We start from the raw sequence: 72,089 nt of genomic DNA, 5'->3' as shown, positions 1-72,089 counted from the left end.
TACTCAGGGCCTGTTTATGCTGTTCCTGTTGTGTCTCCCAAGAACGTATAGCCCATCCCCTCCATTAAGCAGATGCTGCTTGATGCTTGAAGAATGAAATGTGTCTCAGCAAGTAGTTTGTTTTAAATAAATCTCTAATAAGCAGAGCTCCCCCTTGAAATCCACTTATTATCTTTGATTTCTAAAACCCCAAGCCACTTCCTCCTCACATTTTTATGTAACTGTTCGTTTATTACCAAGGATTGCATTTCCCAGCCCACGGGGTAATTCCCTCAAAATGCAGTTATAAAAATAATTTGTTAAAATTACACTGTCAACTGTTGGTCCTAAACACAGAGATGAAATGTCTTTGCCTGTTGTTTAATCAGGGGTATTAACCCATTCAAAATAAGCAGGTTAAATAACGGACAGTGAATTCTCCTACAAACACAATGGGCAGAATTCTCCTATTCCTTTTTTAAAAAAATTTTAGTGTACCCAATTAATTTTCCCAATTAAGGGGCAATTTAGCATGGCCAATCCACCTACCCTGCACATCCTTGGGTTGTGGGGGCGAAACCCATGCAAACACGGGGAGAATGTGCAAACTCCACACGGACAGTGACCCAGAGCCGGGATCGAACCTGGGACCTCGGCGCCGCGACGCAACAGGGCTAACCCACTGCGCCACCGTGCCGCCCGAATTCTCCTATTCCTGCCGGGAATCCCGATCGGGCAGAGAATGGGGCGTTTCCAAAAAAGGGTTTGGTGCCGTTGTGATGCTCTGATCCCCTGCCGGTGCCCTCAGCATGCTCCCCACCACTGGAAGCCCGAATCACCCCCTCCCCCCCCCCCCCCCCCCCCCCCCCATGCTACCGCCTCCCCGTTACGCACCAACCCCCATAGTGGGAAACCCTCTGGGTGGGATTCGCTGCAAGTTTGCTCGAGCATGGCCCTGACACAGTGGACCCCGAGGTGGGTCAAGGGGGCCAGTGCATAACTGAGGTGGCCTCCAAAGTCCATCGGAAGGACCCCTTGCCCCCCACAATGCATATTCTGCAACCCCTGCTGTCAGGTAAGGGCATCCTCCGCCCACCTCACCATGGGAACAATGGGTCACTCCCCCCACAGCATGCATGCACCCCCCGCCATTGACCCACCCAGTCCCCCCATCGGAACCACCATCAGCACCCCCCAGTGGATGCCCCATCGGACCCCCCTATCACACCCCTTGTCAGATCCCCCCATCAGATTCCCTATCAGAACCTCCACCAGCTCCCCCCCCATCATACCCCCATCAGACCCCCCCCCCATCAGAACCCATAACAGAACCCCCGTCAGAGACCCCCATCAGGGACCCCCACCAGTCACCCCTGCCTGAAAAGCAGTCCAGGCAGTACAGTACAAAAGTCATTGCATTTTCACTTACCCTTCCCTAACTCCTGCTTTCCCAGACAAAAATATTTAAAGCAGCAGATGTTGCAAGTGTCGGTGGTTTCTTCAAAGCCAAAAACATTTCAAAGAGGTTCAAATCTCTTGACTGCCTTTGAGATGCAAATCTTCCATTCATTTTCACACAGCAGTACCTTGCATTAGGCAGTGATTGACAGCTTTATTACTCCAGAGAAAGATGCTTGGTGGGATTGTTGATCTATTTTTACCCTTTATGCATTATTGCATCTCAATTGCCCTGCTTTGTTGCTAATCACAATGTTTCTAAATAATCTTGCAATGATTTACAGCTCCTCACCACATCTAAAGGAGCTAAGTGCTTTCTGCATGAAAAAGAGAAAGTTAAACCACTTATTGAGAGTCCAGGGCCCCCACTCTCAAGCTTTGCTGGCATTAGGGCATCAGGGTCCTTCCAAAGGGTCTCCCTTCAGACCCCACCACCTTCCAGGTGGCATTAGACCACCCCCCCCAATCTCCGCACCAGCAGCTCCCCCCCCCTTCCAGGTGAGAGACAGCCCGCTATGGGGTTTCCAAAAGCCCCCACTCTCATGCCCCCCCTTCATGCCACCCCTTCCTGCTCTCCATTTGCATGGCAATCCCCCCCTTTTATGGTTCCCCTCAATCCCACACTGCTTTGCCAGCGGAGGTGACAAACCCCCCTCCTTCCCCCAGTATTTAACACTTATTTTCTTAATGGTAATTCGCTTTTCCACTCAGCATGATGGACATGGTAAACATGGCACGGTGGCACAGTGGTTAGCACTGCTGCCACGCTGCGCTATGGACCCGGGTTCAATTCCAGCCTCGGGTGGTTGTCTGTGTGGAGTTTGCACGTTCTCCCCGTGTGTGCGTGGGTTTCTTCCGGGTGCTCCGGTTCCCCCCCACAGTCCAAAGATGTGCTGGTTGGGTGGGTTGGCCATTATAAATTGCCCCTTAGGTATCCAAAGATGTGCTGATTGGGTGGTGTTACGGTATGGTGTGGGGGAGAGGGCCTAGGTAGGGTGCTCTTTCAGAGGATCAGTGCAGACTTGATGGGCCGAATTGTCTCCTTCTTGATTGTAGGAATTATGTGGCACTAAAACAAGGACAGGGAATCGTATTTAAAAGATCGCGCTTTTAAATACAATGCACAAAGCTCTGTACTCAGGTCCGTAACTGTCTTGGTTCCCGTAAGCCTCGACCTTTTGCTAATTAATATTGCTACCACCCTAGCCCTCGTCCCGTAGCATGAGTGGTATGTCTGTCCCACCCAGCCCTTCCTTACCAGCAGGCGGTCCTTCTCCCTCAGGTGTGTCTCTTGTAGGTAGATTACAAGGGGCTGTTTAGCACAGGGCTAAATCGCTGGCTTTGAAAGCAGGCCAGCAGCACGGTTCGATTCCCGTAACAGCCTCCCCGAACAGGCGCTGGAATGTGGCGACTAGGGGCTTTTCACAGTAACTTCATTTGAAGCCTACTCGTGACAATAAGCGATTTTCATTTTTTCAGATTATGTCGGCTTTTAGGCTTCTTAGGTGGGCGAACACTCTGGATCTCTTCACTGGGCTGTTGAGTCCCCTTACATTCCAGGTAACAATCCTGGTGGAGGGTTTCTGACCTCCCGGTCCTGTGGAATCACCCATACTTACCTGGTGGACGCGCCCCTGCACTCCGGGGTTTCCCTTTGCTCGGGGGCCGTCCAAAATGGCCAGGATCACTGCTCTCACCATAGGGTCAGGCCCCAGCCCTCAGGGGTTTCCCTTCGCCCAGGGGGCACCCAATGTGGCCACCAGCTGTGTGTACGCCACACGGGTGCGCCCCTGCACTCTGGGGTCTCCCTCCGCCCTGATGCCCTCTCGAGTGGCTGTATGCGGCGCCCTCTTGGTTCCTCGCCCTGCTCCCTGCCCGCCGAGGCTTACGTCTATACTGCTTCACTATCTCACCCTTCTCTTTGCTTCTCTTTTGTTCTGCATTCTCCCCCAGAATCCTCTCCCCCCCTCCCCCCCAGCCCCTGTCCCTTTGACCCCCCCGCGTTCTCCCCCCCTTCTGCCCTCTCCTCCCTCCTTGTGCCAGACGCTCCCCCTCCCCTGAGAGGGGCGCTGCGGCCCTTCTTCCTTCCTGCCCTCCCGTGCTGGCTCCCCTCGCTAGTACGGTGGGCCTCCTCCCAGTATTCAGCCAGTTCTGGCCCTGTTTAACCTTTCTCCTACTGGCCCTGGTCTCACCCTCCTGTTTGCTTTGCTCACCTTCATTTCCCTCGCTCCCCTCCCCCCTATTGCATTGAGGGAGGAGACAAGGTCCGAGGCAAGACAGCACAGCCCCACGCAAGGCATAACACACATGTGCACAGTTCATGGGCGGGATTCACCCCTACCCGGTGGGGTGGGGGGTCCTGGAGCCGAAGAGTGGCGTGAACGACTCCGGCGTTGGGCTACCCCAAAGGTGCGGAATCCTCCACACCTTCAGGGGCTAGGCCGGCGCCGGAGTGGTTGCGCCATGCCGGCTGGCGAGGAAGAGGCTTGGCGCCACACCAACCAGCGGCGAAGGGCCTCCGCGGGCCGGTGCGAGTTGGCGCATGCGCGGGAGCGCCAGCGTATGCTGGCGTCATTCCAGCGTGTGCTGGGGTCATTCCAGCGTGTGCTGGGGTCATTCCAGCGTGTGCTGGCGTCATTCCAGCGTGTGCTGGGGTCATTCCAGCGTGTGCTGGGGTCATTCCAGCGTGTGCTGGCGTCATTCCAGCGTGTGCTGGGGTCATTCCAGCGTGTGCTGGGGTCATTCCAGCGTGTGCTGGCGTCATTCCAGCGTGTGCTGGGGTCATTCCAGCGTGTGCTGGGGTCATTCCAGCGTATGCTGGGGTCATTCCAGCGTGTGCTGGCGTCATTCCAGCGTGTGCTGGGGTCATTCCAGCGTGTGCTGGGGTCATTCCAGCGTGTGCTGGGTCATTCCAGCGTGAGCTGGGGTCATTCCAGCGTGTGCTGGCGTCATTCCAGCGTGTGCTGGGGTCATTCCAGCGTGTGCTGCCATCATTCCAGCGTGTGCTGGGGTCATTCCTGCGTGTGCTGGGGTCATTCCAGTGCATGCGCCGGGGGGGGGGGGGAGGGTTCCTCACCGCGTCGGCCATGACGGAGGAATAGTAGCCGACGCGGAGGAAAGAGTGGCCCCACGGCACAGGCCCGCCCGCGGATCGGTGGGCCTCGATCGCGGGCCAGGCCACTGTGGGTGCACCTCCCGGGGCCAGATCCCCCCGCGCCCCCCCGAGGACCCCGGAGGCCACCTGTGCCACCAGGTACTGCCGGTAAAGACCTACTCTAATTTACGCCGGCAGGACCGGCAAAAGAAACGGGCGGCCACTCGGCCCATCGCAGGCCGGAGAATCGCCGGGGGGGCCGCTGCCAGTAGCCGCCAACCGGTGGCGTGCAATTCCCGCCCCCGCCAAATCCCTGGCGCCGGAAGATTCAGCAGCCAGAGGGAGCGGGATTCACGCTGCCCCCCCGGCGATTCTCCAACCCGGCGGGGGGGTCAGAGAACCCGCCCCATGAGTCCTTGTTTGCGGTCTGTCCTCCACTCTTTGTTCTGGTTTCCCCTTCCTTTTCTGTCCCCATGTCTTTCATTGTGGTTGCTTGTGCTCCTCCCCCAGCTTGTTCGCTCTAACAAACTCATCAGCCGCCGCTTGGGTGTTAAAATACAGCTCTTTCCCCTCGAATGTTACCCAGAGTTTGGCCGGGAATAACATCCCAAATTTCACCTTGCTTTTGTGCAGTGCTGATTTTGCCTTGTTGAATTCAGCCCTTTTTCTGGCCAGGTCCGCCCCAATGTCCTGATCCACCCTTATGGTCTTCCACATGGGTCGGAGAGACCTGTGCGCCTTGTCTATTTCCGGTGGGTTTGGGAATACCTCCTTTCCCACTAGCTTGCCCATCATTTGGGTGATGTAGCCTGTTGGGTCTCTGCCCTCTCTGCCCTCTGGCAGACCCACTATTTTAATGTTCTGCCATCTGGACCTATTTTCCTGGTCCTCCACTTACCCTCTTTGGCTCCCCTGGGCCGTCACTAACCTTTTGACCTCGGCTTCTAGGGTTATCGCCCTGTCGCTCTGGTCCGAGGCGGCACTCTCCAACTCCAGAATCGTTTTTTCTCTGCACCTTCACTTCCCTTTCCAGGCCTTCGATGGTTTGCTGCATTTTGTGCGTCGCCTCCTTCATCATTGCTTGGAGCTCCAACCAGAGCGTCTCCAGTCACTGCGTCCTGCTCACGCTCCGCTGCTTAGTCCGCCATCATTTTCCCTTTCCTACGTCTCGTCTTGTGGGGCTGCCTGCCTGTGCGTCCGCTGCTCACGCACCTTACCCTCGCTGCTGCTGCTAGCGTCTCGCTGTCCCTTCACCTTGGGGTTTTTCTTTATCCAGCCATCTCTCTGTCTCTCTTTCTTTCCCCGTGTGGTGATCCACCACTGTATATATATGTGTGCCTGTATTAGGGGATGTACAGCAGTACCTGTATTACAGGTTTGTCGGTAGCCCCTGCCGGCTAGCTCAGCCCACAGGGAGCAGTATAAATATTCATGAGATCTCCTGAGCTGCCATTCTACCAGCTGCAGTCGAAGGATAACATCTCACGGTAAGATGCTTTTGTGACGGGTATTGCATCGGACCCCATCCAGCAATGACTGCTGGAAGGGGCCGCGCTTGATCTAGCGGCGACAAAGACTTTAGCGCTCTCTATGATGGTCGCTTCCCATAACGTACAATCCTACCCCGCCCGCCGGGCAAGGCCACTTTGCAGCGGTGTGTCAGGCCTGCGCAGTTGCCGCTATCGCGCCCGACCTCTCCCCCTTTCCTCAGCCGATCGCGCAATGGGCCCCGCCATCCGCTGCTTCCGGGGCCACGTGCGACCAGTGGGTGCCGCCATCTTCTCCCCTCAGGTCCACGTGCGGTCAGTGGGCGCCGCCATCTTTCGCTGCCCCCGCAATGTGCGCACCATGGGCGCCGCTATCTCCTTCCCCGCAGGTACTTCGGACGCCTCCATTTTGTCCTCCCCTCGGGACTGGACCACGGGACCCAGGTCGCTGCCGCTACTGATCGGACTCTTCGGACTCTTCGAACGATCGCCCACTACTCGCCTCCATGACGCTCGACCAATCCCGTCCTCACAACCTGGCTACCGCTTCAACGACGGTGCTCATCAACGGCCACGCGACCTACTGCCTACTTGATTCCGGGAGCACCGATAGATTCATCCATCTGGACATGGTAAGGCGCTGCTCCCTCGCAGTCCATCCCACCAACCAGCGGACCTCCCTGGCCTCCGGATCCCACTCTATCCCGATCCGGGGTTTCTGTCTGGTCAACCTCACCGTACAAGGCGTTGAATTCAGCGGTTTCCGCCTCTACGTTCTCCCCAACATCTGTGCTACACTATTACTGGGCCTGGATTTCCAATGTAACCTCCAGAGCCTCACCCTCAAATTCGGCCGGCCCCTACCCCCATTCACCGTTTGCGGCCTCACGACCCTCAAGGTTGACCCTCCCTCCCTCTTTGCCAATCTGACTGCAGATTGCAAGCCCGTCGCCACCAGGAGCAGACGGTACAGCGCCCAGGGCAAGGCCTTCATCAGGTCCGAAGTCCAGCGGCTGCTTCGGGAGGGTATCATCGAGGCAACAGTCCCTGGAGAGCTCAAGTGATGGTGGTTAAAACTGGGGCGAAACACAGGATGGTCGTGGGCTACAGCCAGACCATCAACCGGTACACGCAGCTCGATGCGTACCCCCTCCCTCGCATATCTGATATGGTCAATCAGATTGCACAGTACCGGGTCTTCTCAACAATTGACCTGAAATCCGCCAACCACCAGCTCCCCATCTGTAAATCGGACCGTCCCTACACTGCCTTCGAGGCAGACGGCCGTCTGTATCAATTTCTTAGGGTTCCCTTCGGCGTCACTAACGGGGTCTCGGTATTTCAAAGAGAAATGGACGGATGGTTGACCGGTACGGACTGCGGGCCACGTTTCCCTACCTGGACAACATCACCAATCTGCGGCCACGACCAGCAGGACCATGACGCCAACCTTGCCAAATTTCTCCACACCGCATCTCTCCTCAACCGCTTATAACAAGGAGAAGTGCGTTTTCAGCACAGACCGCTTAGCCATGCTCGGCTACGTAGTCCAAAACGGACTACTGGGGCCCGATACCGACCGCATGTGCCCCCTCATGGAGCTCCAACTCCCCCACTGCCCCAAGGCTCTTAAACGATGCCTGGGGTTCTTTTCTTACTATGCCCAGTGGGTCCCATAATACGCGGACAAGGCCCGTCCACTGATCCAGTCCACGCAATTTCCCCTCACGGCCAAGGCACAACAGGCCTTCGCCCGTATTCTCTCAGACATAGCCAAGGCCGGGATGCACACAGTAGACGCGACACTGCCCTTCTGTGGTGAATCACAATCCTAGTAATTCACACTGTGTTATATTGTATGTGTTGTGTCTTTGTAAGCTCGGTATACGAGCAGTTGCGCGGCTCTGCCCATAGGGGGAGATGAGGAGTTTGTACTGGGCTCCACCCTTGGCTCCGCCCATGGTTCTGCCCATGGCTCCTCCCACTAACTGGAAGTATAAAGATCTGCAGTTGTGAGCCTGCTGCCAGTTCATCTCGTCGCAGGCAGGCTCAGTTGTAAGACTATTAAAACCACTGTTCACTTCCAACCATGTGTCTTGTGAATTGATGGTCACATCACCTTCCAAGTAGAGAGCGACGCTTCAGATGTCGCCCTTGCTGCCACTGTAAACCAGGCAGGCAGACCCGTGGCATTCTTTTCCCGCACCCTCGATGCCTCAAAAATTCGACATTCGTCTGTTGAAAAGGAGGCCCAGGCAATCATGGAGGCAGTGCGGACCTGGCCGGCAGGAGGTTCACTCTCCTCACTGACCAATGGCCTTCATGTTTAACAACAGGCAGCGGGGCAAGATCAAAAACGACAAAATCTTGCGGTGGAGAATCGAGCTCTCCACCTATAATTACGAGACCTTGTATCGCCCCGGCAAGCTCAACGAGCCCCCAGACGCCCTCTCCCGAGGTACATGTGCCAGCACACAAGTGAACCAGCTCCGTGCCCTGCACGATAGCCTTTGCCATCCGGGGGTCACTCGCTTGTACCACCTAGTCAAAGCCCGCAACCTGCCCTACTCCGTCGAGGAAGTACGGACAGTCACCAGAGGCTGCCAGGTCTGTGCGAAGTGCAAGCCACACTTCTACCGGCCAGACCGCGCGCGCCTGGTGAAAGCGTCCCGCCCCTTTGAACGCCTCAGTGTGGATTTCAAAGGGCCCCTCCCCTCCACCAACCGCAACACCTACATCCTTAGTGTGGTCGATGAATTCTCTAGGTTCCCCTTCGCCATCCCATGCCCGGATATGACGTCTGCCACTGTCATCAAGGCCCTCGATTCCATATTCGCTCTGTTCGGTTTCCCCGACTACATCCTCAGTGACAGGGGATCCTCATTCATGAGCGATGAGCTGCGTCAGTTCCTGCTCAGCAGGGGTATCGCCTCCAGTAGGACGACCAGCTACAACCCTCGGGGAAACGGTCAGGTAGAGAGGGAGAACGGGACGGTATGGAGGGCTGTCCAGCTGGCCCTACGGTCCAGGAACCTCCCAGCCGCTCGCTGGCAGCAGGTCCTCCCTGACGCGCTCCATTCCATTCGGTCACTGCTGTGCACAGCGACTAACAACACACCCCATGAACGTGATTTTGCCTTCCTTAGGAAGTCTACATCCGGGGTGTTGCTCCCGACTTGGCTCGCAGTTCCAGGGCCTGTCCTTCTTCGTAGGCATGTCAGACTCCACAAGGCGGACCCTCTGGTGGACAGGGTTCGCCTGCTCCACGCAAACCCCCAGTATGCCTACGTGGAGTTCCCCGACGGCTGCCAGGATACAGTCTCGCTCAGGGACCTGGCTCCCTCGGGTGCCGATCCCTCTCCCACACACCTCCCCACCCACGTGCCACCCTCCTTTCCCCCGGCGCCCCCAGCATCAGCCCCACCAGGTCCATCCCTCGTTCCCCTGCCCACACTAGAGGACATGGAAGATTTCGGCACGCTCCCGGAGTCATCCAGCCACTGGCCAGCACCAACACCGCCACCACCGATGCCGTCGACGCCGACACTGCCTGTGCAGACGTCGCCACCACTGCTGCGTCGCTCACAACGAACCGTCAGACCACCGGTCAGACTCAACCTATGACGGGTTGCAAGATGGACACTGCATTTTTTTCCACTCCGCTCTGTAAATAAATCACGGATTATGTATATAGTTTCACGTCACTCCCGCCGGACTCATTCTTAACAGGGGGTGAATGTGGTGATCCACCACTGTATATATATATATGTGTGCCTGTATTAGGGGATGTACAGCAGTACCTGTATTACAGGTTTGTCGGTAGCCCCTGCCGGCTAGCTCCGCCCACAGGGAGCCGTATAAATATGTATGAGTTCTCCTGAGCTGCCATTCTACCAGCTGCAGTCGAAGGATAACATCTCACGGTAATAAAGCCTCTCTTGTACCGGTTCGAGTCTTTGTGTGCAATTGTTAGCGCATCACCCCGCTGCTGTTCCTTATCCTGAGGTTGCTCTCACTTCCCCCCCAAAAAATATTCTCCGGCTCCTCTCCCACGGGCCTCAGCTTACTGTCGGACTGGTCCCTTGTGGCTTTTTGTTCTTCCTATTCGTACATGTGGGGGAGCGCTGCGTGGGTTCTTTCTTTTTTTTAATAATAAAAAGAATAAAAATACCCCCGGGACTAAACAAATAAAACAAACAAAGAAACCCTGAAAGTTTAGTCCTTTAGCGGGAGCTGCCCCGTGCACGTCTTCCCCCTACAGAGCTCCACCGGAAGTCCATCGTACTCGCCGTTCTTGGCGCCGGTGTCATCCCGCCAATTGTGATAGAATCCCGCCCTCCACAAGGACGGTGCAGTGGTCACTCCTACCAATACTGTGATGGACAGATGTATACTAATATGCCTCACCCAGAGTCCATTCTGTGCCCCTGCCACCCTCAGTGCTTCCTCCAAGTGGTGTTCAACATGGAGGAGGACTGATCCATCAGCTGGGGGGGGGGGGGGGGGGTAGGGGGGCTGGTGGTAGATGGTAATCAATAGAAGGTTTCCTTGGCCACACATACAAAATGGGCCATTTGAACCTTTGAGGCTGCTCCGCCATTCAATAAGATCACGGTTGACCTGAATGTGGCCTCAAATCCACATTCCGCCTCCCCCTGATAACCTTCGACACCCCCGAGAGTCAAAATTCTATCTATCTCTCCCTTAAAAATGGATCCTACCTCCACCGCCCTCTGGGGAAGGTCATTCTAAAAATTGCCGTTCCTCTGAGAGAAAACAGTTCTGTTCATCTCCATCTTAAATGGGAGACCCTTTATTTTTAAACGGTGTCCCGAGTTCAGGTCTCGCACAAGGGAAATCCTTTCAGTTTCCACCCTGTCAGTTCTCCTCAGGGCCTTATCAATAAGATCACCAATCTGGTTTCATTCCTCATCGACTTTTCTGTAGCGGTTTGATGCAACTGATTCGCTCGGCCATTTCGGAGGACACTTAAGAGTCAACGGCGTTACTGTGAGCCTGGTGTCACATGTGGGCCAGACCGATACGGGACAGCAGATTTCCTTCCCTAAAGGACATGCGTGAACCAGATGGGTTTTCAGAATAATTGACAATGGTTTCATGGTCGCTATTTCTTAAATTGCATTTTTATTATTTGAATTTAAATTCCACCAGCTGGTGTGGCGGGATTTGAACCCGTGTCCCCAGAGCTTTCACCTGGTTTATTAGTCCAGTGATATGACCAATATGCCACTCCTTCCCCAAACTTACCTCAGGGGAGGGCACCAAGTTCCTCCAATGAAACTTTGGGACAACTATGGCGTAGAATAATCTCGGAGGTAAGGAGCCAGCAAGGGTACATAGAACATAGAACAGTACAGCACAGAACAGGCCCTTCGGCCCTCGATGTTGTGCAATGATCACCCTACTCAAACCCACGTATCCACCCTATACTCGTAACCCAACAACCCCCCCCCCTTAACCTTACTTTTTAGGACACTAAGGGCAATTTAGCATGGCCAATCCACCTAACCCGCACATCTTTGGACTGTGGGAGGAAACCGGAGCACCCGGAGGAAACCCACGCACACACGGGGAGGACGTGCAGACTCCACACAGACAGTGACCCAGCCGGGAATCGAACCTGGGACCCTGGAGCTGTGAAGCATTTATGCTAACCACCATGCTACCCTGCTGGTAGACAGGAGGTATATTAAAACAAAGTAGATAATCTTGATGATGGATAGGACGTAAGCTCAACTTAACGTCAGATAGATTCTGAGGATATAACTGGCACAGACAGTATGGATAGAAGTAGTTGTTCCTGACAACATAGAAGAGTTTTTATCAGTGCTGGTGTGTGCAGCCACATATGCTGCACACAAATCAATGTCACCCTGTTGTGTAATCGCTGTTTCAAGTGTCTCTCTTTATTGACCCAGCAACTTGAAATAATGATGGTGATGGTCAAGGCAGCACTTCAGTCCCACATTTTATGTTGCTCTTTTCAGCTCCCATTTGATTAATCAAAATAGACTGAGGTCCCATTATTCTAACATCACACTTAACAATGGCATTAGACATTAAAGGGTTTGTATAATCTTGCCTGACAAAAATTCAATGGGACAAGTTCAGGTGGCAGCTGTCATGAGGTTAATTGTAAAGTTCATTCTAGTTTTGAACTGGTTCCATGCTGTATCCAAATCCAAATCAAGTTTGATTGCCTCGATCACGTTGAAAATCATTCCTTTTTCTTTTTCCGCTTGACACCAACTAAGAGCTAATGGAGTGAACCCATACCAACCACTCCACGCTGATCGTTATTGCACCAGAGTGTTGTCTGAATAAGAATATTCCCCCTCCTCTACTCGCCTAAGGGAAATGCCACCTTATTGATCCTGTGCCAATACCTCGCCTATTTCACCATTCTTCATACGCGACAGTGAATGTCACTAGCATATCCAACTATGGGGAGCATCACAGCTGGAATCCAGGAGCTGGGATGTACTGCTAGGCTGTGTAAGGCTCTGGTCAAACCCCATCAAGATCACGGCCAGACAGCGGGGTTCCCTGGGAATTCCTCTTATTCCACGCCATGAATAAATTTGCATGGCGCAGAACATTGAATTGCATCCCACTTTGCGGCCCCAAGGGAATCGTAAAACTGGTACAACTCAGCTCCGGCAGGAGAACGTAGGGCAGGATTCACCGTACGCCGATGCCGATTTCATAATCGCCGATCGGGCAGAGAATCCCTTCCGACACCAGAATCGGGGGCGCCCCCTGTTTGACCAAGGTTTCGTGTCCTCCGCCCCCCCCTCCGAAGTGACATTATCGTGTTGCGCGCCACAGGCCGTTGGAAAACGTCACCTGAAGGCCCTCACCCGCAGTTCCACCTCCGATAGGCCAAGTTCCCAAACGCGCGGTTGACGTGTGGTCTCAGCGGTCCAGGGCTGGGGAGACTGGTAGGGGTCACCACGGGGTGGCCGGGGGGGCATTATCTGGCAGGTCGGGTCCACGAATGGCCGGTGCCATGTTTTACGGTGCGACTGTTGCAGGTTGTCGCCGTGCGTATGCATGGTCACGGACCCGGCCATTAACTGGCCGTTTTCCTCTTCCGCCCCACCTTATTAGCCCACCACACCCAGGACGCTGGGCCCTAGCCTTCCCAACACGCCACCCTAACACCAACCTTTCACCACCCATCACTTTATGCCACAGAGTTCAACATGGAAACCTGCACACAGCAAACGGGCAAAGGCCGCCTTTAAACACTGGTGAACCACGTGCCACCAGATTCGTGTCTGCTGAGGACTTTTCCCAAGGGTAGGACTTAACTGAAAACCTCCAGGTTAATGAGTATTCATGACATGCAACTATGAACTCACCACAGATTGAAGTAATTTTTGACGCGCTATAAACACACCGCTGACTTTATTGTTGCATCTCAACCCACCATCAGGAAATCAAGTTTGAATTCTGTCTAATAAAATCACCCCACCCGCCACATTTCCCACTCTTCTGGGATATATAAAATTGCCCCCCAAGTTTACAAATGCCACAAGTCACTGGTCCACTTGAAAGAACAATGGCAGCTGGCGGCTATTTTAAATGGTGGACATTAACAAACTGGTCAAAGCTTCGACTTCATCAGGTTTTAAGAAAAGAAACTCATTAGAAGGTGGACAACCTCTTGCTCTGAATGAATTTCGAAAGGATAAATGGGAGCTGAATTAGTCACTTTTGATTTGTTGATTCTTTTGCTACTTCTAAACTGGATCTGAGCAACGCTGTGTACAATTGGCGAATGAGTTGAAGGGTACAATAAAATAGGTGTCAACACAGACTGAAGGAAAGGGGAGGCAGTGGCATTGTGGTATCATCACTTGACTAGTAATCCAGAGGCCCAGAGTAAAGCTCTGGGCACCCGGGTTCCAATCCCGCCATGCCAGATGGTAAAATTTGAATTCAATAAAAATCTGGAATCAATAGTTTAACGATGAATATGAAACAATTGTCATTAAAACCAATCTGGTTCACTTTCGGGAAGGAAATCTGCCATCCTTACCCGGTCTGGCCTACATGTGACTCCAGACCCACAGCAATGTGGATGACTCCTAAACGGCCCAGGAAACCACTGTTTAAAGGCAATTAGGGATGGGCAACAAATGCTGGCCCAGCCCAGCGACACCCTCATCCCATGAATGAATTTTACCAAAATAAGGAAACATAAATCCTTTGACAAGCCATTGCTGTCTTTCAAATAATGGCCAAAGGCTGCTAAAACTAGTTCTGCGTGATCCCGATAAGTGATAGATGACGGGGCAAAATAACACTTGCAGTATTTTGACAGCGCTGAAATGGGTCTCATAATGATAGCCATCAATTCATGTAGTGGACAGCAGAGTAATAGCTAACAGGAGCTTGCATTCTCCTGTTGCTGAACTACAAAGAGGAACCAACCAAATTTGACATCTTAAGGAGCTGGAAAGGGAACTTGATAAATGCGGAGATGGTCAATTGAGAAAATAATATCCACAGAAAAGCAGGAATAAAAAACCAACGGTGCAACACCTCTGCTACAGGTTTGCTAATTACTTTTAATGTTATGCTTTGAGTTCCAAATTCCCTTTAATACTCTTAAACTGTTTGTTTCATTGCACTGTCTGATTTTCAGAAGCGCAGTGCAGTGAGAGTAATTTCCTCTTCCTGCAAAGTGTTGAATTAATTTCCACCCACTTCCATTTTCAAATGCAGATGAATGGTCAGGGTGGGGGTTTCAGGTAACCCAAACATCTTGATCACTCCTTTCAATTAAGTGGAACATGAGTTTCCAGCCGTAAGTCAAGTTCCTCCCCCAATTAACTGTAGTTTCAAATGCAATACACGAATGACTTGCAGGCCACGTACTGATAAACATTCTTGTTAGAACAACAATATTTGCACTTTTTAAGCTTCAAACATTATCATTCCTTCTGTATATATGCTTGCCCTTAACAAAATGATTTTTCATTATCAAATTGGTAAGTGTGGGATAATTATTTTAATGCCTAAAGTGCCAAACTGATCGTTAGGAATTAAATACCAGTTTAAATGGTATCTGCTGTGACTCAGTAAGTTTGTGTCCGAATCCCACTCCAGGACCTGAACATGAACATGATAATCAAGGCTGCCTGCTCTACCAAGAGAGTCCGATCATTTGAAAACTGTGGACCCCGTCTGCCCCCTCAGTGTGCATAAAAGATCCCAGGATGCTATTTCGACAAAGAGCAGGGGAATTATCCCTGGAGTGCAGACCAACTCTTGCCCTTTATTCAAAACCACAAAAACAGATTATCTGGTCATAACTACGGTGCTGCTTGTGGGAGCTTGCTGTGTACAAATTGGTTGCTTTTTTCTTACATTAGGCACAACAGTCACCACATTTCATTGACTGTAAAGCATTTTGAAAATCACTGGGCTGTGAAAGGCACTATAAGGATGCAGGTCTTTCTTTACTCTCTCAATGGTTTCACCTGCTTTCTCTCAAAGTCTCCTGAACTCACTGACTCTGCCCAGGTGTTGTTCCATGATTTATTCGTCGCGTATGATCCTTGTCACTGAATCGCGACAGACAAGCCTTTTACATAGAACTTACAGTGCAGAAGGAGGCCATTCGGCCCATCGAGTCTGCATCGGCTCCTGGAAAGAGCACCCTACCCAAGGTTAACACCTCCACCCTATCCCCATAACCCAGTAACCCTACCCAACACTAAGGGCAATTTTGGACACTAAGGGCAATTTATCATGGCCAATCCACCTAACCTGCACATCTTTGGACTGTGGGAGGAAACCGGAGCACCCGGAGGAAACCCACTCACACACGGGGAGGATGTGCAGACTCCACACAGACAGTGACCCAAGCCAGGAATTGAACCTGGGACCCTGGAGCTGTGAAGCGATTGTGCTAACCACCATGCTACCGTGCTGCCCTTTATTCTCATTACTTATCAATGCTGAGGCCATTCGTATTTTCCTGCAGGCCCCAGATGTCAACTTTCTAACCAGGTCACATGGTGGCAAATCGACAGCAGGAACCCTCGCTAATTGAGCTCCTTCCTGGCCAAGCGCACCGAGGCTGACTACAGGAGCTTGGCCCTGCCTAAGTTCATCAAACTCAGTGTGGTGACTGCCCCTTTAAGGACAACGTAGCAGAGTATGAGTTATGTGGTCTGGGTGACCAATCACCCCAGGGGGAGGAGTTCTCTTAGGCAGGAGGCATTCCAGAGCTGGCAGCAGACATGCCGCTGCCCTTGTAGATCCTTGTAAATAAACCCTTTGTTGTCCACAAATGAAATCTCTGAAAGTGCATCATTACACTCGTCTCTGGATTGTGCCTGGTTCTTTCAGCTCCTTATGGTTCAACACTGGACAGTGTTTCATCGCAACAGTACACATTACCCTATGTCCAATTACAGATTGAGGATTAACACTGAGGCACAGTGTTCCAAACAGACGATACAGATATGATCAGAATTGTGCTCCCAATGGAACTAAATTCTTTTTTTTTTTATAAATTTAGATTAGCCAATTATTTTTTCCAATTAAGGGGCAATTTAGCGTGGCCAATCCACCTACTCTGCACATTTTTGGGTTGTGGGGGCGAAACCCACGCAGACACGGGGAGAACGTGCAAACTCCACACGGACAGTGACCCAGAGCCGGGATCGAACCTGGGACCTCAGCGCCGTGAGGCGGTTGTGCTAACCACTAGGCCACCGTGCTGCCCTTATGGAACTAAATTCTGACAGCTCTCCCTCAACTGAAATATTTATTCTAAACCCAATTGCTTTTCCCTTATTAATGAAGACAGCAGCTGAAGATGTCGCATTCGCATCACTGGCAATGTCGGTACAAAGTGCTGTTCTGAGCATTAGTTCTGCAATTCAGTTTTCTTGGTACCGCCACACTCAGATTTATTCCTGTTTATTAATATTAATAAACTAACTTGAAAAATCTTTCAGGGTTGTAGGAAATTCGACTGACGACAGACGAAGAAATTGTTTCCCGTAGTATGATTTGGGAAAGTTAAATATTCTCCTGAAGGGCCAGCCCAGTTCACTAGCTTTCTTCCCCACGGGTCATCCTTGCCTGTGAGTCTGTGAATTCAGGTCTATAATCGTGACTTGCACTCCAGCAATGAGGAAGTGCTGCGTCGATGGAAATGCCACCTTTAGATGAGTAGAGTAAGAAGTCTTACAACACCAGGTTAAAGTCCAACAGGTTTGATTCAAACACGAGCTTTCGGAGCGCAGCTCCTTCCTCAGGTGAATGGCGAGGTATCCTCGCCATTCACCTGAGGAAGGAGCTGCGCTCCGAAAGCTCGTGTTTGAATCAAACCTGTTGGACTTTAACCTGGTGTTGTAAGACTTCTTACTGTGCTCACCCCAGTCCAACGCCGGCATCTCCACATCACCTTTAGATGAGACATCAATTTAACACCCTCAAGAGTATTGACAGTCAGAGAGATCTAGGTGTACAGTCCACAGGTCACTGAAAGGGGCAACACAGGTGGAGAAGGTAGTCAAGAAGGCATACGGCATGCTTGCCTTCATTGGCCGGGGCATTGAGTATAAGAATTGGCAAGTCATGTTGCAGCTGTGTAGAACCTTAGTTAGGCCACACTTGGAGTATAGTGTTCAATTCTGGTCGCCACATTACCAGAAGGATGTGGAGGCTTTAGAGAGGGTACAGAAGATATTTACCAGGATGTTGCCTGGTGTGGAGGGCATTAGCTATGAGGAGCGGTTGAATAAACTTGGTTTGTTCTCACTGGAATGACGGAGGTTGAGGGGCGACCTGATAGAGGGCTACAAAATTATGAGGGGCATAGACAGAGTGGATAGTCAGAGACGTTTTCCCAGGCTGAAGGGGTCAATTACTTGGGGGCATAGGTTTAAGGTGCGAGGGGCAAGGTTCAGAGGAGATGTACGAGGCAAGTTTTTTACACAGAGGGTAGTGGTGCCTGGAACTCACTGCCGGAGGAGGTGGTGGAAGCAGGGACGATAGTGACGTTTAAGGGGCATCTGGACAAATACATGAATAAAATGGGAATAGAGGGATACGGAACCAGGAAGTGTAGAAGATTTTAGTTTTGACAGGCAGCACGGCCGGCGCAGGCTCGGAGGGCCGAAGGGCCTGTTCCTGTGCTGTACTTTTCTTTGTTCTCTGTACTTTGGTCTTGGCTGGTTCTTTTTGGCTGTTCTGACCAGCGGAATGTTCCAGTTGTGCCGACAGCGCATCCCCGCCCCGGGTCTCCCAGCAACAAGGCGGGCATTCAACAGGAAACCCCACTGACAATGGCAGGACCAGAAGATCCCACTGCTGGCCAATGATAGGTCACCTCTGCCGCTGTGAAACACGCAGCAGGTTGCAGAGAAATTCCCGCCGTTGGTTCCTCAGTCAGGTGAAAATAAAACGTCTGATGGTTAATTTTCAACGGGAAAGGTAGGAGTTTATGGAATCATAGAATCCCGATAGGCAGAAGGATGCCATTCAGCCCATCGAGTCTGCACAGACCCTCTGAAAGAGAACCCTATCTCGGCCCGCTCCCCCTCCATATTCCAGAATCTCATTTAGAATTTTTTTTTCGAGTACCCAATTCCTTTTTTCCAATTAAGGGGCCATTTAGCGTGGCCAATCCACCGACCCTGCACATCTTTGGGTTGTAGGGGCGGATCCCACACAGATTCGGTGAGAATGTGCAGACTCCACACGGACAGTGACCCAGGGTCGGGACTGAACCTGGGACCTCGGCGCCATGAGGCAGCAGTGCTAACCACTGGGCCACGTGCTGCCCTCCCGTAATGCCATTTAACCTGCACATCTTTAGACTGTGGGAGAAACCAGAAGAAACCCCCACAGACACGGGGAGAACGTCCAACCTCCACACAGATAGTCACACAAGGCTGGAATTGATCCCGGGTCCCTGCCGCTGAGAGGCAGCAGTGCTAACCACTGTGCCTCTGTGCTCCTGAAATCTGGAGCAATCTTTCATCCTGTAAATGAACACCACCAAAAAAACAGACTAACCTCATTTGTTGGGCCTTAATCTGCAAATTATTTGGTCTTTTGTTGACAAAGAACATAGAACATAGAACAGTACAGCACAGAACAGGCCCTTCGGCCCTCAATGTTGTGCCGAACAATGATCACCCTACTTTAAACCCATGTAACCCGTATACCCGTAACCCAACAATCCCCCCATTAACCTTACACTACGGGCAATTTAGCATGGCCAATCCACCTAACCTGCACATCTTTGGACTGTGGGAGGAAACCGGAGCACCCGGAGGAAACCCACGCACACACAGGGAGGACGTGCAGACTCCACACAGACAGTGACCCAGCCGGGAATCGAACCTGGGACCCTGGAGCTGTGAAGCATTGATGCTAACCACCATGCTACCGTGAGGCCCCGATTGGCTGCGAAGGGTCTTGGGATATCCTGAGGATGCCCAAAGACTTTAGTAATGCAAGTATTTTCTTCAAGCATAAACTACAAGTCTGCTATTGCCACAGAACAAATCTGTTCCCTTAACATCCAGAATCTTGACATTCCAAACAGTGCAATTCAATAATGATCAAGAGCAGGAACATTACCATCCTGCCCCTCTTTAAGCCAATGGAACTGAGGCTAACCAACCGAGGCACCTGAACTGCTGTGACAAGACGATAGAACATACAGTGCAGAAGGAGACCATTCAGCCCATCAAGTCTGTACCGACCCACTTAAGCCCTCACTTCCACTCTATCCCCCTAACCCAATAACCCCTCCTAACCTTTTTGGACACTAAGGGCAATTTATCATGGCCAATGCACCTAACCTGCACGTCTTTGGACTGTGGGAGGAAACCGGAGCACCCGGAGGAAACCCACGCAGACACGGGGAGAATGTGCAGACTCCGCACAGACAGTGACCCGAGGCTGGAATCGAACCTGGGACCCAAGAGCTGTGAAGCGACAGTGCTAACCACTATGCTACCGTGCTGCCACGTCTGTGATCAGCTACACCAGCACAGACCTAGCTGAATCTGGGGACTGCCCTGTTTTGTATGGTTCAGTCCCGTGCTCGGAAATACATTTACTACTGAACCAACCAGGGAGCCACTTAGAAAATGTTAAATTGCATTGCTGTGCCAATTTTAATTCGTATTATCCAATTCCTAGTCTTGTTAACAGTATTGCGGACAAAATGTGACTGTCACCTCTACCGGTGAATATGAATCCCCAACTCAATTTCAGTTGTCATTTGTCTCCTCCATGTGATTGTGGCACTGATACCCATTGTGTGCTGGTGAAGTGGGCAAATTAGCCTCGTGCGCAGAAGTGGTTTGGATCCATAAATATAAGGCTGGAAGCAGTGTGGTACAAAATGAGTTTTCAACCCATGAACGTGCCAATCATCGGTTCAAACCACAAACAAAATGAGTTGCATTCAATTATACCTCCTTACACTATTTTAAAGTAAGGTAATTTGGAAGGAGTACCAGCTGTGTATAGGTCAATCATATGCTTCACAGTTAGCACACGAGGGAGGCGCGCTTGCTACAATCACTGACATTTTTATTTTCTGACGTTTTGAAAATGTTGCTGTTTTCAATTGGTGAGATTGGAGAGGTTTTGGTAATTCTGAAGACCGGCTACAGTTTCCAATCGTGATTCAGGAGAAGAGGAAGCGAGCGGTAGACAGTGAATGTTCCAGAACCCCGGCCCAACACAGGGTATTAAAATATTACAGTAAACCTTTGTGACTCTCTTTAGTGTTCATAAGATTAACTGAGCCATTTCTGACTGTATGAAAGAAATGAATATGGATTGATTGTGCTGTGACATACTTTAGGAGTGTGATCACCGAGGAATGGGGTGTAATTTATTCGTTATCATTTTATTTGGAAAAATATCTTCATATTGGGGTTCATATCTAACTTCTGGGGCAAAATTAGGCACTGGTGGATTGGGAAGCCCATTATACATTCTGGCCAAGTTCCATTTCATTCTACACCCTTCTGGGTGGGGGAGTGCGCCCAGGTAGGGTGTTCTTTAAAAGGATTGGTGCAGATTCAATGGGCCAAACGGCCTCCTTCTGCAATGTAGGGATTCTATAGTTCTGTAGTTGCCTCTCCCATTGTGTTTTGAAGGTTAAGGAACTGCTACATTCCCTCTGTTCTCGGCACCCAGAAACACTCTGCTAAACGCGCCCAAAATGGGACTCTGTTTTTGTTCCCGTTATATCGTGCCCATTGGGTCAGAAGAAAAGCTGGTCAGGGATTGGCTGAGAAGCACCTTCCGAGGAGGCAGGCGGACAGGCCTGGGGTGGGATTTCCAGTTTTCCAGCTGAAGGAACGGAGATCGACAGTGGAGCGATTAAAATAAAGGGTATCGGAAGCACCCGTCTTCCACTGACATTCAATTTCCAACAGACATCATTGGGCAGGAGCAGAAATTCTGCCTCTTTCACGTTCCTTTCCTGGTTCAGAGGAGCTGCTGATGCTCATCGTAGGGAACCAACTCTAGCCTTATTGAAATGAACACAGACTAGCCCGAAGCTGCGGCCTCTGGGCTGACCCAAGCCATCAGGGACGCTAAGTGTTGTATGTATATAGAAAGGAAATATAAATATATCGAGTTATTAAATATTTGTGTTGCAATAAGCGTTGTGTGCATGGTTGCTATGTGAACCAGACAATGGAAGCTTATGGTCAAAATGGCCTTCCCAAATCTCTCGACGAGTCACTTAATGGCTCTCAAATTGAAAAACCTATAATTAAATGAGTATATAATAAGTAGTCAGATTCCTTCTTGTATGCCATCAGGTATTTTGTGTGGTAATAGAAGGGGTAGGAGCAGGTTCTGGATTAAATTTAAAAAAACACAAATGAAACTGTCTGCAGGCAGTCTTTTGTCTGTTATCTCCACCCTTTATTTACACCACTCCAAAACAAACTTTGAGTTTAGGTAATAGGTAGAATGCCTGGTAGGAAAGGGCTGTGCACTTTGTAATATCCGCCACTCCTGTGTTGACGCTTGGCAGAGATCAGGTTGGGCCTCACACATTCAGAAACCACCCATACCACTTATAATAGGGTTCTTCTTCCCTGTAACAAATTCCAGATGCTGTGGCTGTCTACATATCTGCTGTGTCTCCTGTATCGACTTAGGTTCCGCCTCTGTCCAATGACATCACCTCGAGTGGGATTTCAGACCTTTACGGAGGCTCCTGTCGCCTCCATGTTTAATCCTGTCTTCAGGCACTTTTGCAGGAAGTCAGCAGAGTACATTCTCAAACCATGGAGCTTGCCGGTTCCCTCAAACATTTTTGTAATTTTGTTAATCACGCAGTCAATCATGTAGGATGTGGTAGCTAGGTGTGGGCCGGCAGCATTTTATCAGGAGTTTAATCACGTCTTGTTCAGCAAATGGTAACTCCAAACTGCCCTAAGGTGATCAAATTCAGTGATCATCAATTTTGTTTTGGGTGGGTACCCCTACAAATTTTAACACCTTCTCAGGGGGGTTGGGAGGGGGAGGGGGGGGGGGGGGGGGGGGGGGGGGTCCTCCAGCGTGCAACACTTCTGAAAATGCAGCAAAATTTATGTACAGCAATAAAACCAACCCGCCAGTAAGTCGATTAACTCAGACACATTTAGAAACATTTAGAGCTGGTTTAGCATAGGGCTAAATTGCTGGCTTTTAAAGCAGACCAAGCAGGCCAGCAGCACAGTTCGATTCCCGTACCAGCCTCCCCGGACAGGCGCCGGAATGTGGCGACTAGGGGCTTTTCAGAGTAACTTCATTGAAGCCTACTCGTGACAATAAGCGATTTTCATTTCATTTTCAAATAGGTGGACCAAAGGACAGAAGTCTGATGTTTTCAGAGACACCCCCCCCCCCCCCCCCCCCCCCGACCCGCCAAGGGATCCAAATTTACCCACTAGGGTCCAGAAACCCCAGTTGGAAAATCTTCGACGTGATCCTATGTACACACGGCCTGACTCTGTGACCGGACACTCCCAGCGAACCGACCTACTGCTGGGGAGAGTGAGTCAGGAAGTCATGACCTCGCGGACTGTGCTTTTCCACCCATTCATTTGACAAGTCGGCGTTGCGGGTCCTCAAATTCCCAACCTTATTTCTGTGTGAGTGTTTGTCACTGGGAGTGTGCAGATTCAGCCCCCAAGCAGGGCACTTGTTTAAAATAAACTATCAGATTCCAAAATGCGCTCACACAAGGAAGGAGAGAAATTGGAGAATTTGTATGTGGATGTGGTTCTGGAATATAACCGACAATTACAGTCCGCCACTTTATCGAAGTGCATGTGTCAGTCTTATAAATGACCCAATTATATGTGCGATGCGTTGTTCCACTTCTTTATAAATAGTTACAAACAAAAAAACAAAGTCCACCCACATATATAATTTTGCCTGTGGGTGCAATTCCGGTTTCTGGGTTGGGGAGTGACTGCTTCTATTGATGCCAGCCTTCCAATGAGAGAGACCACGGAACAGAAAGAGGCTGTTACCATTTGACTGGAAAGTAAACAGCTGGAGCGGAATTCTCCTCCTCCCCCCCTCCCCCCCAACGCCGGGTGGGAGAATCGCCGGGGCGCCGAGCGAGTCCCGCCACGCTGCCCCGGCACCCGCACGCGATTCTCCCACCCCCCCCCCCCCCAAACCGGTGCGGCGAGATTCACGGCTGGCCGCTGGGAGAATCACCGCTTGCCTTTTGTAACAGGCAAGCGGCAATTCTCCGGCCTGGATGGGCCAAGCGGCCTGCCCAACACGACAGGTTCCCGCTGGCACCGCCCACACCTGGTCGCTGCCGTCGGGAACAGCGCCGGAACGCTGGGGGGGGCGGCCTGTGGGGGGGGTTCTTGCACCGGGGGGGGGCCTCAAAAGGGGTCTGACCCACGATCGGTGCCCACTGATTGGTGGGCCTGCCTCTCTGAAGGAGGACCTCCTTTCCTCCACCGCCCCACAAGATCCATCCGACATCTTCTTGCAGGGCGGCCGCGGGGAGGACGACAACCGCGCATGCGCGGGTTTGCGCCGGCCACACCTGCGCACGCGCGGGTGACCCGCGTCATTTATGCGGCGCCGCTTTTACGTGGCGCCAAGGCCCGGCGCGCGTAAATGACGCGGCGCCGCTCCTAGCCCCCCGGGGGTGGAAGAATAGGGGGCGAGGAGCGGCCTCCGACGCTGGAGTGAAACACTCCGGTTTTTACTCCGGCGTCGGGACTTCGTCTCCCGATGGGAGAATTGCGCCCTTTCTTTCTGAAAACTGCTGGAGATTTCCAGAGCGCAATGCCTGGAAACTGGTTCCTGAGCTGCTGTAATATATGGACAGCTTTCTGCCAACGGAGGGTGGCACGGTGGCATAGTGGATTAGCCCTGCTGCCTCACAGCGCCAAGGTCCCAGATTCGATCCCGGCTCTGGGTCACTGTCCGTGTGGAGTTTGCACATTCTCCCCGTGTCTGCGTGGGTTTCGCCCCCACAACCCAAAGATGTGCAGTTTAGGTGGATTGGCCATGCTAAATTGCTCCTTAATTGGAAAAATGAATTGGGTACACTAAAAAAAAATTTTTAAATGAAGGCATACGGCATGCTTGCCTTCATCGGCTGGGGTATTGAGTATAAAAATTGGCAGTTGTATAGGATCTTAGTTAGGCCTTATTTGGAATACAGTGTTCAATTCTGGTAGCCACACTGCCAGAAGGTTTTGGAGGCTTTGGAGAGGGTACAGAAGAAGTTTACCAGGATATTGCCTGGTATGGAGGACATTAGCTATGAGGAGAGATTGGATAAACTTGGTTTGATCTCACTGGAACGCTAGAGGTTGAGGGCGATCTGATAGACGTTTACAAAATTATGAGGGGCATTGACAGAGTGGATAGTCAGAAGCTTTTTCCCAGGGTGGAAGAGTCAATTACTAGGGGACATAGGTTAAGGTGCGAGGGGCAAAGTTTAGAGGAGATGTGCGAGGGAAGTTTTTGCACAGAGAGTAGTGGGTGTCTGGAACTTGCTGCCAGAGAAGGTGCTGGAAGCAGGTACACTAGTGACGTTTCAGGGGCTTCTTGACAAATACATGAATAGGATGGGAATACAGGGATACAGACTCCAGAAATGTTGAAGGTTTTAGGTTAGACAGGCAGCATGGTTGGCCTGTCTCGAAGAAGCCTCTCCAATCATTTCCCGACCACTGTTGTAAGGGCCTATTCCCGTGCTGCACTTAACTTTTTTCTTTGTTCTACATGAACATCTGGGCTTAAACTGGCAGCCTCTGACTCAATGAAACTGAGCCATGTGGGAGACAAATTCAGTTGTGACGAATTTTAATTTAGAGAATGCAGCTTCTTCTGTTCTTGATATTCCTCGTACCGAACTCAGGTTAGCATTGTATGTATTCCTTTCCCTTTCCTCTGCATAGTACCAGTTTAATTTTGATTTGGACATTAAATGTTATAATAATCACAAATCGAAGACAGAGATTACTGTACAACAGATAATGCGTTGCTGACACTTATCTGCCACTCCAAATAACTATTCTAACTCAGTTACATCTGAGATAAAATGTTGAAACATGGGACAACTTTCTCTCCAAAAAACTGGGATCTCACAATTTTATCCACCAACCAATGAATTAAATGTGTGGGTTAAATATCACTTCAGTGAAAGGATAGAACATCTTTTATTTGAGACAGACCTGCTGCCAGACGTTGCCAAGTCTATTTCTGTGTATCTACTTTGTGTGGTTGAAAAATCATTCAATAATGAATGCAGTGGAATGATATGTGTCAGCAAGTATTTGGACCCAGGAAATCTTGAACACCTCGATGTAAAATCAAAGTGCATTATTAAGTAAGTAATTGATACACATATGAACTGTCTTGTTGAGCTATAGCAATCCGGAATGATCAAAGTTCTGAGCTGGTCTTCCGTTTACTAATAATCTATATATACATATGTATATATAATATATTATATATATATCCACGTTCAGACTTGTCTTTCATTACCTTGGAAGCTTTCATTTTTCTCCATGTAACACCCCAATGAGAAACATTAATATCTTTGTGTAGCCCAGACATGTCACTTTACTCCAGTGATTTTGTGTGCATGTTTGTCTGTGTGTGTTTTTATGGGCACGTACATGTGTGTCATTGTGTCAATAGCAGCCATAATCATTCCCATATTAGGATGGGATTTGTAGGATTTTAAACTATCAGAACCAAACCTACATTCAGACAATGGTGCATTCTGAGTTTAGAAACAGTCACAATGCAACCTTTTAAAATCCTAGATTTACAATTATACGCCATCAGCCAACATTTGTACATTTGAACTAATTTATCTGAAATTCCTCTCATCGTTCTTTTAACAAAATCCCTTTATGGTCTAGAGGATTTCAGATTTTAGGTGAACATACCAACTGTAAAATTGTTTTCCCTGCTGTCTCTCAAGGTCCTCACAGGCTGAATGAGACCCTCCCCATGTGGTTTTGAGGCAAACCGATCAGAGCAGGCCCAGGTTTGATTCTTGGTCACCAGGGTTTCAGCCGAAGCTTCCATTCCTGACGGGTATCTAGTGCCTGTGTGTGAAAGTTGGGTGTGGACAGAATAGATTCTGTCTAGATCCTGACATATTACCCAAATCAAATAGAGTAAGTTAGGGCGGCACGGTAGCACAGTGGTTAGCACTCTTGCTTCACAGTGCCAGGGTCCCAGGTTCAATTCCTGCTTGGGTCACTGTCTGTGCAAAGTCTGCATATTCTCCCCGTGTCTGTGTGGGTTTCCTCCGGGTGCTCCGGTTTCCTCCCACAAGTCCTGAAAGACGTGCTTGTTAGGTGAATTGGACATTCAGAATTCTCCCTCAGTGTACCCGAACAGGTGCCAGAGTGTGGCGACTAGGGGCTTTTCACAGTAACTTCATTGCAGTGTTAATGTCAGCCTACTTGTGACAATAATATAAGATTTTTATTATTGTTCCATCATCAGTTTGGCATAAAGAGCCACGTGTGACTTCACAGCAACCAGAATAAGCTATCTCATGAACGCTTACTGGCCAGCCATAGAAGACTGGACTTGCAAAGAAAGTTGTTAATTATTATAATTTTCTCTTTGTTGCATTAGAACTTGAACTTAAGCTGCCCATAAAAATTCTGCCAACATGAAGATTCCTATTGAGACGACCTCAGGATCTGAACAGATGTTGGGCGGTCCTCCTTTACTTTGGTGACATTACAGATAGTAGGAGGTGAAAAAAGGACACTTTAATTATGGTAACGGCTTTGCAAATTCTGCACAGAGAGTTCAAGGAGACTGGATGAGAGCCAAACACCCAAAGCTATGAAAATTGCAAACACAGACTCACTATTTTCTATTATTGGATATTCCCAGAAACTGTTTAGCTGGGAGGAAAATTGAATGAATAAAGTTTTCATGGGTGGTAAATATAGAATGCCAGAGAGTTCCGACACCAGATATATTTTTACTCGAGCCAAATATTCCTGTAAGGAAAGAAATTTGACGTTTTAGTTCGACACAGCTTTTAGTTTAGACTCATGACTGATCTTTCCAGAGCTGATCAATACTAAGATAATACTGACAACAGCAAAATTCTCTTCCAAGGTCTGTTTTATTTCCTGGCACTTCACCTCCACAGCAAACCCACTGTTTGTGCTACATAAATAACCGTGTGATTCCTGCCAGACGCAACGCTGGTCTGCACAATAGGGCTGTAACATTTGAAATGTGTCCATGATTAAGGCTGGTGAGGTAGAAGGGTTTGGAAAATCTGCTCAACAGGAAGTAAACAAAGGCTGTCGCCATAGAAATAATTTCCTGAGTCAATGCCAGCTCATTTGTTTTAAGCTTTGCGTGAGTGGCCACGGGCAATGCGCGGCTTCCGAGGAAGTTCTATGACCAATGTTTCCTCCATTTGAATAAACACGCAGGCAAGTGCGGCCTTGCTTTCTTTTTGTTGAATGGCTGTGCGGGAGTCTTATTTTTCACAGGACGCTGAAGTGGTAGAACTCCTCCTCCTCCTTAGTCCTTCCGTCATTTCTGGCAGTGAGTTAGAATTTTCAATCAAATCCTGCCCTTGCTGACCCTATAAAAGAGTCCCCCATTTAGTCCAACACTGCAGTTTGTGCCCCATAACCCAGAAAATCAGCTCCCCTTCTACAAGTCAAGCCGTCTTTTGAAAGTTCCAGTGGAATTTGCTTCCAAAAATCTTTTTTGTTTTCCAGGTGCATTGCGTATCTTAACCCTCTGTGTGGAAAGAATTCTCCTAATTTCCTTCCCAGCTCTTTTGCCAATTATTTTAAATCCATAACCTCTGGATCTACATGCGCAGGGAACAGTTCGTTCTGACTCAAAGTCCCTCCCACATTTCCATACGTTTATTATGTCTTCCCTCAGTCCTCTCTGCAGTAAGAACATTCTGAGCTTCTCCAATCTTTCCACATAACTCAAGTTCCTCATCCCTGGGATTTCCTCTCCAAGGCCTCGACATCTATTTTATGATATGGCTCCCACCATGACAGAGTGAGCGTGACTTCCTTATTTGTTGTTCAGTGCCTCCTTTTCCAGGCCAAGTTTTGCCATTAACTTATTCACTTTCCCTGCCACCTTCAAAGATTTTCAAATATGCACCCCCAAGTCCTCTGCTCCTGCTTCTCACCTCAAAATAGTGCCCTTGAGATTATAACGCCTCTCCATATTATTTCTCCCAAAGAACATCACTTCACACCTCTTTGCATTATATTGGATTTGCCGTGTATTCATCAGTCTGACTATGTCCTCCGGAAGTGTGCTGTCGGTCTGCTCCCTATTCACTACATTGTTAAGTTGTGTATCATTCATAAATTAAGGAATTGTGCTCCCTATACCTGAGTCCAGCAAGTTGGTAGGAGGGGGATGGGTTTGTAAAATTGGTGCCATGGGGTAGGCATGATTTTATCAGTGGTGGGGGAAGCATCGGGCAGCCTGCCCCCCCCCCCCCCCCCCCCCCCCCCGTGGGTCCACCAGTGCGGGAGGCCAGTGCCAAGTGCTCAGATTGTCAAGTTTCAATGGACAGGCTGATGGCCAATAAACGGAGAGGGCTGCCATCTTTAGATGTCCCCTGTGCCCATTGCTGATGCCTTCAAAGTCTTCCCGCCCCCGCATTTGTCCTTCCCCCCTTTCCCTGTGCATCCCGGCCCATGGCCCTCTCATCCGGCTCTGGCCCCGCCCGGTGAGATCCCAGACTTAGAATCTGGGCTCCATCACTTCCCACTGGGACTTGCTGGCACCAGACAGCTCGTAGTTCCCAGAGATTGGACCAAATGGGGATAGAAGGCCTGCCTCATGCCAATTAACAGCCCAACAGTCGTTACATTGCTGTGGGCAAGCTGACCATGTAGAACCCCCCCACCCTGCAGGCTCCGGGTAGTCCAGTAATTTATATTCTCCTACCATTATCAATCCACTTTATTACTTCATCGAAGAACTCAATAAGGTTTGTCAAACATGATTTCTCTTTAACTAATCCTGAGTGGCTGTCCGCTGTTAACCCTTGTTTCCCAAGTGAGAATTAATGGGGGGGGGGGGGGGTTTCCACCCCCTCCCCCTCCCACATCATGTTTGGCAGGAGTGGAGGTTATCCACCACCATTAGACGGTGGAGCGGTGACGGGATCTTCCAATCCGGCTGCTAGTGACGGAATTTCCTGTTGTTCGCATCTACGCCATGGCGGGGACTCACCTCCGGCAGGACCAGGCGATGCCACTTGTGGGAATGTCCGTAAAGACCCACCCAATATCTTTGACCAGGGTCACTAATAGTTTTTCCACAAATGACGTGAGACTGTCTGGGCTGTAATTAACCAGGCCTATCCCGCAGGCCTTTCGTTTCAAATATTCACAATCCCCCACTTTTTTGGTACCATTCCCATATCTAAGGATTGAAAGATATGGGGCGAAATCTCCGACCCCCCCACCGGGCCGGAGAATCGGCGGGGAGCGGCGTGAATCCCGCCCCGCTGCTCCGACGCCGGCTGCCGAATATCCTGGTGCCGGTTTTTTGGCGGGTGCAGGGATCACGTCATGCCGGTCAGGGGCCATTGGCAGTGGCCCCCCCCCGTGATTCACTGGGCCCTGATGGGCCGAACGGCCGCCCGTTTTTGGCCGATCTCGCCGCTGTGAAATACACAAGATCCATATCGGCGGGACCTGGCTCTGAGGGCGGCCTGCAGAGTCCTCGCGGGGGGTGCGGGGGGATCCGGCCCCGAGGGGGGGGGGCCAAGGTGGCCTGGCCCGCGACTGGGGTCCACCGATCTGCGGGCGGGTCTGTGCCGTGGGGGAACTCTTTCCCTCCGCACTGGCCTCTGTAAAGCCCCGCCCCGGCCAGCGCGGAGAAGAAACCCCCTGCGCAGGGATCACACCAGCGGTTCTGCGCATGCGCCAACTCGCGCCGGCCGGCGGAGGCTCCTTCAGCGCCGCTTGGCGTAGCGCCAACCACTCCAGCGCCGGCCTAGCCCCCAGAAATGCGGAGGATTCTGCAACTTCCAGGCGGCCCGATGCCGGAGTGGTTCACGTCACTCTTTGGCACCGGCACCGCCCGCCCGCCGGTTGGGGAGAACCCCGGCCATGTTCTGAGCTTCTACTAGCTTCCTGGAACCACCCAGGATTGGGGAGGCAGTGGCGTAACGGTATTGTAACTGGACTGGTAAACCAGAGACCCAGGATACGGCTCTGGGGCCCCAGGTTCAAATCCCCCCACTGCAGATGGTGAAATTTGAATTCAATAAAAATCTGGAATTAAAAAAGTCTAATGTTGACCACAAAGCCATTGTCAATTATTGTAAAAACCCATCTGGTTCACTAATATTCTTTGGGGAAGGAAATCTGCCTCCCTTACCCGGTCTGGCCTACATGTGACTCCAGACCCAAAGCAATGTGGTTGACTTTTAACTGTCCCCTTCAAGGGCCATCATGGATGGGCAATAAATGCTGGCACAGCCTACGATACCCACGTCCCATGAACGAATAAAAAAAAAGAGATTGAAACAAGGGCGGACTTCAGCAATCTCTTTAGTGACAGCGCAGCTGTCCATGAGATGAGACAGGAGCTGGAAAAGATGCCCTAAACGTTGTCTGTCTCACCTACTCTGGCCAGTGATACTGCAACTGGCAGGGAGCCCATTACAGCAGTCGAACAACAAGTGTCTAGAAGAACACCACTTACATTCGGCAAAAGTGCACTGGCTATGCCGGAACAGACAGACCAAAAGGACAAACAGTCCTGGCTGGGAGAGATCGTGTTCGGTATAAAATCCACATAGCTGCATGCAAACACTTTTCTTTCCCGATTAAGGGGCAATTTAGCGCGGCCAATCCACCTACCCTGCACATTGGGGGCTTATAGTAAACATCCATCAATGTAACAACTTCCTCTTATGTTCTTTAACTTTAACCAACTGGATTTAGTCTTTCAACGCTCTAATGATTTGGACTTTTGTGGAACTTGTTCACGATATTATTGTTCTTCTTTCATTTCTGCTTCCCTCACCCTCCTGGTATCTTTGGTTCCTTTTCCTACTCATGTTTAAACCTCTGTTATAGTCATTAAATCATAACCCATGTGGCTACTTTGCACCTACCGCTCATCAATCTCATTTGGCCTACTCGCATTAATTTGCATTCCAATATCCTGCCAGTCAGTTTTGTGTCCTTCTCCTGTTTGATGTCTGCTCTTTCTACAATATTCTTTGTTCCCTTGATGTTTTGTCCCTCCAAGGTTTCTATGTATCCTGTCTCTCAGCTGTTGGAACCTGGTTTGCCTTCCCTTGCCAAATTAGTTTAAACCTTCCACCATAGCACTGTTAACTTCCTCTGATCTCCAGACTTAAAAACATTCCCAGTTTGCCGTCAACTATCCACTGCTTCCTGATTCACTACCCCTCCCTGTTTTACATGCGTCAACCTGTGGCATCTTCCCCTGAAATCCTTGACCTTTCATCCCTGTTTCTCAACAACAGAAATATAGGTGCTACCAAATATGGTTATTTAAATTGTGTGCAGCATTCAAATTGTTTTGCAGTGTTTTGAGGTATAAGTTTGTGCAAAGTTGATTTTTTTTTTTCCATTCCACCCATTTTCCCTCTTTGCATTAGTTTTGTGACTTGCGCTGGGGGATATTTATATGGGCCCTCCAGTACCACATGCAAAGAGTCCTGGGCAGGGAACCTTAGTTGGCTATTTGACTGTGGGGACCATCACAGTTAATACCCTTTCTGTCCGACAGCCACACATATCCTTGCTTGAATTTCTATTGGTGCAATGTTGTTGGCACTGGCAGAATTGTCACCCTCACGTGCCAGGCAAGGAGGCAACAAAGCGGAGGTGTAAACCTCAATGAATGCACATTTTTGAGTTCATTTCAGGTAGGGGTGTTTTGTTCTTCTACTTTCAATAACACCGATGACTAGGAGTTAAAGAGGAAGTTACAGGCTTTCTATTTAATTTGGTGTAAGTTACCGAGTATATTTGCTTCCTAAAAATGAGCCTTAAATGTTTAAAAAGACACAAAAAAGTACCCCTCGAAGATACACACTTCACTTTCTTGACAACGTCACGAGACACTAACGGATAAGGAATTACGGACACTTGGACCTAACTTAAATTCTCCCTTTGCAGCCTCTAATTTTTTTCTCAAATGGTTTTGAAGCAGACCACACACGGTAAACCACATTTTCCCCACTCAGAATGGATGATGAAACATTTTGTCTGATGATCCAATTCAGCTGAGGTGGGTAAATCCACAATGTGTTCAGACACTAAGCCACACAGACCAGGAAGATCCCAGTTTCGACCATACAATTTGATAGAAAAGGAGATTCCAGAAATACAAGCTTCCAGTGAGTGGCAAAATCCCAGTATAATAATAACCTTTATTAGTGTCACAAGTAGGCTTACATTAACACTGCAATGAAGCTACTGTGAAAAGCCCCTAGTTTCCACACTCCGGCGCCTGTTCATCTTTCGGGACTTGTGGGAAGAAACGGAGCAACCGGAGGAAACCCACGCTGACACGGGGAGAAGGTGCAAACTCCGCACAGACAGGGCGGAATTCTCCGACCCCTGTCGGAGAATCGCCGGGGGACTGCATGAATCCCACCCCGCCGGCTGCCGAATTCCCCGGCGTCGGGGTTTTGGCGGGGGCGGGTCGCGCCGTGCCGGTCGGCAGCCGCTGACAGCGGCCCCCCCCGGCGATTCTCCGGGCCGCGATGGGCCAAACGGACGACCGTTTTAGGCTGGTCCCGCCGGCGTAAACTAGACATGGTACTTACCGGCGGGACTGTGCTCTGTGGGCGGCCTTCCGGGTCCTCGGGGAGGCGCAGGAGGGATATGGCCCCGGGGGGGGGGGGTGCCCTCACGGTGGCCTGTCCCGCGATCGGGGCCCACCGATCCGTGGGTGGGCCTGTGCTGTGGGGGCTCTCTATCCCTCCACACCGGCTGCTGTCAAACTCCACCATGGCCGGTGCAGAGAACAAACCCCCTGCGCTTGCGCTGGGATGACGCCTGCACCCGCTGGCGCTCCCCGCATGCGGCAACTCGCGCCGGCCAGCGGAGGCCCTTCCGCGCCAGTTGGTGCGGCGCCAACCCGGCCGGGCCGGCCTAGCTCCTGAAGGTGCAGAGGGTTCCGTACCTTCCGGGCAGCCCGACGCTGGAGTGGTTCACGCCACCCCTCGGCGCCGGGACCACCCGTCCCGCCGGGTAGGGGAGAATCCCGCCCACAGTGACCCAAGCCTGGAATTGAACCCGGGACCCGGGCGCTGTGAAGAAACAGTGCTAACCACTGTGCTACTGTGCAGCCCCCAAACCCCAGTACAATCATTCACTGTTACAGTAATGCATACACAGAGAATATACATTACCCTGTGTTCTCACTGAACCTTGAGTTATAGGCACTCAGACTCGTTTGATGGTAACAGTGGGGTAAAATATGGACAATTATAATATATGATCAGAGAAAGACCATCAACTGTACCCACAACTGAAACAAAATGCTTTCTGTTGAATGAAACACTTTATTTTAATGAGTTGTAAAAATGAAGAGCCGGGAGAATTAGCTATAATTTTGCTTTTCTGCTGTTATATGCTTTTTAAAAAATTTTAAGTACCCAATTATTTTTTACCAATTAAGGGGCAAATTAGTGTGGCCTACCCTGCACATCTTTGAGTTGTTACAACCCTCTCAGAGACACAGCCCAGTCTACTAATAGTGAGATTCTAAGTATTGGTGCATCACTTTCCACTAGTCAATGACAGAAAACATTAATTTGTTACTATGAATTCGAGTTTAACCTGATCTATGATGATTTTCAATATTTCTTTGGGCGTTTTGCCCCGTTAATCACCTGGGACTCGGAATAAAACCCTGAGTGTGGTGTTAATTGCCGGACCTGGAAAGGTGAGATTAAGCCTTGCCAAATACCGCCGTGGCTAGATGGTTTCAGATTTTTGCCTTGTGATGTCTGTCAGCTTTCAAATTAAATGGTTGTGTTTATATCTTTTAAATGGGGCAGGCCAATTTCCTTGGCTTTCCTTGAAACTGAATTATAAGCAATCTGACTGCCTGCATACCTGTGTGTAGCTGCACCTAATAATGCGATGCCGGCTTCTTTAAACCTCAATGGATGATGAAGCCAGTTATATCTGCACTGCAGCGGTTGGGCGGAATGTTGAAGTTGATGACTTCTGGGATCTTTTATTCTTGTGAACTTCCAGAGGGAGATGAGTTAAAAATACAAAAAAAGAAGAACTTACACTTATACAGTTCATTTCACAAGCTCAAGGTATCACAAAAGCTCTTTCCAACCAAGTAAATACTTCTGAAGTATTGGGCATAATTCAGCGACTCTGTTACGGCCGTGAGTCTCTTGCCAGAGCCCCTAACTGGGCACGGCACCGGGTGCCAAGCCGCTCGTGACTCACACCACCCACTGTGATCTGAATCCCGCCCTCGCTGGACAAGATCCAAATCTGAATGTTTGAATGAGACGAATTGCTGGAACAAGGACAACCAATGTAAAGACAGTGGCAGATCTCGCCACGCAGCAAGAGCTTGCTGGGGTTATATAACTTCGCCAGAACAGAACGCTCAGAGGAAGACACATAACTCATTCAAAGGAAGGAACAAAACAAATTCAATTAAGAATATTCACAATGCGGAAGAAAAGAACGAAAGCCAGAGTGAAGCTATAGTACTTCAGCCTGATGAAGAATTGAAGCTGACGGTACTCTCGGCCCAGGGAGGCTCATACCATTTTTGGGCAGTGCCAAATCTGAATGGACAACCATCAAAATGGAGGTCAATACGGGGTCTGCCACCTCCCCAATTCCTGAGATCCTCGATGAACGGAAATTTAATCACCTGCCTTTGAAACCAGCAGATGTGATCTTGAGGACCTATCCTGAGGAGATAATACCTCTGAGGAGTTACATCACAGTCAAAGCTGAGCTAAGTGGACAAACTGAAGCATTAGCAGTCCATGAACAACTGAGTTGATTCAAAGTTGGACTTACAGACCGTAATCAAAAAATACTGCAGTGTTTTTGAAGACACACTGGAGTCCATGGATGGTGTACAAGTGTTCCTCAAGATTAAGGAAAAGAGCCAGCCGAAATGTCTCAAGGGTAGAGCAGTATTCTATACAATATGTCCAAAGGTAGAATCCAATCTACTGAGACTTGTGGAAACAGGAATCTTAGAACCCATCACTATTTGTGACTGGGCAACCCCTATTGTACCTGTCATGAAGCAGGACGGTACAATTTGTATGTGCAGAGATTTTAATCAATCTGGTTCCATGTGCAGAACAATATCCACTACCATGAAATGAATGAAATGAAAATCGCTTATTGTCACGAGTAGGCTTCAATGAAGTTACTGTGAAAAGCCCCTAGTCACCACATTCCGGCGCCTGTCCGGGGAGGCTGGTACGGGAATTGATTGAAGATTTGTTCGCAACTTTACTGTAAAATCCTGCATGGGGCCTATGGGTTGGCGATGCTTGTTTTCCCCCACTAGGGGTGGGGTATCTCATTAGTCATTGTATAAAAGGGTCATCCAGTAAGGCACCAGCCAGAGGAGAACCTGGTGGGAATTTACTGGATAGAGTGCACATCGTTCTTATAAATAAACTTTGTTTCTTATCATACTCAGTGTGGATCCCCCGTGTACTTATTAAATATATTATCACTGATTACGACTGCATTCCTTTTCTCTCCCTCCACTTGAATGGCTCCCTGTACCATGGTGCTGTGGTCAATTTGCCCATCTTCCCCACAGATCCCGCTATCATCCACACAGGGTGCAAGAATCTCGAAACTGCTAGACCAGGGCTGAAGCTCCTGCAATTCTACCTCCTGAATCCCTCTACCTCCCTCACTCATAGTCACACCCAACTGTCCCTGACCACTGGCCGATTCAAGGTAGTTAATATAAGGGGTGTGATTGCCTCATGAAACACAGCAGCCAGGTAACTCTCCCCCTCCCTGATGTGTCTCAGCATCCGAAGCTCAGTCTCCAGCTCATCAACCCAGAGCCGTGGCTCCTCGGGCAACCAACCACAATGGGGTTTACCAGCTCCCACATCATGCAGGAACAACTCATCGCCTGGACCTGCATCTCTATTTCATTTAATTTTTAAAAATATTTTTCTTTATTTTAAATTTCCAGCTGTTTTTTAGTCTTTCTAATCTGTAAAACATTTCTCTTTCTACCTTTAATCTGAAACAATTTACAACAGGTAATGCGAATGACCAGTTACTTACCAGCCAATAAACCAACCCGTTTTCCTATGATGTCTCTCTTGGATTGTTTTTCAAACCCAGCTCGCTGCCCAGAGGGTCCCTCTCAGCTCCCGCTCTTTTTAAATCTCCGCTCTGACACTCAGCTCTCGCTCTTTTTAAATCTCCGCTCTGACACTCAGCTCTCGCTCTTTTTAAATCTCTGCTCTGATTCTCAGCTCCCGCACTTTTTAAATCTCTGCTCTGACTCTCAGTTCCCGCTCTTTTTAAATCTCTGCTCTGACACTCAGTTCCCGCACTTTTTAAATCTCTGCTCTGACTCTCAGCTCCCGCTCTTTTTAAGGGCACGATGCAACAGCCGCGCTCAGCGCCGGCCCTAGGGTTGCTGGCGCCCCGGGCAAGCTGAACTTCGGCGCCCTTGGGGGGGGGCGCGGGGGGGGGGGGGGGGGCCGGGGGGGGGCGGGGGGCTGGGGGGGGGGCGGGGGGCTGGGGGGGCCGGGGGGCGGGGCCGGGGGGGTGGCGGGGCCGGGAGGGGAGGGGGGGCGGGGCCGGGGGGCCGGGGTGGGCGGGGCCGGGGGGGGCCTGAGGGGGGGGGCGGAGTGACCACCGGCGAGCCTGGATCCATCCGCCATGTTTGTGCGGGGCGGCCTGAGGGAGGGCGGCCACCGCGCATGCGCTGGTTGGCACCGGCCAAACTGCGCATGCGCGGGACCCGAGTCTTTTACGCGGCGCCCCTAGCACATGGCGCCCCGGGCGACTGCCCGAGTTGCCGGTACCTTGAGCTGACCCTGGCCGCACTACGCTGGAAAAGCAGTTCACCGCGGCGCAGCACGGCTGTTGAAAGCCAGGAGACCCCACTCCCGGGATTTACCTAGCTCGTCACACCTCGCGTGATTCAACGTTGCGATGTGAATCCTGCCCACAATGGGCAGGATCACTTTTGGCAAATCTGCGAGGGGAGGTCGTGAATTGTTTCGGCGGCCTCAGTGATTAGGCCACTGTTTTTTAATGGCATCCCGATCTCTCGCTACGACGGGGAGTTCCGGCGAGCGAAGCTCTCCACTGTACAAAACGGGGCTATATGCAGCCTCGGCTGTGTGTTCCCCTTTCAGGCCCAGTCATGTTGAACAGGCATGTGTTTCTCGGCACTGTGAGTGCCAGGAAACGGCTAAACACACTCGCTAGGGACTTTAATCACTTTTGTGAAAATTCCGCCCTAAATCTCCATCCTAACTCACAGCTCCTGCTCTTTTTATTAAATCTCCACTCCCCCAAACTCTCACTCACTCTTACCTTAACTCCCAGTACTCAGAGCAAAACGGCACTCTGTGCAAGTCACTGAAAAAACTGTTTTTATAGCCTCAGCCTGAGCTGCTCCTGCTTAAAGAAACCAGCCTGAACTGGTTTACTAACTGCCCTAATTTACTTCGCTGGCGAGTCCCACCATGGGGCCTTCTTTAAATCTGAAGGACTTTCAAATTTCTACCAGTAGAATTACAAGCAATTTATGTTAGATTTTAAAATAATTTTAAAAGATTAAGGTTAAGATTGCACCAGAATCATCTGCCACTAATAGTCATCCCTCAGAAAAAGAGATTGTGACGCCTTCCAGGGACGAGATAGCTACTGGAGAGCCTGAAAATACATCGAAGGTCGAGAATGACAAAGTCCCGGAAGTGCGCAGGTCACCAGCAAGAAGTAGATGTCCTCCTGATTGTCTATCTTATCGACTGTGTCGTTACAATGTAATAATTTGATGTCTGCACTTGTGTATATGTAAATGACTATGTTAAAGTACTTGTTATGGGCCAGGGTTTAGAGAACACCAAAGGGTATCAAGGAGTTCACCGGGCCCACAACATTTAATAGATTGTGGTTATGGGGAGCACAAGGGCCCACTGTACAGGTGTGATGCAACAGAGATCTAAATAGATTTAGAGTACCCAATTTTTTTTTTTCCAATTTAGGGGCAATGTAATGTGGCCAATTCACCTATCCTGCCCATTTTTGGGTTGTGGGGGCGAAATCCATGCAAACACGGGGGAGAATGTGCAAACTCCTTACGGACAGTGACCCAGAGCCGGGATCGAACCTGGGTCCTCAGTTCTGTGAGGCAGCAGGGCTAACCACTGTGCCACCGTGCTGCCTCTGATCTAAAGTACTTTTACAACAAAACAATGTTTCTTCTATGAATCCAGTTAACATTTTATAAACACACAGTAAACATCTTAGCAACTATCAACTCAAATACTCCCCGCTCCCAAGAATACAGTACTCTACAAGTAACCCTTAATCTTTTCTAGAAACATCCATAAGACAAATACCCTCTTTAACACAGACATCAGCTTTAAATTCTCTACTGAGATCAGTTATCACTTTTAAATTAGCAAGTGATCTGAAGGCATTCTTTTCATACAGAGAGATCATACAGCTGGTTGCAGCTCCAACTCTGAAAATGAAACTAAACACACACTGTAGTTGCCAGCCCAAAAACGAAAGTAAAAACAGACAGACGGCCCAGCTCTACTCACACTCTGACATCACTGCAGCTATTTGATAAACAACAATTTCTTAAAGGTACTCTCACATGACATATTAGTTGTGTTGGACCTTAGAAGTAAAGGGGGAGGGATGTTATATATTTGGTGATTGCAGTTGTGTGCAATGTCTCTTTAAGAACCAAGTCATGTTACATGTGTGACATCATTAGCTACTTTGTGGGCGTTTTCCCTTAGTTTAGAACCAACCCTTGTGCAGTGAAGACCTATTTAATAAACCTTTATTGGTCTTGCATTCAACCTGTGTGCATCAGCAATCTAATTCTTTTGAACTGTTAGTCCCAAGATGCAACACAAACCCTTTATAGTATTGATGCTTTACTAATCAATAGTATCAACACACATACTCTAATGGTTGCCTGGACTCTCAGCCAAGCATACATAATGAGGCTTGACTCAGAGCCCAAACATCCACTAAGCTTGTTGAAAGAGCTGTAAGCTTGGCATAGGGAGTATGAGGTAGATATTTTGAACTTATCTTTTATAAGGTCCCCTCGTACAGATTAGAGTTTACGACTTGTCTGAGAGTCCATGAACCACAACGCTTTAAAAACCTGGCCCTGCCCCACGAAAATTGCAGAGGAGGAGGACATGCTTATCTCTGTAATGGAGACAGCAGCTGCGGTGTGCTGGAAATGGGCCTTTTATAGGAACCAACCCAAACATTGAAAAGGTTATTCCCAAAAATCTGACATCCCAAAATGGTGTCGGCAATTCCGGAATTGGTATCCACCCACCATTTTTAAAGGGCTCTTGAGTCATCTGGTCCTGGTGAAAATCCTGTCAGGTCGTGCCTGGCATACGATGGATTTTAGCCATGCGCCAGTAAGTCAGCCACTAGCAGGGAGTCAACAGAAACTGAAAACCAACCCACTGAATATACTTTTGGAAAAGGTATATTGGAAAGTAAAATCCTGCATCGAGGCTGGAAAGGGAAATGAAGCAGAAACACTTACAATTTGAAAATGATACGTCTGTAATCAATACCTCAGAATTTACCAAATTAAATAGATCACATTACATGAAGTAACATTTAAAGCAATCATTTATCTGCCGTACAGATTGCCTGCATAAATATACAGCGGTGAGTCAGTAACAGCGATTTCTTTTCTAGAATGCTTATGGTATACATAGATACATAGAAGATAGGAGCAGGAGGAGGCCTTTTGGCCCTTCAAGCCTGCTCCGCCATTCATCACGATCATGGCTGATCATCCAACTCAATAGCCTAATCCTGCTTTCTCCCCATAGCCTTTGATCCCATTCTCTCCAAGTGCTATATCTAGCCGCCTCTTGAATATATTCAAAGTTTTAGCATCAACTACTTCCTGTGGCAATGAATGCCACAGGCTCACCACTCTTTGTGTGAAGAAATGTCTCCTTATCTCTGTCCGAAATGGTTTACCCTGAATCCTCAGGCTGTGACCCCTGGTTCTGGACACACCCATCATTGGTAACATCCGCCCTGCATCTACCCTGTCTAGTCCTGTTAGAATTTTATAAGTCTCTATGAGATCCCCCCTCTTCTTCTGAACTCCAGCGAGAACAATCCCGACCTAGTCAATCTCTCCTCATATGACAGTCCCGCCATCCCTGGAATCAGTCTGGTAAACCTTTGCTGCACTCCCTCGAGAGCAAGAACATCCTTCTTCAGAGAAGGAGACCAAAACTGCACTGTATAATTGCAGCAACACATCCCTGCTTCTATGCTCGAAACCTCTCGCAATGAAGGCCAACATACCATTAGCCTTCTTTACCGCCTGCTGCACCTGCATGCTTACCTTCAGCGAATGGTGCACAAGGACACCCAGGTCCCGCTGCACACTCCCCTCTCCCAATTTACACCATTCAGGTAGTAATCTGCCTTCCTGTTTTTGCTTCCAAACTGAATAACCTCACACTTATCCAAATTATACTGCATTTGCCATTGATTTGCCACTTGCCCAATCTATCCAGATCTTGCTGTAGGATCTCTGCATCCTCGTTACAATTCACCCTCCCACCTAATTTGGTATGATCTGCAAACTTTGAGATGTTACATTTTGTTCCCTCATCCAAATCATTAATATATATTGTGAATAGCTGGGGTCCCAGCACCGATCCCTGTGGTACCCCACTGGTTACTGCCTACCAATTTGAAAAGGACCCATTAATCCCTACTCTTTGTTTCCTCTCTGCCAACCAGTTTTCTATCCACCTCAATACATTTCCCCCAATCCCATACGCTTTAATTTTGCACAATCATCTCTTATGCGGGACTTTGTCAAACGCCTTCTGAAAGTCCAAATATACCACATCGACTGGCTCCCCCTTGTCGACTGTACTGGTTACCTCTTCAAAGAATTCCAACAGATTTGTCAAGCATGATTTTCCCTTCATAAATCCATGCTGACTCTGACTGATCCTGCCTCTGCTTTCTAAATGTTCCACAATAAAGTCCTTGATAATGAATTCAAGCATTTTCCCCACTACCGATGTTAGGCTTACTGGTCTATAATTCCCTCCTTTCTCTCTACCTCCCTTTTTGAATATTGGAGTGACGTGAGCTTATGAAAGCTTTATGAAAGCTTATGTTCTTTCTAATGCGAATGAAGCATCAACCTAGATTGTGGTGAATAAGTTTATGAAGATTAATCATTGATATGTCCATCAGGAAACCTTTCAATAGTTTAAAATAAAACTGCAACTCCCCGGTGAGTACCTGCCCTCAGTCTCCCAGATAACATGGTTGTGCAATATTGAACCCCACATACCAGGAAGGTCCATGGTAATTAGGGATGGGCAATAAATGTAATGGCCACATCCCATGAATGAATTTTAAAAAGTGAGCTCCAGACATCGGAAACATTACCGTTTGGGCCCATTTGGCACTTAAAGACCTGTCACAGCTGAAAGGAGCAGGCATCATTGTAATTGACTTTGCTGGAGCATTAAGACAATAAGACCACAAGACATAGAAGCAGAATTAGGCCACTCGGCCCATCGAGTCTGCTCCGCCATTCAATCATGGCTGATATTTTCTCTTCCCCATTCTCCTGCCTTCTCCCCATTACCCCTGATCCCCAATGTTCATGATGTGGAGATGCCGACGTTGGACTGGGGTGAGCACAGTAAGTGGTCTTACAACACCAGGTTAAAGTCCAACAGGTTTGTTTCAAATCACTAGCTTTCGGAGCACTGCTCCTTCCTCAGGTGTTTGAAGAGGTAGGTTCCAGAAACATAAAGAGGAACCTACCTCTTCAAACACCTGAGGAAGGAGCAGTGCTCCGAAAGCTAGTGATTTGAAACAAACCTGTTGGACTTTAACCCAATGTTCAGGTAAGTTTAATTCTGTACAGTTGCAATGAAAATGCGATGGTCGGAAGGTTGACAGGAGAGGGATATACTGGGTGAGATTTTCTCAGCCAATTCTGTATCCAATTTGCCAAATTTCCTTGGTTCCCATGGGCCCTTAACTTTGGCATCAGTCTCCCAAGTGGCACCTTATTAAAAGCCATGCTGAAGCCTAAGTAGGCTGCGTCAAATTAATTTCCCTCAACTACACACCTGGTCACCCCTTCAAAAAATGCAACCAAATTGGTCAGACATGACCGTCCCTTTACAAAACCATGCTGACTGATGTTGATTAAACCCTGCCTCTCCAAATGCTGATTAATTTGGTCTCTCAGAATTGTTTCCAGAGGGCAGCACGGTGACCTAGTGGTTAGCACAACCGCCTCACGGCGCTGAGGTCCCAGGTTCGATCCCGGCTCTGGGTCACTGTCCGTGTGGAGTTTGCACATTCTCCCCGTGTCTGCTCATTGAGATAGCTCATTTAAAAGGCCTTCTTCCTTTACCTTTATATGGTCACAAATTCCCTTAAAAATTATGCTGAGAGTCATTCCAGGGTGTCACTGGATATCACCTCTGTCATCGTTACAAACTGCAAGAGGAATAAAAGCAGATGGACTACCCGGCACGGACCTAGGTACCAGAAATGACAACAGCAAACCCAGCCCAGAGGACCCTGCAAAATCCTCCTTACTAATATCTAGGGGCTTGTGCCAAAATTGCTGGAGCTGTCCCACAGACTAGTCAAGGAGGTGCATGCGCAACTGCGCATTTGTGACGAAGACCTGCTTCTCGTTCTTCTCATTTTATGTTGCGTCAAATTAACTTTCAGCAAACCACATCATGAAATTATGACATTTCTTCTGTAAAGAACACGCAGATTCTGCTCATCAGGAAATTATTGTAACTGCTCTTCCTCTTTTTTCTCAAGATGTGACAAAGGACTCAGTCTCAGTACATTTGGCCCACCCAGCAACACACAGCACAATGTCAATGTACGCAGATGATCTGCTTCTTTATATAATGGACCCAGTCTCCTCCATGGATGAGACGGTGAAGCTACTTAGGAGCTTTGGTTCCTTCTTGGCTACAAGTTGAATTTGGACACAAGCAAAGGCTTTCTGGTGAATCTCCCTGGGAGGGAGCCGATCTGGGGATGTTGCCTTTTCGTCTTGCCAGATCAAGCTTTCGTTATCTGAGAATCTGAAGGGCCCACGATTGAGACTCGCTCCATAAATTAAATTAAGCTAGTCTGGTGAATGGGGCTAACATAGAACATAGAACATAGAACATTACAGCGCAGTACAGGCCCTTCGGCCCTCGATGTTGCGCCGTCCTGTGAAACCCCTCTAAAGTCCCTCTACACTATTCCCTTATCGTCCATATGCCTATCCAATGACCATTTGAATGCGTTGAGTGTTTTTTTTTTATAAATGTTTTTATTCAGTTTTCATATTTTATATTGAACAAATTACAAATTGTTAGGAGAGAAAAAGAACAAAAAAAAAAAAAAACAAACAAACACGCAAAAATTAACATACATATTTACAGGTAAGCATCTTCGTAGTGGTAACTGCGCCCGCCCCCCCCCCCCCCCCCCCCCTCAACATGTTTATTTAGTTTGGTTTTGGGCCTTAGCTAGCCATCGAACCCCCGTACCGAACCTGTAGCCCCCCCCCCCCTCCCGCCATCTTCCCCCGACTATTCTTCCTCTTGTACATTGGCCACAAATAGGTCCCGGAACAGTTGCATGAATGGCTCCCACGTTCTGTGGAAGCCGTCGTCCGACCCTCGGATGGCAAATTTGATTTTCTCCATTTGGAGAGATTCCGAGAGGTCGGACAGCCAGTCCGCAGCTCTGGGCGGTGCTGCTGACCGCCAGCCAAACAGGATTCTACGGCGGGCGATCAGGGAGGCAAAGGCAAGGGCGTCCGCCCTCCTCCCCAGGAATAGATCTGGCTGTTCTGAAACCCCGAAGACCGCCACTATCGGGCATGGCTCCACCCTCACTCCCACCACTTTGGACATAACCTCGAAGAAGGCTGTCCAGTACTCCACGAGTCTGGGGCAAGACCAGAACATGTGGGCGTGGTTGGCCGGGCCTCTTTGGCACCGTTCACATCTGTCTTCCACCTCCGGGAAGAACCTACTCATACGGGTTCTTGTTAAGTGGGCTCTATGTACCACTTTTAGTTGCGTCAGGCTGAGCCTTGCGCACGTGGAGGTGGAGTTGACCCTATGCAGTGCTTCGCTCCAGAGTCCCCACCCTATCTCCATCCCCAGGTCGTCCTCCCATTTCCTCCTTGTTGCGTCCAGTACGGTATCGTCCCTATCTACCAGTCGGTCATACATGTCACTACAGTTCCCTTTCTCTAGGATACTTGCGTCCAGTAGGTCTTCCAGTAGTGTCTGTCGTGGCGGTTGTGGGTACGTCCTTGTCTCCTTTCGTAGGAAGTTTTTGAGCTGCAGGTACCGTAGCTCGTTCCCCCCCAGCTAGCTGAAATTTCTCTGTCAGTTCGTCCAGTGTTGCGATCCTGTCGTCCGTGTATAGGTCCCTGACTGTCAGTGTCCCCCCGTCCTGCCTCCACCTTTTGAAGGTGGCGTCAGTCAGTGCTGGTGTGAACCTATGGTTGTTGCAGATGGGAGCCCTGTTCGACATTTTGGTCAGGCCAAGTTGCTGCCGCAGTTGGTTCCAGGATTGGAGGGTGGCTGTCACCACTGGGCTGCTGGAGTGTTTTTTGGGTGGGGATGGGAGTGCTGCCGTGGCGAGGGCCCGGAGGGAGGTTTCCCATGCAGGAGGCCTCCTCCGCACGCACCCACTCAGCCTCTGGCTCCTGGATCCATCCCCTTACTCGCTCGGCTGTTGCTGCCCAGTGGTAGAATTGTAGATTCGGGAGGGCTAGCCCTCCCCTGGTTTTTGTTTTTTGTAAGACCTTCTTTGGGATCCTAGCATTTTTACCCCCCATACGAACGCCATGATGAGTTTGTCCAGCGCTTTGAAAAAGGCCCTTGGGGATGTAGATCGGAATGGATCTAAACAGGAAGAGGAACCTGGGCAGTACGTTCATTTTGATCGTCTGAACTCTCCCCGCGAGGGAGAGCGGGAGTGTGTTCCATCTTTGCAGGTCCTTTTTAACTTCCTCCGTCAGGCTGGTGAGGTTCCATTTGTGGATGCCTTTCCAGTCATGGGCTATTTGGATCCCCAGGTAGCGGAATTTATGTCGGGCTTGATTGAACGGCAGCCCCTTTAGTGCTGCCCCCCCCCCCCCCCCTTCCGGGGTGTACTGGGAAGATCTCACTTTTGCTCATGTTGAGTTTGTAGCCCGAGAAGGCTCCAAACTCTTTCAGGAGCGCGATGATTCCGTCCATGCTGCTTTGTGGGTCCGAGATATAGAGGAGCAGATCATCCGCATAGAGTGAGACTCTGTGCTCTCTACCTCCCCTTCGGATCCCCCTCCAATTTTTTGCTGCCCTGAGCGCGATTGCTAGCGGTTCAATTGCTAGTGCGAACAGCAGCGGGGACAGTGGGCATCCTTGTCTGGTGCCCCTGTGCAGCTGGAAGTATTGGGAGTTGGTATTGTTGGTCTGTACACTCGCCATGGGAGCGTTGTACAGGAGCTTTACCCAAGCGGTGAACCCTGTTCCAAGCCCGAACCGCTCCAGTACCTCTATGAGGTATTTCCACTCGACTCTGTCGAAGGCCTTTTCTGCGTCCAGGGAGACGATCACCTCTTGTGTTCTCTCCCCGGAGGGGGTCATTATCACGTTCAGCAGGCGCCTGATGTTCGCGGTAAGCTGTCTACCTTTGACAAAGCCCGTCTGGTCCTCTGTGACCACCTCAGGTACACAGTCTTCTAGCCTCTTGGCTAGGATTTTGGCCAGTATTTTGGCGTCTGCATTCAGCAGAGATATGGGTCTGTATGACCCACATTCCGTTGGGTCTTTGTCTTTCTTAGGTATCAGCGAGATTGAGGCCTGTGCTAACGTGGGTGGCAATGTGCCCCTAGCTAGCGAGTCTGTGAACATCTCCCGCAGGTGCGGGGCCAGCGCTGTCGCAAATTTTTTGTAGAAGTCCGCCGGGAATCCGTCCGGTCCCGGCGCCTTCCCCGCCTGCATGGAGCTAATGCTCTCCATGATCTCTCCCAGTGCTAGTGGTGCTTCCAGATCCCGTTTTCTGCCCTCTCCCACAACTGGTATGTCCAGTCCGTCAAGAAACCGGTTCATCCCAGCCTTCCCCGTTGGGGGCTCTGAGGTGTACAGCTCTTGGTAGAAGGCCTTGAAGGTTTTGTTAATCCTCTCTGGTTCTGTTTCCAACGTGCCTCTGGTATCTCTGATTTGCGCAATTTCTCTGCTGGCTGCCTGCTTTCTCAGCTGGTGGGCCAACAGGCGGCTGGCTTTGTCTCCGTGTTCGTATAGGGCCCCGCGTGCCTGGCGGAGTTGGTGTACTGCTTTCCTGGTGGAGAGCAGGTCAAAGTTCCTTTGTAATTCTTTCCTCTCCGCCAGGAGTTCTACGGTCGGGGCCTCGGAGTATTTATGGTCTACCTCCAGTATGGAGTCGACCAGCTTCTGCCTAGCCACCCTTTCCTCCCTATCTCTTTGCGCTTTGTAGGCTATGATTTCCCCTCTTAGTACGGCCTTAAGCGCTTCCCAGAACGTGGAGGGTGAGACCTCCCCGTTTTGGTTGATCTCAGTGTACTCCGCTATGGCCCGCGCTATCCTTTCGCTGAAGGCCTTGTCAGCTAGTAAGGCACCGTCCAACCTCCATTTGGGGCGCTGGGCCCTTCCCGTCTCTAGCCGCACATCCATGTAGTGTGGAGCGTGGTCTGATATCACAATTGCGGAGTATTCCACCTTGTCTATCTCTGGAAGCACCGTTTTCCCCACCACAAAGAAGTCAATTCTGGTGTACACGTTGTGTACTGGGGAGAAGAAAGAGAATTCTTTCTCCCCCGGGTGGGCGAATCTCCAGGGGTCTACTGCTCCCATCTGCTCCATATAGTGACTGAGTTCCCTTGCCATGTTTGAGGTTTTCCCCGTTCTGGGGTTTGATCTGTCCGTCGTTGGGTCCTGTACACAGTTGAAGTCCCCCCCCATGATTAGTCGGTGCGTCGCTATGTCCGGGATTTCTGCCATGGTCTTTTGGATGAAGCTCGTGTCGTCCCAGTTGGGCGCATACACGTTAACTAGGACTACCGGCGCCCCATCCAGGGCCCCGCTGACCATGACATACCGTCCCCCTGGGTCCGTAACCGTCTTTGTCGCCCTAAACATTGTCCTCTTGCCAATCAGGATCGCCACCCCCCTGGCCCTTGCCCCATAACAGGAATGATAGGTTTGTCCCACCCAGCCCTTTCTTACCCGCAGTTGGTCCTGCTCCCTCAAGTGCGTCTCTTGGAGGAAGACTATGTCGGCCCTCATGTTTCTAAGGTGGGTGAGGACTCTAGATCTCTTCACTGGGCCATTAAGTCCCCTTACGTTCCAGGTGACTATTCTGGTGGGGGGCTTCTGCCCCCTTGCTCCTGTGGGGTTAACCATATTTGTCCGGTGGACGCGCCCCTGCCCTCTGGGGTTTCCCTTTGTTAGGGGGCCGTCCAGGATGTCCACTATCACTGCTCTCCCCATGCGGTCGGGTCCCTGCGCTCCGGGGTTCCCCCTTGTCCCGGGGACACCCGCCATGGCCGTCCACTGTGTGTCCGCCACGCGGGTAGTCCCCTGCACTCCGGGGGGCCCCTTCACCCACAGACCGTACTGGGTGGGTGTTTGCAGCAGTTCCCTGTTTCGAGCCCTTGTCTGTGGCACTTTGTGGCCCTATTCCCTTTCTGGCCTCTTTTGTCCCTTCGTCCCTGCATTTCCCCTCCCTGGTCTCTCGCCCCCCGAGTGCCCCCCCCCCGCTCTATCCCTTTCGGGGATACCCCTGTGTACCCCTCCATTGCCCCTCTCTCCCCCATTCCTGTCCCCATTTGCTCTCCCACCTTTGATGGGTGATCCCCCCCCTCCCCTGCCTGGCGCCTTCCCCCCTGTTGGGGGTGCGCTGCGGCCCTGCTCTGTTGCGCGCCCCCTTCACTAGCTTTCCCGCTAGCACGGTGGCTCCCCGCTCGGAGGTTGCTGTCCCCCTTCCCCTCTCCCCTCTCCAGTACTCCCGTTCCCTCGTGCCGGGGCCTGGCCTCCCACCTGGAGCGGGCCCTTGGGCATTGGGTTGTTTTTCCTGGGTGTTCCTGCCAGGGGGGAGGGGGCTGGCTTTGCCTCGCCCCTCCCCACCCCCCCGTCGGCATGACGTATCTCCTTGCCATGGGCCCCTCGTCCCTACTTCCCATGGCGTTTTTCCAGCCCGTGCTCCTCAACGAATCTATTCGCCTCGGCAGGGGCTGTAAAGAAATATTCCTTGTGTTGGTATGTGACCCAGAGTTTTGCTGGGTACAGCATACCAAAACGTACTTTGTTCTTATAGAGAGCTGCTTTCGCTCTGTTGAACTCCGCCCGTCTCTTAGCTATGTCCGCTCCAAAATCCTCGTAGATTCGGATGGCGTGCCCGTCCCAATTGCAGGCTCTATTCTCCTTGGCCCAGCGCAGGATTGTCTCCCTATCCCGGTACCGGTGCAGTCTGGCTATAACTGCTCTCGGTTTTTCCCCTTCCTTGGGCTTCGGGCGCAGTGACCGATGAGCTCTGTCCATTTCCGGTGGGGTGGGAAAAGTTTCCCGCCCCACTAAGGAGCCCAGCATCGCAGCCACGAATGTTGTGGGATTTCTACCCTCTATCCCCTCTGGCAGGCCCACTATCTTAATGTTTTGCCTTCTCGAGCTGATCTCCTGGTCGTCTACCCTGCCCTTCAGGCTCCCCTGTGTTGCACTCAGTTTCGCCATTTCCCTCTCCAGGGACATGACCCGGTCGCTCACGTCAGTCGCTGCCTTCTCCAGCTCTTTAATGGTTGCCCCTTGGGCTTCCAGTATCTTCCCTTGGGCATCCACTTTCTCCTCCATTCTGGTCAGAGCCTGCTGCACCCCTGACATGGCCCTGGTCACTGCTGCCTGTGCTGCGGCCTCTGTGTCTGCTTTTAACTCTGCCTTGATTGCCTGCAGCTGCTCCCTCACCACCTCGGCAATGGCTTCCTTCCAATTCACGCCCCCCTCTAACCCCAGGGGAGAGGTTGCCCGCCCGTCCAGCTCTTTTGGATGCGGCGATACATTCTTCCCGCTGCTTCGCGTGTTGACTCGTTCGCCCAAGCTGGTTTGCCCTTTGCCCCGTCTACCTCCGGTGCCCCCTTTCTCTTGGGTCCCTTCTAGCATTTTTTTCTCCCCCTTCCCCTTCATCGTTTCTGCTCTCCTTGTTCTTCTTTTCCCCCTTTTCCGCACCCTATTTTAATTTTATTTATTAATATATATATATATATATATATATATTTAAAAATATATGTATATATTTTTTTTTTTTAAATGAAAAATTTATTTCCCCCCTTCTTCCTTTACCCCTTTATTTCACCCCTTTTCTCTTTTTCAGTTTTCATTTGGGTTTTTATTTTTAAAAAAGAACAGAAATATAAGTCTCTTTTTTCTTTTGTTTTCTCTCTCCACTCGCCCAGGAGAGAGAGAGAGAGTCCCTTTGTCCTTGCCACGTGGTGGTCACTGCAGTTGGGGGGAGGAGGAGGGGCGAGTGGGCCGGGGCCCGCTGCTGGTTGGGGGGGGGGGTGGTGTCCCCGCTGCTGGTTGGGGGGGGGGGGGTTGGTGTCCCCGCTGCTGGTTGGGGGGGGGGGTTGGTGTCCCCGTGTCCCCGCTGCTGGTTGGGGGGGGGGGGGGGGTTGGTGTCCCCGCTGCTGGTTGGGGGGGGGGGGGGTGGTGTCCCCGCTGCTGGTTGGGGGGGGGGTTTGGTGTCCCCGCTGCTGGTTGGGGGTTGGTGTCCCCGCTGCTGGTTGGGGGGGGGGGGTTGGTGTCCCCGTGTCCCCGCTGCTGGTTGGGGGGGGGGGGGGTTGGTGTCCCCGCTGCTGGTTGGGGGGGGGGGTGGTGTCCCCGCTGCTGGTTGGGGGGGGGGGTTTGGTGTCCCCGCTGCTGGTTGGGGGTTGGTGTCCCCGCTGCTGGTTGGGGGGGGGGGGGGTGGTGTCCCCGCTGCTGGTTGGGGGGGGGGGGTTGGTGTCCCCGCTGCTGGTTGGGGGGGGGGGGGTTGGTGTCCCCGCTGCTGGTTGGGGGGGGGGGGATGGTGTCCCCGCTGCTGGTGTCCCCGCTGCTGGTTGGGGGGGGGGGGTCCCGCTGCTGGTTGGGGGGTGGGTCCCCGCTGCTGGTTTGGGGGGGGGGGAAAGAGGGCCCGCCGCTGCCGCTCCGTTCCCGGCCCGCGTGGGGGGGGGGGGGGAGAGGGGTTGGACCTGCCGCTGCTGGGCCTCCCTGTCGCCGTTGCTCCTCGCCTCCGCCTTCCGCCGCCGCCCGCTCCTCCTCAGCTGCCGCCCGCTCCTCCTCCGCTTCTCCTCCGCTGCCGCCCGCCGCTGCCGCCCGCCGCTGCCGCCCGCTCCTCCTCCGTTGTCGCCCGCTCCTCCGCCGTTGCCGCCCGCTCCTCCTCCGCCGTTGCCGCCCGCTCCTCCTCCGCCGTCCGGCCTGTCGGGGGGGTTCCTTCCTGGCGCTTGCGGGAGCCCCTCTCCTTGCGACCTCCTCGCTCGCCGCCCGGAAGTCCAATGCGTTGAGTGTTGGCGAGTCCACTACTGTTGCAGGTAGGGCATTCCACGCCCTTACTACTCTTTGAGTAAAGAATCTACCTCTGACATCTGTCCTGTATCTATCTCCCCTCAATTTAAAGCTATGTCCCCTTGTGCTGGACATCACCTTCCGAGGAAAAAGGCTCTCAATGTCCACCCTATCTAACCCTCTGATCATCTTGTATGCCTCAATTAAGTCACCTCTTAACCTTCTTCTCTCTAACAAAAACAGCCTCAAGTCCTTCAGCCATTCCTCATAAGATCTTCCCTCCATACCAGGCAACATTCTTGTAAATCTCCTCTGTACCCTTTCCAATGCTTCCACATCCTTCCTATAATGTGGCGACCAGAACTGCACGCAATACTCCAAATGCGGCCGCACCAGAGTTTTGTACAACTGCAACATGACCTCATGGCTCCGAAACTCAATTCCTCTACCAATAAAAGCTAACACACCGTACGCCTTCTTAACAACCCTATCAACCTGGGTGGCAACTTTCAGGGATCTATGTACATGGATACCGAGATCTCTCTGCTCATCCACACTACCAAGAATCTTACCATTAGCCCAGTACTCTGTATTCCTGTTACTCCTTCCAAAATGAATTAACTCACATTTTTCTGCATTAAACTCTATTTGCCACCTGTCAGCCCAGCTCTGCAGCTTATCTATGTCCCTCTGTAACTTGTAAATCCTTCTGCACTGTCCACAACTCCACCGACTTTAGTGTCATCTGCAAATTTACTCACCCATCCTTCTACGCCCTCCTCCAGGTTATTTATAAAAATGACAAACAGCAGCCGCCCCAAAACAGATCCTTGTGGTACACTACTAGTAACTGGACACCAGTCAGAACATTTCCCATCAACCACCACCCTTTGTCTTCTATCAGCTCGCCAATTTCTGATCCAAACTGCTAAATCACCCTGAATCCCATGCCTCTGTATTTTCTGTAATAGCCTACCGTGGGGAACCTTATCAAACGCTTTACTGAAATCCATATACACCACATCAACTGCTTTACCCTCATCTACCTGTTTGGTCACCTTCTCGAAGAACTCAATGAGGTTTGTGAGGCACGACCTACCCTTCACAAAACCATGTTGACTATCTCTAATCAAATTATTCCTTTCCAGATGATTATACATCCTATCTCTTATAAACCTTTCCAAGACTTTTCCCACAACAGAAGTAAGGCTCACTGGTCAATAGTTACCGGGGTTATCTCTACTCCCCTTCTTGAACAAGGGGACAACATTTGCTGTCCTCATAAAATGCTAAATCTGACTCCCAGAAGTGTGATAACCCCTCCCCGTCCTTGGCGGGCAGGGTTCAGAATGTTAAAATGAATGTTCTCTCGAGATTTTTATTTCTTTGTCAGTGTTTCCCCATTTTTCTCCCCAAACCTTTCTTTGCTAAAGTCATCAAGATGATAGCTTCCTTCATTTGGGCGGGCAAGACCCCAAGGATTCGTAAGACATTGTTTCAGAGAGACAGTCAGATGGCTTCATTTTACCTAATTTGCTATTTTATTACTGGACAGCTAATATTGAAAAAGTACTGGAGTGGTTCAAGGATCCAAATTCTATATGGGAGCAGATAGAGGTGAGTGTTTGTAGTGGTATTAGCTTGGGGGCCTTGGTAACTGCCTCGCTTCCATTTTCCCCTTCAAAATGTACCTCAGGTCCGGTAGTCGTGTCCACACTGAGGATTGGGAGGCAGTTTAGACAACATTTTAAGTTTGGCTCTATGGCGTTGTTAGCCCCTATTTGTAGGAATCACTTTGTGCCAGCGGGTTTATGTCATGTGGGAAGGATGGGCTGGAGATGTTTGGGGACCTGTTTGTGGAGTTGAGGTTTGTCAGTTTTGAGGAGCTGTTGGACAAATTCCAACTCCCGAGGATTTAGTTATTCAGGTATTTCCAGGTTCGTGATTTCTTGCATCAGGAGATCTCTTCCTTTCCCTTGGCGCCTTCAACGCCCTCTTGAATAGAATCTTATCTCTGGCCGAGTTGAGTGAGGGGAAGATTTCAGACATTTATGGTCAGATTCCGTCAGCGGAGCAGGCTCTGTTGGATCAGGTGAAGAGGAAGTGGGAGGATGAGCTGGGTCTGCTTCTTGATGGGGGGGGAAGGTTGTGGAGTGAGGCTCTTCACAGGGTCAACTCAACCTCCTCCTGGGCGAGGCTCAGCTCGATTCAGTTCAAGGTGGTGCACCTGACCAAGAAGAGGAGGGGTGTTTATTCTCGAGGTGGGGGAGATGGTGTGAAAGTTCACGGGGGCCAGCGAATCATACCCACATGTTCTGGCGTGTCCTAAACTTGTAAACTTCTGGATCTCCTTCTCTAACACCATGTCAGGGATTGTTGATATGGAGCTGGAGCCTCGTCCGCTGGTGGCCATTTGCGGGTTTTCGGACTCGTCGGTGCGGAATGAGGGGGGGGGGGTGAAGGGCGGATGTTCTCGCTTTTGCCTCGATGAAAGCCCGGACACGGGTTCTGCTGGGGTGGAGATCTCCTACCCAGTGCCTCGGCCTGGTTGGGTGGCCTACTCGAGATGGTAGCCATTCATTTCCTTTTTCAGGGAATTAGTCACCAGAATAATAATAACCTTTATCAGTGTCACAAGTAGGCTTACATTAACACTGCAATGAAATTACTGTAAAAATCCCCTAGTCACCACATTCCGGTGCCTGTTCGGGTACACAGAGGGAGAATTCAGAATGTCCAATTCACCTAACAGCACGTCTTTTGGCACTTGTGGGAGGAAACCGGAGCACCCGGAGGAAACCCACACAGACATGGGGAGAACATTAGCTGTTAGGGGAGGAGGGGTTTTTTTTTTTTAGTTTTATGTTGAAGGGTTGGGTTGAAGAACATAAGAACTAGGAGCAGGAGTGGGTCATCTGGCCCCTCGAACCTGCTCCGCCATTCAATGAGATCATGGCTGATTTTTTTGTGGACTCAGCTCCATTTTCCTGTCCACTCACCATAACCCTTAATTCCTTTACTGTTCAAAAATCTATTTGCCTCAGCCTTAAAAACATTTAACAAAGTAACCTCAACTGCTTCATTGGGCAGGGAATTCCACAGGTTCAGGAACCTTTGGGTGAAGAAGTTCCTCCTCAACTCATCAAGGTCATAAATCTGCTCCCCCTTATTTTGAGGTTATACCCCCCAGTTCTAGTTCACCCGACAGTGGAAACAACCTGCCCGCATCTATCCTATCTATTCCCTTTGTTTAGCTCAGTGGGCTAGAGAGCTGTTTTTTAATGCAGAACAAGGCCAGGAGCGTGGGTTCAATTCCCGTTCCGGCTGAAAATTCTGAATTCTCCCCCCATGTACCCGAACAGGTGCCGGAATGTGGCGACTAGGGGCTTTTCACAGTAACTTCATTGCAGTGTTAATGTAAGTCTACTGGTGACAATAAAAATATTCTTTTTTTATTTATAATTTTATATGTTTCTATCAGATCCCCCCTCATTCTTCCAAATTCCAATGAGTATAGTTCAAGTCTATTTAGTCTTTCCTCATAAGCCAGTCCTCTCAACTCCAGAATCAACCGAGTGAATCCCAATGGGGTTGTTAATTATTGATTCTGCAATGAATGATTTGTATCTTCATGTATTTGACGTTTAGTGTGCCATTACCTTGTGACAATGAAAAATTTCTTCAACAAAAATATTTTTAAGAAAGGATTCCACTCTCTCAAAATGTTGCTGGGAGATAGCTTCCGTTTAAGTCTAGCAGCTATACCAGTGTTTTTTGACTCAGAAAGGCAAGTTTAGGAAAGGTTCTTGAGAGAGGTTAACACAATCCTCTGCAGATATGGTGCGTAACACACAGTAACCTCTGTTGAAATGTGGTCCATTTGTGAATGGTTCTGTCGGAGTAGGCCATTAGATTATAGGGACTGCATTGCTTTACAATATAGTCCTGCAATGTCCCATGGTTGCTGTGTGTTGGAGCTGAATTACAGGTTAACAGCTGAATAGAGGCAAATGTATTTGTGCCTCTTGTCTAGATTGTGGGGTTTATTCCTTCGTGGGATGTGGTTCCTGGAAAGACCGGCAATTGTTGAGAACAGGGTGGTGAGCGGCTTTTTTAGAACAGTACAGCACAGAACAGGCCCTTCGGCCCTCGATGTTGTGCCGAGCAATGATCACCCCACTTAAACCCACGTAACCCGTATACCCGTAACCCAACAATCCCCCCATTAACCTTACACTACGGGCAATTTAGCATGGCCAATCCACCTAACCCGCACATCTTTGGACTGTGGGAGGAAACCGGAGCACCCGGAGGAAACCCACGCACACACGGGGAGGACGTGCAGACTCCACACAGACAGTGACCCAGCCGGGAATCGAACCTGGGACCCTGGAGCTGTGAAGCATTGATGCTAACCACCATGCTACCGTGAGGCCCCTACCGTGAGGCTTCTTGAACTGATTCATTCCACGTGGTTTGGGGGTTTGCTAGAGCATTTCAGAGTCAACCACATTGCTGTGGATCTGTAGTCACATGTAGGTAAGCATGACAGGCATTATTGACCCAGATCGACAACGTTTTCATGGTCATAGTCAACATTTAATTGGCTTGAATTTAAACCTCACCATTGCCATGGTGGGATTTGAACCTCAGAGACTGGGTCTCTGGATTATGAATTCAGTGACAATACCACTACACCACCAACTCCCCAGCTACTGCCTGGCTAGCCTGGTTTCTCTCTGTTCTTAATTTCCCTCTTGTAAAAAGGAAATATGTGAGATAATTTCCAATGGGAAACCCAGGGTCTCCTGTCTGAAGGGGTTGTGGAGCGTGGATGGAAAACCCCGAGCAATGGGGCAAAGGTGAAGAGAGAAAAACACAGGAGTACCCAGGACACTGAACTCTTAATTCCACTTTCCTCCGGAAACCCCAAATACCATTTTACACAGAAGGCTGAGACATTCTTATTCATGGAGCATAGCCTCAGTTGCTCTGGTAAAAAACATTGGATGAGGAAATAAAACTGTTACCATAAGACGCTCAAAACAGTGGTCACCATGTACTTCTTTCCGAACCACATTTGTGGTCTAACTGATGCCACTTTATAAACACTGAGGAGGCCATTTGTTACATGATTTAAAAAAAAAACTATATGCATTATCATCCAGTTATTAAGTTACAAACATTCACTAGAACTCCAAATGATCCACTTTGCTGTCACGTGAGCAGTCACATTTCTGAAATCCGTTTATTTCTCTCTTCCTCCTCACACACATTCCGTTTACACTCTTGCTTTTTGACTGAGGGATGGACTTAATTCTTCCTGATATGAAGGAGGTTTTTGGCCTCCAAATTACACATTATGAGCGTTTGAATATTGAGCACTCTCAGGTGACAGTCCCTCTCTTTACTGTAACAGGTGCATTAATCTGTTTACATTAGGAATTCTGTATGAAATCACTGAGTGCTTTCCAACAATGGTCACTCCATGTCATTTCAGGTTCTGTGTCTTCCTGGCCACTCAGAGGTAAGCAATTATGTTTTTTACAGATTCCCCTTCTTGGACTCGTAACAACTAGAACAGCAGAGAGGGCCATCATGGAACAAAGAACAATGTATAGAATAATTGTAATGTAAATGATGTTGAGTGCATGCCTATCCATATATGGAACTTTACAGAAGAAGTGACTCATGGCAAATGGTAACTGTGGGATAATCATTGTTCTTTAAATTGTACCCTTACTGAATTGACTCGAGGATATTAAACAGCTGGAACATAATAAATTATTTTCTGTAATCTGTCTTGAAAGAGGGAGAACAGAACATTACATTTGTTGTTCCCCTAATGGCACAGGTTCGACATTTTGCTGATTTAACTGATCTCAATCATGGTCACCAACTGGGAAAAAATCCAAATCCTGATCACTGGTCTAGTGGAAAGGGAATGTGAGTCATATTGGGTGCGGCCAGGCTTGGGCTGAGGTGGGCACGCTTTTTAAAAAATGCATTTACGGGATGTGGGCGTCGCTGGTTAGGCCAGCATTTCTTGCCCACCCCTAGTTACCCTTCAGAAGGTGGTGGTGAGTTGCCTTCTTGAACCGCTGCCGTCCTTGAGGCATAGGTACACCCACTGTGCTGTTAGGGAGGGAGTTCCAGGATGTTGTCCCAGCGACAGTGAAGGAAAGGCGATATTTCCAAGTCAGGGTGGTGAGTGACAAGCTGCGTGCTGCTGACATGCAGGCTGGATATTTTGTGGAATGTTTGAGCGTAACAACGGCATAAGGATGTACATCTGGGCTGTTTTATCTTTGAGAATATTAACCTGTAATTCAGGAAAATCGGGTTTATGGAACATCATGCCACATGAATTTCCATGTTCAGTTCCCCATTTCTGGGATGGATTTCCCCAAACCCACTATGGCTCATTCACATAGCATTGCCCCCACTAACCTCGCATTGCATTACTCTGCATACTATGCTAGCCTGGACTCAGGCTAAAAAATGTAGCCAAAAACTTAACGTGGTCGCAACTGAGATTTTTGGAAATTGATGGTAGTTTTATTCATGATTTTTAATAAGAAAGTGTTGGTACTGAGACTCTGTACATTTGATGAAAATGGCATTAGCCCCAATGTACCCAAAAGATTCGGAACCAGTCCCCTCATTCAGAAGGAATAAACTTCTGGAATAGCTTCCCAATGGGAATATCCTCGCTGTGATGGAGGAGGAGCAACAGAGACAAGAGGCTCTGAGAATGTAAGTTTTATGTTACTTCTGAATCAGTGCAATCCAGGAAACCCCAGCCTTGATGTTTAGGCGAGTCTGTTTGGGACCCCAGCGTTATTTGTCTTTATTGGAAGAGGGAGTACAATGGGAGGGAGTCAGAATTCCACATATAACAAATGTTATTCTTTTTATTGCCATGGATCTTTCACCTGGACCTGCTCAATGGGCTGGCTCCCAGAAATGTAATGCAACATTGCTATTACAAGACAGGATTGAGATGAAATAAAACAAAAAGACGTGTATTTATATAATGCTTTTCATAACTATTGGATATCTCAATTTTTTTTACAACCAATTAAGTAATTTTGAAATGTACTGTTGGAAATGTGGCAGCCAATTTTCCCACAGCAAGCTCCTAACAGCAATGTGATAATGAACAGGATTTGTTTTCAGTGTGTTAACCGAGGGATTAATATTGACTGGGACACCAGGGGTAAATCCCCTTTCTTTGAAAGAATCTTTTACTTCCCTTTGAGTGGGAAGCCAGCTCCCTGTTGAACATCTCAACCCGAAGACAGTGGGCCAGATTTTCGCCCTGCTCCTCCGCAGAGCGTTTTGCGACCATTGGCCGGCAGGAGGACTTTGCCGTCTCACCGCTGTCAAAGGGGTTTCCTGTTGTTTGCCCACTCCATCACCGTGAAACCCAAGGTGGGTGGGTCTCCGTCAGTGGGACCTTCGACCAGCCGATGGGAATGGTTGGAAACTCCTGCCCAGAACCTTCACCTGTGCAGTACACTCTCAATCCTGCATTGATGTGTCAGCCTTGATCTGGGGTGGGATTTGAACCCAGAACTTTGTGATTCAGAAGCAAGAGTGCTGAACTCCAACTGATACAAAGTAAAAGACATCCTCTAAGACATGGGTATCAATGACTTTACCTTTACATAATTATCTATCGTATCTTTCCCACTGATGCCAAGCCCACCAACTAGTTAAGTTTGAAACATTCTTTAAACTCAGAAGAGTCTTTTCCATTGATATTCTACTTTCACCAATTAATGAGATTTGGCCGGATTGTCAGCCATCCAAAAATCATGAGCCAAATCTTCCATTTTCCGGATCACTGGAGAACGGACATGGGACCGAAGATTCACGTTGGGACTCAATGGATGACCTAACACACGGACCTATGTGAGAATTGCCCAAAGGTTTAAACTTCTGATGGAAAATTCTGCTGTCCCCATGACCGTCTGCAAAGTCTCTGATTCTGAGCTAGAGTTGCAGACTTTGGTCAGTTGCCTGGTACCTCGATAGTTATCCAGGAATTGTTGGACAGATTAAAACCTGGTCTAACAGCTGGATAACTACACATTTGATAAACCCCCCCAATCACACCCCCCCCCCAAATCCCTGACTATCCCCGAACCTGACTACAACCCCCAACCTGACCGAATACCTGACTCCCCCATCCAACCCTACAACCCCCAGAGCCACCCACTGCTGCCGAATATCTGACAACCACACCACCTCTCTCGCCCCCCCCCCCCATCCCCCCACCATTCTGACTCCCCCATCCAACCCTACAACCCCCAGGCCCAACCACTGCTGCCGAATATCTGACAACTGCACCCTCCCCCCACCATTCTGACTCCCCCCCGGCCACCTGACAACCCTCCTGATCTGATTTACTCCCCCACCACCTGACAATCACAAACCACCTAACAACTGGTGCAGTCAGAGTCATTGGGGACATTTAAGCGACTCTTAGACAGGCACATGGACAGCAGTAAATTGAAGGGGTGTAGGTTAGGTTGATCTTAGATTAGGATAAATGGTCAGCACAATATCGTGGGCTGAAGGGCCTGTTCTGTGCTGTACTGTTCTATGTTCTATGTAACCCCTCTGATCTAACTACCCACTGGTAGCCCGACAGGCCTCTCAAATCCAACTACCCCCTGACCACTCCGACCGACCTGATAACCCCCTCACCTGACTACCCACCCAACCTAAATATTTCCAACTCAACTACCTCCCCCATCCACCTGGCCAACCCTCCTCCAACCTAACTACCCTCCAACCCACCCCACAACCATCCAAACGAACCCCCCAATCTGACCCGACTACCCTCCAACGTGGCTACCCACTTATAAACCTACCACCTCACCCATCTAACCACCCTACCCACTCACCTACCTACTCATTCAGTTACCCACCCAGTCATCCACTCACCCATTCAGTACCCATTTACTAATATTCAAAGACTAGACCGTGCCATATAAAGCGACTGGGTCCTCCCTTCCCCTGACGCTACTCTGCTCCGACGGAGCTCCTTGAGGGACCCTGAACTGCGCATTTCTTAGACATCTAGGAAGATCCCGAAAGAAATGCGCGCAGCATCGAGTCGTTAGAATCTTTGAGCATGGCAGAAATGTCCTCATCATGGCTGCTCAGAAAATTCAGGCTCATGTTTTTGCTTATACTCGACATGACAGTTGACCCTCCTTTATCACCATGACATGCTATACTCTCATTAGTAGTCAACCTCAATGTTTCACCCACAAATGCATATTTTCCTTACCGGTACATTATGACTGGGTATAAGGGACCGAGCGGGTGATACTGCTAAGCACTTAGTCCAGTAAGAAGTCTTACAACACCAGGTTAAAGTCCAACAGGTTTGATTCAAACACGAGCTTTCGGAGGTGAGGAAGGAGCTGCGCTCCGAAAGCTCGTGTTTGAATCAAACCTGTTGGACTTTAACCTGGTGTTGTAAGACTTCTTACTGTGCTCACCCCAGTCCAACGCCGGCATCTCCACATCATCAGCACTTAGTCAAGCATTCGATTTAACAGATACATATAAACATCTCAAATCATCCTCCAACCTTGTCCAACTTTACAAAGATGTGAGGAGGTGTGCAATTGCAGCAACTTCTCCTTATCGCCTCTGAAATGCTGTTCCCTGGATGCTGCAGAGTAAATCCAGGATCAATGATAGATTCCCTTGGATCGACCTTTCTTTTGTTTCTTAAAATGGTGGGACCAGAGTTTCTGAGAAAGTCATTGCTAAATGTGTAAAAAATATATATAAAATTAAAGCCCATGTGACATCATTACTCTCATGTTTATATTTTGGTAATGAGTTCCAGAAAAATATGGAGGCTGTGTTTCACACATGCTAACTTAACAATGACTTTTCTTAAAATATTCTCCTGCTGCCCTCCCCTCCACCCCCCCCCCCCCCCCCCCGCCTTTTGGTCACATGCTGCACATTTGAACTTTATTGAGATACTGAGGCTAATCGATTATTTTGGGGTCAGTGGTTGTACTGCAGTTGCATTAGGAATTAATCCATTTCAGTGGTGAGTTGGCGGGCGTGAGATGATTCTAGTGTCAGATTAGCCTCATCACCACAAGTAAAACAATTAGTGAAGATGCCCATCAGAGCATCTGATAAATTGGCAGTTAGAATCATTACTGCTTTAATGTCCAGGATCTGTGTCTAGCCCCTTTTCCATAATCTCTACATGGTTTTGTTTATTCATATTAGAAACTAGAAGAGTTGCAAATGAAAATAAATTGACATATACATGACATGATGACCTTTCCTACATTACAGTAATGCCTGCACTTCAAAAGTAGTTCATTGGCTGTAAAGTGCTTTTGGGAGCTTCTGAGGTACATGCTAGGTGCTAAATAATTTCATGTCTTATGCTTTCTTTTGATTAATTAGCTAAAACATGTATTTGTGTAAAACAGTGGTGTTTTTCCAAGAGGTCGAGCAGAGAAAGGATGTTTATGATTGGTTGATCATGTTGTTGAAGATATACAGGTGATAGGAATTGTTTGATTAAGGACTGAGAGCAGATATAAAGAAAGTCCGCTTATACACTGGGTCAGTAGACGGAAGGCAGGACACCGTAATGCTGCATCCTGTGATTAAATCTACAATCAGGAAAAGGCTTATTTTGTACTTCACCACCTCACTTGGATTCATTCAACAAAAGGAATGGACAGGGAATCACAGTAAGTAATCAAAGGAAGGGGGAAAAGGGGGAAATATGGTCATGGTGACTGAGATGCAAGACAGAGACCAGATCTAGGGAGGGGAGATTGTGCAAGTGCAGAGACCAGGATTATGGAGGACAAAGACCCAGATTAAGTGGGTGAAGCAAAGCTATGGTGATCAGAGGGGGTATAAAAGTGACAGTGTTTGCAGGGTGGAGGGGTTTGGGGAGTGGGTGGAGGGGTGTGTGAAGTGGTGGCTGGCAGAAGCTCTTTCAATGTGGGCGTCACGGTAGCAGAGTGGTTTGCACTGTTGCTTCACAGCGCCAGGGACCTGGATTCGATTCCCGTCTTGAGTCACTGTCTGTGAGGAGTCTGCATGTTCTCTGTGTCTGTGTGGGTTCCCTCCGGGGGCTCAGGTCCCGAAAGACGTGCTGTTAGGTGAATTGAATATTCTGAATTCTTCCTCTGTATACCCGAACAGGCGCCGTAATGTGGCGACTAGGGGCTTTTCACAGTAACTTCATTACAGCGTTAATGTAAGCCTACTTGTGACACTAATAAAGATTATTATTATGATTATTATTGGGTTGAGAGGAATATTCTTGCTCCTCCCATTATATGCTCAGGTAAGTATGCTTAAATAAAATTTATCTTCTTGGTTCTGGCCTGACTGCTCACTCTATGAAACATCTGTTCAACTACATGTAGACCTGGTTTTCCTGAGCACACAGTACTCGGGCCTTAACTCTTGTTTCAGTGATGGACACAAAGCCAGATGTTTTGCCTTTACCAATATGACGGTTTGTGTACATCTGGCTTGTAATGAGATACGTTTACTCTTCCTGCCCACCATATTGGTGTCTTTGGTGATTGCTAGGTGGCTGGATTTCCATGCTGTTGAGTCATCTACATTAGGGGCAGCATGGCAGCATTGTGGATAGCACAATTGCTTCACAGCTCCAGGGTTCCAGGTTCGATTCCAGCTTGAGTCACTGTCTGTGCGGAGTCTGCACATCCTCCCTGTGTCTGCATGGGTTTCCTCCGGGTGCTCCGGTTTCCTCCCACAGTCCAAAGATGTGCAGGTTAGGTGGATTGGCCATGATAAATTGCCCTTAGTGTCCAAAATTGCCCTTAATGTTGGGTGGGGTTACTGGGTTATGGGGATAGGGTGGAGGTGTTGACCTTGGGTAGGGTGCTCTTTCCAAGAGTCACACGCTGGTCACATGTGAAAATGGGACAAAGGTAATAAAAATTACTTGGGACTTCCCTTTGTCCTTGCAGGTGCCCAAGTAGCTTTAGTTGTAATCACCGATCCCATGCCCTGCCTGGACTTCCCTATCACACAAGTACGAACACAAGTACAAATATTGTGCACAAAACCTCATAACTGTTTGTTAAAATGAGGAAACGGTTATTTTTGTTGAAAGTAAAATTTCCTCCCTTTGAATTTCACAGTGGTTGGGAAATATTGAAATGGACAAAGCCCCTAAAGTGTTTTGGATTGGTTTATTTTCTCTGTTGTAATGTTTAGGTCAACAGTTTTATTCTGACGTAGTAGTAATAATTTATTTATGAACACCAGGCTTAAAATTCCTCAATGTGCTATTTTTAACACACTGGGTATCACATTTGCGTCAAATCTGTCTCTGAGCCGTGTTCACAAAGCTACTTGCTGGTTGGAAATGAGAAAAGGGGAGAGAAACAGGCTGGCAATTTCACATCCGGCTGTGTTTACTAACAGTATAAATGATGGTTCGGCAAAGGCACCATTCCTTGATAAAATATTTGTTAAATGAAATATCAAACATAACACGCATTAAATGCTTCAGTTAAAATTAATGAGCTGAAAAGCAGTCACGTCATACTAATAGATCTACACTAATTAATGCCGGTGAGACATAGTCATCTGTCAGTGACATGAGACTGAAATAAAAGTAAAGCACTGCAGATTCAGGAAATCTGAAATAAAATCAGAAAGTGCTGAAAACACTCTGCATCTGTGGAGAGAGAAACGGATTTAGTTTCACGTTGAATATGACGCTCCTTCAGGGAAGGAGAGTCATACTTCACTCGAAACATTGGCCGGGATTTTCTGCCCAACCTGCCATGTGCCAGATGGCGGGATCTTCTGGTCTCGCCATTGTCAATGGGCTTTCCCGTTGAAAGCAACCCTCGGAATCAGAATCGCAGAATACTACAGTGCAGAAGACGCCCTTCAGCCCATCGAGTCTGCACCGACCCATGAAAGGCCCTGACCTGCCCACCTCATCCCACTTGCCAGCACTTGGCCCATAACCTTGAATGTTCTGACGAGCCAAGTGCTCATCCAGGCACTTTTAAAACAATGTGAGGTAACCCGCCTCTACCACCCTCCTAGGCAGCGCATTCCAGACAGTCACCGCCCTCTGGGTAAAAAGAGTTTTCCTCAAATCCCCCCTAATTCTTTGAGGAAGTGACAAAGTTAATTGATGAGGGAAGGGCTATAGATGTCATATACATGGACTTCAGTAAAGAATTTGATAAAGTTTCCCATGGCAGGTTGATGGAAAAAGTGAAGTCGTATGGGGTTCAGGGTGTGGATGGATTAGCTAGATGGATAAAGAACTGGCTGGGCAACAGGAGACAGAGAGTAGTGGTGGAAGGGAGTGTCTCAAAATGGAGAAAGGTGACTAGTGGTGTTCCACAGGGATCCGTGCTCAGACCACTGTTGTTTGTGATATACATAAATGATCTGGAAGAAGGTGTAAGTGGTCTGATTAGCAAGTTTGCAGATGATACTAAGATTGGTGAAGTTGCAGATAGCGAGGCGGACTGTCAGAGAATACAGCAAAATATAGATAGTTTGGAGAGTTGGGCAGAGAAATGGCAGATGGAGTTCAATACAGGCAAATGCGAGGTGATGCATTTTGGAAGATCTAACTCAAGAGCAGACTATACGGTCAATGGAAGAGTCAGAACAGTACAGTACAGCACAGCACAGAACAGGCCCTTCGGCCCTCAATGTTGTGCCGAGCAATGATCACCCTACTCAAGCCCACGTATCCACCCTATACCAGTAACCCAACAACCCCCATTAACATTATTTTTTTTAGGACACTAAGGGCAATTTAGCCTGGCCAATCCACCTAACCCGCACATCTTTGGACTGTGGGAGGAAACCGGAGCACCCGTAGGAAACCCACGCACACACGGGTAGGACGTGCAGACTCCGCACAGACAGTGACCCAGCCGGGAATCGAACCTGGGACCCTGGAGCTGTGAAGCATTGATGCTAACCACCATGCTACCGTGCTCCCCTAAATTTTCCTGGGGAAAATTTATGTACAGAGAGATCTGGGAGTTCAGGTCCATTGTACCCTGAAGGTGGCAACGCAGGTCGATAGAGTGGTCAAGAAGACATACAGCATGCTTGCCTTCATCGGACGGGTATTGAGTACAAGAGTCGGCAAGTCATTTTACAGTTGTGTTGGACTTTGGTTAGGCCACATTTGGAATACTGCGTGCAGTTCTGGTCGCCACATTACCAGAAGGATGTGGCTGCTTTAGAGAGGGTGCAGAGGAGGTTCACCAGGATGTTGCCTGATATGGAGGGTGCTAGCTATGAAGAAAGGTTGAGTAGATTAGGATTGTTTTCATTGGAAAGATGGAGGTTGAGGGGAGACCTGATTGAGGTCTACAAACTTATGAGAAGTATGGACAGGGTGGATAGCAACAAGCTTTTTCCAAGAGTGGGGGTGTCAATTACAAGGGGTCATGATTTCAAGGTGAGAGGGGAAAAGTTTAAGGGAGATGTGCGTGGAAAAATTTTTATGCAGAGGGTGTGGGTGCATGGAATGCTTTGCCAGCGGAGGTGGTAGAGGCGGGTACGATAGCATCATTTAAGATACATCTGGGCAGATATATGAACGGGTGGGGAACAGAGAGAAGTAGACCTTGGAAAATAGGCAACAGGTTTAGATAAAGAATTTGGATCGGCGCAGGCTGGGAGGGCCGAAGGGCCTGTTCCTGTGCTGTAATTTGCTTTGTTCTTTGTTCTAAACCTCCCACCCCTCACTTTGAACTTGTGTCCCCTCGTAACTGACCCTTCCCTCGGGTAACAACTGCTCCCTAACCACCCTGTCCATGCCCCTCAGAATATTGTACACCTCAATCAGGTCATCCTTCAGTCTCCTCTGCTCCAGGAAAACAACCCAAGCCTACCCAACCTCTCTTTATAACTTAAATGTTCCATCCCAGGCAACATTCTGGTGAATCTTCTAAGTGCAATTACATCCTTCCTATAATGTGACGACCAGAATTGCACACAGTGCTCCAGCTGTGGCCTCACCAAAGTTCTATTCAGCTCCAACGTGACCTCCCTGCTTTTGTAATCTATGCCGCGATTGATAAAAGCTAGTGTCCCATATGCCCTTTTCATCACCCTATTAACCTGCCCCTCGCCACCGGGAACCTGTGGGGGGGGGGGGGCTGTGAACTCTGGTCATTAACTCTGTTTCTCTCTTTCTGTTCCTGTTACACTGTTGCCCACTGACAGGGTGAAGCTGGGTTTATAGCCTGCCTGAATGCACGGCAACACGAGGGAAAGATTTTCTTGGTTCCAATTGGATCTAGCCCAAGTGCATTGTAAAATAAAACAAATACAGACTGTGTTTTTCTGTCCAGCTGTCATGCTGCACCAGTCAGGGTTACAGAGGTGACCATGACTGTGCAGCAGTACCATCAATCTCTCAGCACACAGATATCATGTCAGTCTTCTTCTCTGAGTGCTTGCTGACATTCTGCTGGCCTAACAGAAGGAGGATTTCTTAAAGCCACCCCTGACCATCAATGCTTGGTGTGCTCCTGGCTACTGTTGGGCGCAGTGCTTCGAGTTCAGCATATTGGGTTATGGGGAGAGGGGGTAAGGAGGGAAAATTCACCCATTCGTTAGCCCTTCAAAGCACCAACCAATATCTAATGGGACGTGGCCACATATGTGTGGGTGCATTGATAAAGGAGCAAGAATGATTTCCAATTGTATAAGGAAGTGGAATTTAGCTTTAACCTTCCCGAACCCAAAAGAGCTATCACATTTTGTGTAAAATTAGAAGATGCTGTATAAATGTAAGGGTTGTTTTGTCAAAGACACATTCATATTTACAGTATTGACAGTCAAGTCAGCATCTGTAAAGACAGGTTAATGATCAGCTTACACCAACCTGCCATTTCGTTGTATGTAAAGATTTTACTGTAATGCCAACATTCAGCTTCTTTTTCAAATAAATGATTTGGGCATTTGCTTGATAAAGCTGTGATGCATCAAAAAATGAATCGAGGATGTGTGATAGACAAATGTGCAATATGTTGTATTTCACTGATTAGGGCAGCAAACAATTGAGGAACGCAGGTGGGTATGGTGTAAACAATCCTTGGCAGTGACGAGGGTGTCACCGTTTACCAAATCCAGAGTTAGAGACAGGGTGACGAGGTGAAGCTTAGGAAATGGCCTGTTTAAAAATTATACCGAAGCAAATTATTTCAATTGTGGCGTGTTATCTCAGGAGTAAGGTGCACTGAAATGCAAGCCTTTCCTCGCTGGGCAGAACGGATTCTATTTCTCTTGTCTGAGCTCTGGGAACAATTTACATTAGTCTGGTTTTGATACTTTAATGCAAACTTTACAATACAGGATAATAAAGAGCATCAGAGAATCAAGCCAAAAAAGAATCTTGCCCTTTTTACATGAACAATTCAAAGAACACAGTAGCAGTTTAAAGAACACGGGCTGTGCAATTCAAAACCGAAACGATAGTAACCGATCAGTGAAACTGAATTATCAATAAATTCAAAATCTTATATCTGTAGGCATTTCCTGTCAACTTTTTTTCTCATCACAAATTATTATGTTCACACTGCTAATGGAAACCTGCCATACTGTAGTGACAGTGTTCCATGAGTGGAGGTGCTACAGCACCGAGTGTCAGGATGGTGCAACAACAGTGTAGTATGTTTAGATCGGCACTTTCTATTGTGATTCTGGGCCTAGGAATTTAAAATGGAAAGTTACAATAACAAGGGCAGAGTGTATAACTTTGAAATGAATTCTGTGTGTATCTCCACCCTCTGAACACCTTTTCACCTGAAGATCCTGGGTCACTGTCCGTGTGGAGTTTGCACATTCTTCCCGTGTCTGTGTGGGTCTCACCCCCAAAACCCAAAGATTTTTTTTTATAAATGTTTTTTATTCAGTTTTCATGTTTTATATTGAACAAATTACAAATTGTTAGAGAGAGAGAAAAAAAAAGAACACGCAAAAATTAACATATATATTTACAGGTGAGCATCTTCGTAGTAATAACTGTGGCCTCCCCCTTTTCGCCGGCATACATATTTTACATTCCCCAACATGTTTATTGGCATTTATTTAGTTTGGTTTTGGGCCTTAGCTAGCCAGCAAACCCCCGTAACGAGCCCGTAGCCCCCCCCCTCCCCGCCGGCTACCTTCCCCCGACTATTCTTCCTCTTGTACGTTGGCCACAAACAGGTCCCGGAACAATTGCATGAATGGCTCCCACGTTCTGTGGAAGCCGTCGTCCGACCCTCGGATGGCGAATTTGATTTTCTCCATTTGGAGAGATTCCGAGAGGTCGGACAGCCAGTCTGCAGCTCTGGGTGGTGCTGCTGACCGCCAGCCAAACAGGATTCTACGGCGGGCGATCAGGGAGGCAAAGGCAAGGGCGTCCGCCCTCCTCCCCAGGAATAGATCTGGCTGGTCTGAAACCCCGAAGACCGCCACTATCGGGCATGGCTCCACCCTCACTCCCACCACTTTGGGCATAACCTCGAAGAAGGCTGTCCAGTACTCCACAAGTCTGGGGCAAGACCAGAACATGTGGGCGTGGTTGGCCGGGCCTCTTTGGCACCGCTCACATCTGTCCTCCACCTCCGGGAAGAACCTACTCATACGGTTTCTCGTTAAGTGGGCTCTATGTACCACTTTTAGTTGCGTCAGGCTGAGCCTTGCGCACGTGGAGGTGGAGTTGACCCTATGCAGTGCTTTGCTCCAGAGTCCCCACCCCATCTCCACCCCCAGGTCGTCCTCCCATTTCCTTCTTGTTGCGTCCAGTACGGTGTCGTCCCTATCTACCAGTCGGCCATACATGTCACTACAGTTCCCTTTCTTCAAAACCCAAAGATGTGCACAGTAGGCGGATTGGCCACGTGAAATTGTCCCTTAATTGGAAAATAAATTGGGTACTCAAGTTTTTTTTAAAAGAATAACATGGTAGAAGAGAAAACATATATAATGTATATATACATATTATTTTCATTTACAGGATGTAGGTGTCGCTGGTTAGACCAGCATTTATTGCCCGTCCCTAACTGCCCTGCATCCCTAGGTGCCTTTCAACTTCATTGCAGTGTTAATATAAGCCTACTTGTGACAATAATATAGATTATTATTATTATTAGAAGGTGGTATTGAGCTTCATTCTTGAACCGTTGCAGTCCTTGAGGTGTAGGTACACCCACAGGGCTGTTAGGGAGTGAGTTCTAGGATGTTGCCCCAGTGACAGTGAAGGAATGGCAATATATTCTCAAGTCAAGGTGTTGAGTAACTTGGAGGGGAACCTCCAAGGTGGTGGGGCTCCCAGGAATCTGATACTCTTGTCCTTCTAGATGGCAGTGGTCGTGGGTTTGGAAGGTGCTGCATTAGGAACCATGGAGTGTTACTGCAGTGCATCTTATAGATGGTACATATGCTTCTTGACCAGCCGGCCCTCCCAGCAGAACACCTTTGCAGCAGAAGACCTTGAGAAGGAGAGGCCTGGTCAGCAGCCGCCAACACGTAAGTGTCATACAGCGCACGCTACGAGAGTAGACACTCCTGACCCCTTTAGTCCACACCAACTGGAAGCCTGCGGATCCAGGACAAAGCAAGAGGCCATTGTTCCCTGATCCGGCAGTTCCCTTATTCCAGTCATACAGACAATGAAGGCCACCCTAAGTGGTTTATACTTGGTGTTGGGCAAGTGATAAAAGGATTAGACATTGGTATGACTGGCATGTGTGAAGGAGAAAAAAGGAAGTTAATAATACCACCTTCTCTCGGATATGGAGTCATTGGCAAAGAAAACATACCGCCCAATTCAACCCTGATTTTCGAAATTGAACTCTATACAGTGAGACGAGGACCTCGGAGTGTGGAATCTTTCAAGCTCATTGATTTGGACAGTGATAGTAAACTTTCCCGTGATGAGCTGAAGATATATTTACAGGAGGAGTTTAAGAAAGATTCTAGGAAGCAAGATCCTAGTTACAAAGATCGTGTCCTCGAGGATATACTCCGAAAAAATGATCATGATGGAGATGGTAACATTTCTACCAGAGAGTACAATGTTTTTCAGCATGATGAGCTGTAGCATTTTTTATCTTAAAATAGTTTAATATCTACCTAACTAAAATGCAGTTTGTTTTCAGAAACCACTGAGTACTTTAATACTTGCCTTGTTATTTCAGAATACAAAATATTTTTGCCAAAATGTTGACCTTTTGATACATAAGTTGTGATTAATAGTCAAAGACTGTGGAACTGGATCATTCCCGTGTTTATTAAAAAAAAAAATATTGGATTGTACAACGACCAGTCAAATAAATGTTTTGAAATGAAAAAAAAAAATAGATGGTACATATGGCTGCCACTGTTCGTCGGTGGTGGAGGGTTTGAATGTTTGTGGAAGGAGGAGCAATCAAGCGGCTGCTTTGTCCTGGATGGTGTCGAGTTTCTTGAGTGTTGTTGGAGCTGAACACATCCAGCAAGTGGAGAGTATTCCATTACACTCCTGACTTGCGCCTTGTAGATGGTGGACAGGTTTTTGGGGGTTGGGGGGTGTGGGGTCAAGAGGTGAGTTACTCGCTGCAGGATTCCAAGCCTTTGACCTGCCCTGGTAGCCACAGTATTAATGTGGCTAGTCCAGTTCAGTTTCTGATCAATGGTAACTCCAGAATGTTGACTGTGGGGGACTCAACAATGGTAATGCCATTGAATGTCAAGGGGCTGCATTAATTTTACCATAGTGGTTCTTGTGGTCAAACCTCCCTTATTCTGACCGTTGGCCTCCAATGACCAAAACCTCCATTAATTGTCTGCAAACTGTCATAGCTCTTGCTCTGACACCTCTCCAATTAGATCAGAGTCTCTGTCTGTTGCTCCCAGCACACCAATCAGTTCTGTCGCCTCAGCACTCTGCAATTAGTATGATTTGATTTGATTTGATTTATTGTCACGTGTACCGAAGTACAGTGAAAAGTATTTTTCTGCGGCCGAGGGAACGTACGCAGTATGTACATAGGAGACTAAAAGAATAATCAACAGAGAACATTGACAAATGGTACATCAACAAACAGTGACTGGTTATAGTGCGGAACAAGGGGTCAAATAAAGCAGATACATGAGCAAGAGCAGCATAGGGCATTGTGAATAGTGTTCTGACAGGGAACAGATCAGTCGGAGGGGAAGTCATTGAGGACTCTTGTAGCTGTGGGGAAGAAGCTGTTCCTATGTCTGGATGTGCTGGTCTTCAGACTTCTGTACCTTCTGCCTGAAGGAAGGGTCTGGAAGAAGGCAATGCCTGGGTGGGAGGGTTCTCTGATAATGCTGTCTGCCTTCCTGAGGCAGCGGGAGGTGTATATAGAATCAAGAGGCAGCACGGTGGCATAGTGGGTTAGCCCTGTTGCCTCACGGCTCCGAGGTCCCAGGTTCGATCCCAGCTCTGGGTCACTGTCCATGTGAAGTTTGCACATTCTCCCCGTGTTTGCGTGGGTTTCACCCCCACAACCAAAAGATGTGCAGGGTAGGTGGATTGGCCACGCTAAATTGCCCCTTAATTGGAAAAAATGAATTGGGTACTCTAAATTCATTTTTTTTCTCAAAGGAATCAATATGGGGATGGCAAGCTTGTGTGATGCATTGGGCT

General features: G+C 49.1%; 1 protein-coding gene across 1 annotated transcript; it reads left to right on the top strand.

Moving 5' to 3' along the window:
• Nucleotides 1-40,210: 40,210 nt before the first annotated feature.
• LOC119952951 (peptidyl-prolyl cis-trans isomerase FKBP7-like) lies at nucleotides 40,211-70,792 on the top strand. Its single transcript, XM_038776590.1, has 2 exons — nucleotides 40,211-40,300; nucleotides 70,014-70,792. The coding sequence occupies exons 1-2, from the start codon at nucleotides 40,211-40,213 to the stop codon at nucleotides 70,533-70,535; spliced, it is 612 nt and encodes a 203-aa protein (XP_038632518.1). The 3' UTR covers nucleotides 70,536-70,792.
• Nucleotides 70,793-72,089: the final 1,297 nt, after the last annotated feature.

This window comes from Scyliorhinus canicula, chromosome 18, assembly GCF_902713615.1.
Source record: "Scyliorhinus canicula chromosome 18, sScyCan1.1, whole genome shotgun sequence".
Taxonomy (NCBI): domain Eukaryota; kingdom Metazoa; phylum Chordata; class Chondrichthyes; order Carcharhiniformes; family Scyliorhinidae; genus Scyliorhinus; species Scyliorhinus canicula.
Note: the sequence above shows the minus strand (reverse complement) of the source record. Positions and strands in the feature narration are given on the sequence as shown.

Excerpts from the sequence above, each read along its gene's own strand:
- LOC119952951 (XM_038776590.1), top strand. The coding sequence starts at position 40,211 with ATGGATTTTAGCCATGCGCCAGTAAGTCAGCCACTAGCAGGGAGTCAA. Across the intron at positions 40,301-70,013 it reads TGAATATACTTTTGGAAAAG|TCCACACCAACTGGAAGCCT; the intron begins GTATATTGGAAA and ends TGACCCCTTTAG.